Genomic DNA, 71,933 nt, shown 5'->3' with positions numbered 1-71,933 from the left:
GTGTTTTTGTGGTTTTAATGTCATATTTATAAGATTTCAATATTAACTTGAGAAACATTCCTTCAAGAGGCTCTACCTAAAGTTTTATTGGTTTATAAATGTGTTTTTGTGGTTTTAGTGCTGGGCTGGGTTAGTAAGATTTCCACATTACTAAAAGGAGAAAAGCAGAAGCTAGTTAATCATCTTTGTGGCCTTTGAAAATAATAATTGAGAGCAGAGCATTTCAAAGTATTGGTCACAGTCACACACTTGGTTATACTGTATCCTCAACACTGCATGCTGCCTCACCACTGCTCTTGGTGACAAAATGCTCTTACCATTCACCACTGTAGCACAAAAAAGTCATCAAAGGATCTTGTACGCTGAGTTTTATGATTAGACTGCTGGGATTTCTTCATAAGTCATTCCCACAATATTTAGTCTAGTTTGCTGATAGTTTTGCCTTTGTTGTCATTGTCATCAGTGTTTCTCTGAGGGCTGAGCACCACACCACTGCTGCAGCTGCCTACACATGCCCCATCAAGACACACCACAGTTTTATTTCATAGAAACAAGATTTTTTGCACAAATTTTCATGTTACGTTTTCTTTGTTCTGATTGTTGTCACTGTTTATTATGAACCACTAAATAGCTATAGCAGAGAGTTGGCCGACTGTTACTGTGGCGGCAAAGCATAAATGTTGCTAATTTGCATGTGCATGTCTCTCCATCCATGTGTTGGCGATGTTTGCCTGTCTGCACGCCCGTCACCACCATGCTGTGCTGTACGCTGCCGCATGGCGTGTCAAGACCTCCACTTCTTTGGCTCCTCCACCTTCTACAACATGCATGATGAGAGCAGGGTGGCCTACAGCCCCCTCACCCACAACGCCAACCTAGCCATGCACCCCGCAGGGTACCCTGGCACGGGGGTACTGGCCCCGCCCCCTCCCACCAGCCCCACCAGCAGCCCCACCCGGCCAGTGCAGGGGTCCCATTCAGCCCAGGCCTCTCCCACCAACACCCTGAAGGCGGTGCGGCCACGGGCACGCTCAGCTGATGAATCTGTCTCAGGCAAGAAGGTTAGTGCCTGTACATTGTGACTGTGTGTGTGTGTGTGTGTGTGTGTGGTTAGAGGCAGGTTTTGTTTGTGTTAGAGGTGTGTCTTGTAGTGAGAGTCTAGTGTTGGACATGGGTGTGTCTTTAGGAAGGTGTGACTCACTGAGGGTGGGTGTGGCTTGGAGCAGGCAGGCAGTCCACCAGCTTGTCAAAGACGAATGCAGCAACTATTCTAGCCTGGTTTGTGTTCAGTCAGTGAGTCAGGTAATCCATCTGCTGGCTGGTCCATCAGTCATGCAATAAGGGAACTTGTTCAGACTTGTTCAGTAAGTCAGTCAGGTGGTCTGTCAGTGATACAGACAAGTAATTAGTGAAGCTTTCAGTCTGTCAGCCAATCAGTCATGAAGCAAAGTAACTAGTTGCCTTATAAGATGGGAGTCAGGGAGTCAATCAGTCAATTAGTCAATCAGCCATAATTACTTAACTCTTATTGCTAAAGTCATCTTTTATGTACACATTGATGGCAGTTATAAGATAAGACAGAGAAGAAGCAAAAGAATTATTATTTTGTATCTGGTCTTTATTATAGAACAACTTAACATCGTAAAAAAAATATACACAACTTAAAAAGAAGCTATAAGAGACATGGTGAAAATATTATAGTCGTGAATGTGATAAAATGAATAAAAAAAAAGAACTTGCTAGACATTAAAAGAGTTTGCTAGACATACACTCAGTCGTTGAAGATAAAATGGAGAAAATATTGTAGTAGTGAATGTGAGAAATGAATGAATAAAAAAGAAAAATACTTGTTAGATATAAAAAGAGTTTGCTAGACATATATTCAGTCATTGAAGATAAGGCACACCCATCACCAAACACCCTCACCCATTCCTCCCTTCTCCAGGTGCGGCAGTCCTCCAAAGATACGGTGGAGGACTGGGAAATCCCCGTAGATGAAATCCTAATTGGTTCTCGCATTGGGTCAGGCTCCTTTGGGACGGTCTACCGGGGACACTGGCACGGTCCGGTGGCGGTCAAAACTCTCAACGTGCGGGACCCAACACCAGCGCAGTACTCAGCGTTCAAAAATGAAGTGTCAGTCCTTAAGAAAACAAGGTGAGGTGTTGTGGTGGTGGTGGTGATGGTGGTGATGGTTGGTTAGTTCGTTGGTTGGAGGTGGTGGTGGTGGTGATGGTGATGGTGGTTGGTTAGTTCGTTGGTTGGTGGTGGTGGTGGTGGTGGTGGTGGTGATGGTGATGGTGATGGTGGTGATGGTTGGTTAGTTCGTTGGTTGGTGGTGGTGGTGGTGGTGGTGGTGGTGGTGGTAGTTGGTTAGTTCATTGGTTGGTGGTGGTGGTGGTGGTGATAGTGTTGGTGGTTGGTTAATTTGTTGGTTGGTGGTGGTGGTGGTGGTGGTGATGGTGATGGTGGTTGGTGGTGGTGGTGGTGGTGATGGTGGTGATGGTTGGTTAGTTCGTTGGTTGTTGTTGTTGGTGATGGTGTTTTTTTTTTTTTTTTTTTTTTTTCCTTTCGGTAAGGCCTATAGTGCCTGCAGGCACACTTGAAGAGTGTATGGGAAGCGCTGTTCAGCTTCCGCCCATTAGTGGCGCAGGCAATTTTATTTATAGCGGTACCCATATTAGGGCCAATATCCCCACCCAAGCTCATCTTGAGTGTAACCACCTAGAACCTGGGTATCATGGTGACATGTAGGTAACTTTAAACCACTCAACAAATGGCAAAGTGTTTTAAGGTTGTACGTGGTTGGATTCAAACCTACGCGTGGACGTCTGCCCGATCCCACCACCACCACCTTATCCACCATGCCACCGCCTCCCTATATGGTGGTGGTTGGTTAGTTTGTTGCTTGGTGGTGGTGGTGATGGTTGGTTAGTTCGTTGGTTGGTGGTGATGGTGATGGTGGTGGTTGTTGGTTAGTTCGTTGGTTGGTGGTGGTGGTGGTGGTTGGTTAATTTGTTGGTTGGTGGTGGTGGTGGTGGTGGTGGTGGTGGTGGTGGTTGGTTAGTTCGTTGGTTGGTGGTGGTGGTGGCGGTGATGGTGATGGTGATGGTGGTGGTGGTGGTGGTGGTGGTGGTGGTGGTGGTGGTGGTGGTGGTGGTGGTTGTTGGTTAGTTTGTTGGTTGGTGGTGGTGGTTGGTTGGTTAGTTCGTTGGTTGGTGGTGGTGGTGGTTGGTTAGTTCGTTGGTTGGTGATGGTGGTGGTGGTGATGGTGGTTGGTGGTGGTGGTGATGGTTGGTTAGTTCATTGGTTAGTGGTGGTGGTGGTGGTGGTGATGGTTGGTTAGTTCGTTGGTGGTAGTGGTGGTGGTGATGGTTGGTTAGTTAGTTCGTTGGTTGGTGGTGGTGGTGCTGTTTTTTTTTTTTTTTTTTTTTAATTTATTTTTTAATTTATTTTTTTTACTTTTTAATTAATTAATTTATTTTGTTTATTTATTTATCTTTTTTCTGGAACAGGGGAAGCTGGCCAAGGGCAACAAAAAATTCAAGAAAAGGCCCACTTGATTGCCAGTTCCCTAAAAGATCAAGAAAGTAAAAAATCTGGGACAAATATCTTTTAACTTTTTATTTACTTACTTTTATTTACTTATTTATTTTACTTATTGATTTTTTTTTTTTTGCAGGGTTATGTTTTGTATTGTATTTTTCTATTTTTTATTATTTTTTTGTGAGTGACTGGTAAATATTTGTTTTTTTTTTTTTTTTTCATTATTTATTTATTCTCTTTTAATGCCGTCGTTTCTTGTTAACACTACCAAATGTGTGTGTGTGTGTGTGTGTGTGTGTGTGTGTGTGTGTGTGTGTGTGTGTGTGTGTGTGTGTTCAAGATTTAATTCCCATCTTTTCCTCTTTTAATTGGGTGACATGGTAAGTATTTGTGTGTGTGCTTGTGTGTATACTCCTACTTACTGAGCGTGTGCGTGTGTGTGAGAGTTGATGCGCATGAGTGTATATTAGGAAAACCACTGAAAAAACAGAAGAAACGGCACTTGGTTCTAATTCAGCGTTGGCATTGCAGGCATGTAAATATTCTGCTATTTATGGGGTGTGTGAAGACTCAGCAGCTGGCCATCGTGACCCAGTGGTGTGAGGGATCCAGCCTCTACAAACACCTCCACGTGCAGGAGACCAAATTTGAGCTTATGCGAATTACAGACATAGCGCGGCAAACCTCTCAAGGCATGGAGTAAGTATTGGGGTGCCCTTCTTCTTCTTCTTCTTCTTCTTCTTCTTCTTCTTCTTCTTCTTCTTCTTCTTCTTCTTCTTCTTCTTCTTCTTCTTCTTCTTCTTCTTCTTCTTCTTCTTCTTCTTCTTCTTCTTCTTCTTCTTCTTCTTCTTCTTCTTCTTCTTCTTCTTCTTCTTCTTCTTCTTCTTCTTCTTCTTCTTCTTCTTCTTCTTCTTCTTCTTCTTCTTCTTCTTCTTCTTCTTCTTCTTCTTCTTCTTCTTCTTCTTCTTCTTCTTCTTCTTCTTCTTCTTCTTCTTCTTCTTCTTCTTCTTCTTCTTCTTCTTCTTCTTCTTCTTCTTTTCTTCTTCTTCTTCTTCTTCTTCTTCTTCTTCTTCTTCTTCTTCTTCTACTTCTTCTTCTTCTTCTTCTTCTTCTTCTTCTTCTTCTTCTTCTTCTTCTTCTTCTTCTTCTTCTTCTTCTTCTTTTTTTTTTTTCCTACATGCAAGCCATCAATACTTCTCTCTGTCTCCCTCTCTCCTATAGTCTTTTTTTATTTCCCATTCTCTGCCCATCAGCAAAGTATTAATATTTCTGCCATTTCTCCTCTATAGGTTAAATTATTGATCATCCTCAACCCACCAGCAAAACCTCAATATTTCTCCTATATCTCCTGTATAGACTAATATATTCCCATTCTCCCGTTCCCTACTTATAAACAAAACATTGATATTTTTCCTATTTCTCCTGTATAGACTAATATATTTCCGTTTTCTACCTACCAGCGAAACATTGATATTTTCCCCCATATCTCCTCTATAGACTGATGTACTTTCTTCCTCTCTCTCTCTCTTCCCGTAACTTCAAAATTTCACCTTTATTTATTTATTTTTTTATTTATTTATTTTTTTTTTTTTTTCTATCCCACGAATTTTTTTATTTATTTATTTATTTATTTATTTGTTTTTTTTTTTTTTTTATTAGGAGAGAAAGCCAGCCAAGGGCAACACAATGTAAAAAAAAGGCCCACAATACCCATAACTGTGAAATTTCTCCCATTTTTTTCACCTTAGATTAAATTAAACTTGTCATTTCCTATCCACCAACCAAACAAATTTTTCTCCCTTTTTCTCCACCTAACCTAACCAAACCTATCCACCAACCAAACAAATATTCCTCCCTTTTTCTCCACCTAACCCAACCCAGCCTAACCTAACTTATTTTCTATTCTCCATCCAATAGCAAAGCATTAATAAATATTCCTCCCACATTTCCCCAGCATGGACTGATATACTCTCTCAGACCTGCTCGGGAACTGGCATTTAAGTGGGCCTTTTTGTTTATTTTTGTTGCTCTTGGCCAGATTTCCTCTCTTGCATTAAAAAAAAAAAATAATAATAACTTCCATTCCCTAGCATGGACTGATTTACTCTCTCAGACCTGCTTGGGGACTGACATCTAAATGGGCCTCTTTTTTTTTTTTTTTTTTTTTTTTTTTTTTTTTTTTTTTTTTCATGCCCTTGGCCAGATTTCCCCTGTAACAGAAATTAAAAACACCTTCCATTCCCCACCATAGATTAATTTCCATACCGTCCCTCTCTTTCAGTTATCTCCACGCCAAGAACATTATCCATCGAGACCTCAAGTCCAACAATATATTCCTTCACGACGACTACACTGTCAAGATTGGAGACTTTGGGCTGGCCACTGTCAAGGTAAGGTTCGGTGACGGTGTGTTTCTCGGTGTCTCCTTTCAACTGGTGGTCCTTATTTGTGACTTTCGTCTGTCTTAGCTGTCTTTATTTGTGTGAAGTTGTGACTCATGTTTGCAATAATCTATGAAGTCTGTTCTAGATGTGGCAGATTCCAGAATTCCCAGGAGTGCAGTGTTACCATTTCGACCACCAATTATCAGATTAAAATTGTCTCCCTACCTGCCTATCCACAAGCCCCTCTCTCTCTCTCTCTCTCTCTCTCTCTCTCTCTCTCTCTCTCTCTCTCTCTCTCTCTCTCTCTCTCTCTCTCTCTCTCTCTCTCTCTCTCTCTCTCTCTCTCTCTCTCTCTCTCTCTCTCTCTAAAAAAAAATTAAAAAGGTACCGAAGACAGGAGATGCAGATTTCACATTCACACTTATTCACACCACTCATGTTGTACCATCTATGTCTACTTGTATTATGTGATTATTGTACATTAAAAAGGCAATAAATTTACTTACTTATTTACTTACTTACCCATGCACTCAGCTATTGAAAGAGAAGAGAAGGTACTGACATCAATGTATATTCAGCCACACAGCTCGACTTCCCAGCCTTTCAAAACTAACCCACTGAGTTTTTCTTTTCTCTATAGTGGCAGGTGGATAGAGAACAGTCAGAGGGGAGGCACATCCAGAAGACTAAATATTTACTTTCATTCACCACTAACCTAACCTAACCTTACCTTACCAGTATGAATGATTTACTACTCTTCTCTTCAAGGTAGCAGGTGGATAGACAAGTAGATCCAAGACTTGATATTTAGGTACTTTCATTCCCCCATAACTTAACCTAACCAAACCTGACCTAACTAACCTACCAATCCTCTCTTCAGGGTGGCAGATGGATAGAGAAGAATCAAGAAGGCAAGCAGGCAGATCTAAAACACAATATTTACTCTCATTCACCCCAAAAACCCAACCCAACCCAACTTAACCTAACCTAATCTGACCTAACCTAACAAACTTACGAATTTACTTTTCCAGGGCGGCAGGTGGATACAGGAGAGTCAGGGGGGCCGACAAATCCAGCAGCCATCAGGATCAATACTCTGGATGGCCCCTGAGGTGATCCGCATGCAGGATGAGAACCCCTACACCTCCCAAAGTGATGTGTATGCGTTTGGTATTGTCCTGTATGAGCTGTTCTCCGGGTGTCTCCCTTACTCACACATCAACAACAAGGACCAGGTGAGGGGCTCTGGAACTCCCTATCAGGCCCAGACATTCACACACACACACACACACACACACTTTCTTCTATCTCTTATTGCTATTCTGTCCATCTCTCCAATGCAAAGAGTTAACCAGTACTCTCAATCATTCACCCCTTTCTCTGGCACACTCTCACACCTATAATGTATAAATCTAGTTATTTATTCTTAACTCATAGGGCATAAATTTCATTACTCATTCTTTATTGATAATGCATAAATCTCGTTACTCATTCTTCACTCATAGTACATAAATCTTGTTACTAATTCTTTCTTTCAATATATAAATCTTGCTACTTATCCCTCCCTCCGTCCCTCCCTACCTCCTCAGATCCTGTTTATGGTGGGGCGGGGTTACCTGCGGCCAGACACCACCCACCTTCGCTCCGACATGCCCAAGCCCATTCGTCGCCTTTATGAAGACTGCATCAAGTACAACAGAGATGATCGGCCTCTATTTCCTCAGGTCAGTGTCTGTCTGTCTGTCTGTCTGTGTGGTCAATGCCTCACATAAATTATTCTTTGTGTTTTTTCTTATTGTTCTTAATGTTTGTGTTTTTGTTCCATTTGTTCTTGTTTCAGTTTTTTTTTGTATTTTTCAACCCCTTTAGTACCATGGTGCATTTCCATATTCATTCTGTTTACCATTTGGTGATTTTATACAGCTTCAGAAACTTATGTGGGGGATTTAAGTAGCAAAGACTGTGGCCATTAATCTTTTGACCTTCATAGACTCTTCCTAATGTAAATAAAGTGTTTTAATGGTACACAAATCTCAAGGTAAAAATGTGCCCCAGTACTGAAGGGGTTAAAGAAGGTATATGCTGTATCACGAGCTGTCCTTTGTGTTCTCTTGTGTTGGTTTAGTGTTTTTGTTTTGTCGTCTGTCATATTTTTATTTGTTTTTGTTACTTATTTATTTTTTTTTAGGCATATTCTGTATTTTTTTTATTTGGCAGTCTTGAGTAAAAAAGAGCCAAGTACAATAGATGAACTGGTAAAATAAATAAGGTAAATCAGTGAAGGAATCAAAATAAGATAAATGTTTAAAAATTGGTAGGAAAAGAATGAAAGAAAGAGAAAAAAATACTAAAAATAAAACACACACACACACACACACACACACACACACACACACACACACACACACACACACACACACACACACACACACTAAAAAAAAAAAAAAAAAAAACACAGACAAACCCCTTTAAAAACAACAAAATGCCACAAACCCTTATGAAAAAAAAAAAAAAACACACACACACACACACACACCACACCACACCACAACACAACACAACACACCACACCACACCACACCACACCACACCACAAACATTCTAATCTGTCTGATCTCCCTGCAACAGATCCTGGCCAACATTGAGTCTTTGGTGCGTTCTCTACCCAAGATCCACCGTTCCGCCAGCGAGCCCACCCTCACCCGTACCCAACTCAACACAGATGATATGATGTACCTCTGTGCCTCACCCAAGACGCCCATCAACTCTGGGGCATTTCTCTTCTCCACTGCTGGCAATATTTAGGCAGGCAGGATCGGAGATAGAGAGAGTGAGAGAGTGAGAGTGAGTCAGGAATCTGTTTTAAGTCCTCTCTCCTTCCTTCCTTTCTTCCTTCTTTCCCCTGTTCCCTGTTTCTTCCTTCTTCTTCCGTCTTCTTCTTTTCCTCTGTCTCCTTTCTTGTCCGTCTCCTCCTCCTCCTCCTCCTCCTCCTCCTCCTCCTCCTCCTCCTCCTCCTCCTCCTCCTCCTCCTCCTCCTCCTCCTCTTCTCCATAAAAAAGTATTCCATTTAGAGCGACCTATTCATGATTTCCGACACCCATCCCATCCCATCCCATCCCATTTCCCATCCTTTCCCATCAATTGAACTGGAGCCAGAACCTTTTTTTCCATCCCCCATCTCCTTCCCTTTCTTTTTTTTCCGTCCCTTCGTTCTCCCGTTCTCTTTTCCTCGTTATCGATCTGTTTCTGTTGTTTTTTTTTTGTTTTTTTTTTTTGTTTTTTTTTTACCTGCCCCATCTCATCTGCTGGGGCTCCTGTTGTCGTCTTGATTGTAGCCACAAGATCCAGTCCACCTCGATTCTCGCCACCACAGGAACACTTGCATCACCAGGTCCTTGCTAAGCCACCTCCTCCCTCAGTTCAATCACCATCAGCGCTGTTTGTCGTCCACCCACAGCAGTGTAACTCAATCTGACACCTCTGCTTGGCTCACAGCGAATGGATGCGCTGTCTTGCCAAGTGAGTGAAAGGCTGGTGTATTACATCAGAAGTTAAGGAAGTTATTGGGCGTTCTTGCAGTCCTGGCAGTCAGTCTTACCCCGTCTTACCCCTCCCTGAGCTCTGTCCCTCCTTGTGTCAGTTGAGCCGACATGCTGCCTGGCCCCGGGCTGTGAGTGAAGTCTGCGTTTGTCATGTTTCATTTTTTTCGTTGCTCAAATCTTTGTAGTCGCATTGGACAAACATTGACGTGAGGTTCTGTTGCAGGTCTCGATGTGTTTTTTTTTTATTAATAATGATAATATTTTTGTTATTATTATTATTATTATTATTATTTAATTATGATTTAATTATTATTATTATTATTATTATATAATTATTATTATTATTTTTAACTTGCCTGGCTGCTGCTGCTGCTGCCATTGCTGGTGTGTGTGTGTGTGTGTGTGTGTGTGTGTGTGTGTGTGTGTGTGTGTGTGTGTGTGTGTGTGTGTGTGTGTGTGTGTGTGCTGATATGAGTGTGTGTGTGTGTATGTATGTGTGTGTTAAGACTGCAGCATCACGCCACCACCACATTCTGACATTGTCTCTGTACTTGTCATTTTATTGTAAATATGTTTTATATTTTTGTTAGTACATGTCCTGCTCCCCTGAGGGAGTGTTGTGCCACTCTCCCCAATTGTTTGCGTTGGTGTGAGGAGTGAGAGCCTTGAGCCTCAGCCTCGCCGGGCGGCGGGGCGGGGCGGGGCGGGCGCCTGGCGACCTTTGCCGTGTAAAGACGGTGACTTGTGGCGCGACAGTGAGTGTTCGGTTTGGCCCACGCAGCACAAATAGGTTGTAAGTTACACTAAGCATTTAGCAGCCCATCCCTCCTCTTACTGCAACATTCCATTTATTGATTTGACAGGTACTGTCACTGATCTCTTGTGCTGTTGTTATGGCTTCAAAATCTATTTTTATCTACTTTAATATTGACATTTTTTCAATGAAGACTGCAACAGAATTTTTCCTGGAGAGTGTGTCATGATTGGCTTGTTTACACCTGAAGGCAAGACTGTGTCAGTGAAGCTGTTGATGTAAACACCTCATGGCTTTAGTAGGCAAACATGCATTTGGTACTGAACTGACCTTCAAATTCTGTGGAAACACCACCAGCAAGCAGTGCGGCGGCGCGCTTGCCTGGCAGCAGCCCGGTGCTGGCCCAGTGCTGGTCCAGCGTCGGGCCGGGCAGTGCCAGGCCGCCGCCGCACACCCTCAGGACCTGAGGCGCCCACACAAGGCCGTGTGGTGGCGAGGCGGCTGGGAGGCAGCAGGGAGGCCACCAGGCCCTTCCCCCTCCCCCCTGCTCCGGACCCCTCAGTCCGTGTACAGACTTCACATTCAGTGATACTGTAGTGCAGTCATCCCATGTTCCATTACCACATTGTTTTATCATCATCAAAATGTTACTCTGTATCAGCTTTAATCATTTTAAAATAAAAGACGAGCTTCCTCGTACCTTCTCATTGTCCCGCCAGGTGTTGTGTTGTGTGGTGGTAGAGGGAGGCACCGTCCCACCTGCATTGTGAACCCCCACCCTAGGGCTGTGTGGTGTGGCCCCAGTGACTGGGCCAGCACTGCCAGGTAGACTGCTCACTGGCACAGGCTGGGCTGGCCAGCGGCTCTGCAGGAGGGTGAGGTGAGTGCTGTGGTGCCTACCGGGGTGTAGGCGGTAGTCTGGTTGCAGTTTTGTCACTGGAAACACTCTTACTCATCACAACACAACAAAGAAGGTCCACATCAGCATACAGTTTGGCAATGTGTAATCAACAACATTTATAATCTTTGAGGATAATAATTCAATTTTGTTTTATAGCAAATGGATATGTGTGGCACAAATATGTACAAAACTTATATAGTACATGACAGTGTTATATAGTGTGGCTTAGTTTTTGTGAGTGAGTGAGAGACAAAGTAAAGGGGTGAGGTGAGGGGAGGTGGGGATGTTTACAAAGACAGGTGGGAATGATCATAGAATTGAGCAATGAGCAATGCCTTCCATTATATAATATGATACAGTTTTTGAGTGAGTTAGAGAGGTAAAGGGCTGACGTGTGGCCAGGTGCGGTGGGGATGATCATGAAGACCTGCAGAAACCCTAAAAGCTTCACAAAGTCAAGACCACCAATTCTGCTATAAGGCTTCACTATTTATATCACTGCCTGTAACTGTCACGTAGTACTCAGCCCTCTCAAGCCCCCTCCTTGCCTGTAGAGAAGCACCACTGGGACCTGTTGCGTAAAAGTAAGGTGCATTTTAAAACCCGCCTGAAGTTGCATCGTCAAGCATTTGTATGATGACGGTTGACTGTGTTTTCATTGTCATCCGGCTCATGCTTAGCTTAGTACAGATTTCAAGAGGATTTTAAAGAACAAGAGTATTGAATTTCATCACTCAACACTCGTATTGTTTTTACCATCAATTGGCTTATTTACAAGAGTTTTCAATCAGTTTTAAGTAGCAAAACTATGAAGTCATGTTGCATTTCACTGCACAACACTATGGTAATGTTTTTATGAGAGTTTGTTAGGATTTTCAGTCAATTTTAAACAAGACCATTAGATCACTGTTATTTGAATTTCTTTGCACAACTTACTATACTATTATATTTACTTTCAACTGACTTATTCAGGGAAGTGTACAAGAGTTTTAATCAGTTTTAAACAACAGATTATTTAGTTAGTTAGTTATTTAGTTAGAAGTAATGCATGAAATATTTATAAGCATGTGCTACGGTACGGAGAAATACTAGAGTGGGTGTAGAATGAGTAAAGATGTCTTGGAGTGGCTTGAAATATTTAAAAAAAAAAGATGTAATAAATAGCTGTGAAAGGGCTTGACATCATAACTCAGCCAAGACACATCATCATAACTTCCTTTTTTCATGTAGTAAGGCCACCAAAAACAACAAACAACAAAAAACCATTGAAAGAAAAGAAAAAGGTCCCACTGAGTTGAAAACTTTAGTCAATACTTAAGAGTGTCTTGAAACTAGACTTCCTGAATACCACATCCTAGAAATCAAATGCTTGACTGGGTAAAGACAAAGTTGATCCTTTTTCAAACTGAGGGCTTCATTCACCCAGAAAATAACCAGGGAACACAAGTGACCTTGCAAGCCAGGAGATCCCACTAAGATGCAGAGAGCCAGCCAACCAGCCAGGCCAGCTATTGCCTTAATCCCACTCAGTCCTTGGGTTAGGTTGTGTAGAGTGGCTCCGGTAGGTTCAGGAATGCTGATACTATACATTCCCTGGTGCACAGGTAGGCAGTACAGCCTTGGTACTCTGACCTTGGTGCTCTGACCTTATGGCTTCACAGTACTCCAGCTACTGTGTGACTGTAGTGCTGACTTGTGACCTGTGCTGGGGTTTGCTGCCTACTTCAGTGTATTAGTAGGAAGATTTCTTGGTGATTCATCTGGGATTGATATCCACACTTAAAGTTAACTTAATCTAACCCAAATTATTATAAGAAAAATTCATTTTACTTTTTTTTTATTCATTTTATTTATTTATTTATTATTTTTTTTTCATTTATTTATTATTTTTTTTGAGGAAGTAATCTAATTAGATGGAATGCTTAGCCTGGAGAAATGCTGGTACTATTTATATGTGGGATAGAATCTCTAGAACAGTAAATCACTTTTGTTGCTTCCTGTTCACACATCATGACTGACTGACTGACTGATTAATTTAAAAACTGCTGATCTTCTTCAAAGACTTCATCATTTCATCATGAGAGAGAGAGAGAGAGAGAGGTAGAGGTAGAGGTAGTGGTAGTTAGCTACACCTAAGGAATGATATATTTGCTAACTAGATTAAACAGTAAATTTTTTTTATAGTGAGTGGTACAAATACTGTGTGTGTGTGTGTGTGTGTGTGTGTGTGTGTGTGTGTGTGTCGTATCAGCAACTTAAATGGTCATCAGCTTCGCCTATAAATGGATATAGCTTGTATTCTATATATGGATTCCTTTTATAGATTTTGTAGCTCCAGTCAGTCTCCTTCCCACACTACCAGTACGTCCCTTGGTATTGCAGCAGCTTCCGTATAGGTGAGGGGGGAGTAAAAAACAAGATGAAAGATTATGACAGTGAAGAATGATAAAATACCAGAACTTGTGAACTGAAATGAAGTAATGTGTGTATGATTAATAGAAAAAATGTACAACTGATAAGGCTTGCGGAGTTAGTAATGTATTTGTTTATCTATTTATTTTTAATGTTGTTTATTTTCATCTTTTTCTATTTACTTTTTTTTCTTTTTCATGGAATAAACACTGTGACCTCGTGTGTGTGTGTGTGTGTGTGTGTGTGTGTCGTCTTTTCTCAGTTCAAGGCAGTGATTAGCTGAGTCAGGGCAGTGAGTGTGGGTGTGAAGAGTGACTGAAGACTGACACATGAGGTGCTATATGTAGTTCGCTGACGTGCGTGACTTGATCTTCTCAGCTGTTTTTAGATGGCTGGAGTGAACTTGCTTTGTGTCCGATTAAGGAAAACAAGAAAAGGTGAGAAAGAAAGAAGATAACAGGCTAGCTTCTCCTTAAACAAAGACAGGGTAGGTATATCCATCAACTAGAATATGACGTGTTTCTGCTAATGCTTGTTTCTAGATTGCTGAAATGAGAGAGAGAGAGAGAGAGAGAGAGAGAGAGAGAGAGAGAGACGAATAGGTAAATAAAAACAAATTAAATAGATAATGCAAAAAGGTAATACACAAGTAAGGTTGACTTGTGATATTCTCGTGTGTAGCCTTGCCAAAACTGTCAAAACTTCGCCACTGATTCACCTTGTCTTCATTAATCGGCCAAATAATTACCACCAATGGATCGCCAAGTTTGAAGCACGTAATGGAGCTGTGTTGTGCTTCATCCGCGGTCATGTGTGTGATGCTTGCAGGGTACACTTACTCAGGAAAGGCTGTTAAGGTGTGGGTATACAGTAAGACCTTTCTCTTATTATTAATCCCTTCAGTATTGGGACACAATTTTATGTACGATTAGACCATTTTATTGACATTAGGAAGGGTCTATGGTGGTCAGAAGATTAATGGCCATAGTCTTCACTGTTTTAATCCCCATTAGTTTCTGGAGCTGTATAAAATTACCAAATAGTAACCAGAATGAATGTGGAAATACGTCAAGGTACTCAAGCGGTGAAGTTACATCGCTCGCAACAGAAGGTCTCAAGATGATGTTAATGGCAGGACACAGTGTGAACGAGGATGGCGTGTGTGTGTGTGTGTGTGTGAGGAACCTGTTAGAGTGACTGAAAGACAGGTTGGGTGGAGTGGTGGAGGCATGTGTCGAGTGCAGGAGTGGAGTGTAGAGTATGTGGACAGGGAGGCTCGAATGTCTTGGTCAGCCTTGAGGTGTTGCAGAGAGTGGGCGGCTGCACAGATTACGCGGGATTAATTAGTAGGCAGTCATTGGTGTACCAAGTGACAAATAGATTGAGGTGCTGAAGATTCAACACCACCACCACCAGCACCTTCAGGAACACACAACCACAATACCACAAACTTAAACTTCTCCCCTCCCCCCATCCGCTACGTTCAGCAGCCTGCCGAGTCACCTGTCAATAGATGATTCGTGGAATTTGCCTCATAAAGCAATGGTGCATTGATCCCCGCACCAAGCAGCAGTGAGGCGTGTTCACAGTCAGGAGACAAATCTCGAGAGACGATTTCACGTATTGCAGTGAATACTTCACCAGTAGCGTTGCCTGCGTGGTCCCGGTGTGTTGTTCTGTCAGGCTATGGTAGGGAGGGCATGAAAAGTAGGTGGACAAAGTTATATCTTTATTACGCAGTAGCATAATGTTGTATACGTAATATCAGATGCATGGTTATAATGTATAGTGCGTATACGAGCGTGACAGTGACGGCAGCAGCAGCCAACGTCTGTGCAGTGCGTCCTCAGGCCTTCAGGATGATGGGTGAGCGGCGCGGCAGGAAGCCTGTGGAGCCGTCAGGACCGCGCGGCAGGCGTAAGACGTTTTCGGGCAGAATCATGGAGGCCTCGTGGCGGCGGCGCAGGTTAGGCGACGCCAGAGGGGAGGAGAGGGGTGTGGAGGAGCCAGACAGAACCCGCCGCCTGAGCCAGGGGCTGAGGGGCGGCACTGGGGCGTCACTATCCTGGGAGGAGCAGGAAGGCATGGTAGTGATGTGGCGACGACCCTGGAAGGGAGAGTCAGAGGGAGGGGAGCAGGGGATGGCGCGGCGGCGGGGCAGCGGGGAGGTGCAGGGCGAGGTGTAGCGCGGGTACAGGTCCTGGGGGCGCTCCTGCTCGGGGGAGGAGCTGGGGGTGGGAGCCCCGCGGCGGGGCGAGTAGGGCGAGGGCGGTGAGGACTCGGGCGAGGACTGCTGCTGGTGGCCTCTGATTCGCCTGCCTGACTTGGGCGAGGGTGACGGGACGAATGGAGACCTGAGGCGTGGGAAGGGCCGCACGCGGCTCACGGGGGATGGCGGCTCAGAGTAGTCAGAGTTGCTGTAGTAGGCGCTCTCGCCCTCTGCCTGGCTCTTGATGTGCAGGAAGGAGCTGCCGTAGCCGCCGTCCCCGGGGTCACGCTTCTTGCGGGCCACCTCCAACACCTTGAGGCCACACTCAGGGGTGTTCAGCATGGCGCGGAAGGCCTGGCGGGCGTGGTGCACCTTCTCAAACTCCACGAGGGCGCAGACAGTGGCGCTGATGCCCGGGTGGTCTCGCTCCACCTGGCGCACTTCTGCCAGGTGGCGACCACCGGGTTTGTGCATCTGCAGGGACACCATCTCGCCGAACTTGCCAAAGAACTCGGCCAGCGCGTTCACATTGGCCAGCTCGCGAGAGACGTCCGCGGCCAGCAGGGTGCGGAAGGGCCGGGTGTCCTCGTCCAGTTCAGGGGGCAGCGCGTGGCGCCGCCGCACCTTGGTGGCCTCAGGGTTCAGCTCCAAGACCTGTGAGTCCTTGAGTGCGTACGCCACGACGCGCCAGTCCTTGGTGAGGTGCTTCACCTTCTTGTATGTGGCGAGCAGCTTGAGGGAGACGTAGCCCTCGCGGTGCTTGGTGACGTGCTTCAGCATGAACATGTCCTTCACCAGGTTATGCTCGCTCAGGTAGTACTCCACCAGCTCCTGCACGCGCCGGCACACCTCAGGCTCCGGTAGCTCCAGCGGCGGCGCCTCCTTCTCAGTGGGCTCTTCCGAGGAGTCAGACACGGGGGTGAAGCAGGTGGGCGAGGGTGGCTGCTCCGCCACGAGGGCGTCCTGCCCCAGCTCTGTGGGGTCGATGTTGATGACCGGCATAGCGGGCGCCAGCACCTCCTCGTCAGTGTCTGTGTACTGGGAGCTCCCCACGTCACTCTCGTAGGGACCCTCGCCCACTACGTACTTGGAGAGGAGGCTGAGCATTACCTGAGGCGGCGGCGCGGCGGACACCTTCACACAAGCCCTGCTTTATGGCACTGGCACCCTCTGAGGCCCCGCGCTGCTCTTATACCTCGCTACACACTCACTTGAGGGGCGTCGCTCACCTCCACGGTCTCCTCCTTAGTTCCTGTGTGTGTGTGTGTGTGTGTGTGTGTTATGTTATGGCCTATAGCGCCTGTAGGCACACTTGAAGAGAATGTGGGAAGCGCTGTTCAGCTTCCGCCCATTAATGGCGCTGGCAATTTTATTTATAGTGGTATTCATATTAGGCCCATATCACCACCCACCTGGGTATCATGGTGACATGTAGGTAACTTTAAACCACTCGACAAATGGCAGTGTCTAAGGCTGTACGTGGTGGGATTCGAACCTACGCGTGTACGTCTGCCCGATCCCACACTCACCACCTTATCCACCAACACCTCCCATGATGTGTGTGTGTGTGTGTGTGTGTGTGTGTGTGTGTGTGTATTTACCTAGTTGTATTTACCTCGTTGTATTGTACAGGGTTCGAGCGGGGCTCATAGTGTCCTGTCTCCATATCTCCATTTATGTCATTTTTCCTTTTTTTTTTTTTTTATTTATCTTTTTTTCATATATAAGGGGGATGCGCGAACGCAATCCCCCCTAACAAAAAATTCGCACTCGAGTTAACCACATTTGTGTGTGTGTGTGTGTGTGTGTGTGTGTGTGTGTGTGTGTGTGTGTGTGTGTGTGTGTGTGTACTCACACGTGTAAAGCTTTGTATTCAGGTGCAGGGCGTTAAAAGGAATAAACGGAAGCAACTCACAGAAACCAATCTCTCTCTCTCTCTCTCTCTCTCTCTCTCTCTCTCTCTCTCTTTCTTTTGTGTCTATCATCAGTTATCACGCTACCAAAAGAGTCGACTCGGTAACACTTTTTCTTTACAATTCTCATATCCAGCTCTCTTTTCTACCCACAGCAGTTTTCAAAGATCGGTATCAAAGGCATTTCTGCTGTTGATTACGTAAACCCACGATACACTAGAACCATAAGAAGAGAAAAATACCCTTAAAACCCACGTAAATTTAATCTATAGATTTTTTTTTTTTTTTTTTTTTTTTTTTAATAGTAGAGGTGCGGGGCAGGGGTACACTTCAGAATATAGACATAAAAAAGCTAATGTTAACTTATGTGTTGTCCGTAACGTGTTTGTAGGTCATAGATTAACTTATAGTAAACACATTCAGGTTATCTAGAAATCTGCCACGAAGAAGCAAGGGGTTGAACGCACGGGCTAGGCTTCGCTAACTCCCTTCCGGAAATATACAGGAAGCCCTACGTAAAGAAGGCGGTGGTGTGGGAGGGCCTGGGAGGGACTAGGATTGTCTGAGTCTTGGCAGTGACCCCGAGAGTGACAGTGGCAGATGCGCAAGTCCTGAGCTTTGTAACTTTGGAGCTGTTTATAAACACGAGTACGCGTAAAGACGAATGGAAAGGAGGTAATATCACGTGTGGTTATTCCAGGAGTGCATGGGCGAACTTTTCAATGCATGGACCATATTAAAAGTTCGAGATTTTAATTGGGTAGCATATATTAACCCCAAATATTTGACATTTAAAACACAAAATAAAGGCTGGTAAAGAAAATCAGCTCTCACGCATAACGGGAAGAAAAATTCTAATTATTATTCGGCGTTGCTTGTTGATTTTCTCTTTACCTCGGAGGGCGGCGGATTTTAAAGAATTAAATAATCCTCAAATTAAGTCATCACAAGGGAGCGCCCCTCCAATGAAGTCATTTATCCTGCTGCTAGGCAACAAAGGCCATATAGCTGCTAGATGTCATTAGTGGGGTTCGAATCGATGCCCCGCAATCTACCACCATCGTGGCAGAATGCGGCGCCTTAATCCGCGTGACCACTAAAGACACATCGGAGGGCGGCGGGCAGCATGTGGCCAGCGCGCCCTAGTTTGCCTACACCTGAGGGTTATTCTTTAATTCTTTTGTTTATATGTGTTTTTTGTTGTTGTTTTGTATTATGTTTGTTTATGTAGTTAGTTATATATGGTTCGTGTGTTTCTTGTTGTGTTTCGTTGACTAGTTTTTTTTCTTCTTTTTCTTTATCTTCATCTTCATCTTCATAATTTTCTTCTTCCTTTTTCTCCTTCTTTTTCCCTTTATTATTATTATCAGAAAATGGAGAGAATTAATTCCCATTCTTTTCTTTACTCGTTTTCTTTCTTTCTTTTATTATTTTCATACGGCTACCTACTATGTAATCTAACTTTTTTCACTTTTTTTCCCGTCCCTTAATTCTTACCTTATTTATTTTCAATTTAATGCCTAATTGATTTACTGCTTTTAGTTGAGCTCATTAGTTTACACTTTTTTTTTTTTTGTGCAAGAGAGAGAACGCTGCCAAGGGCAACAAAATGTTAAAAAAAAAAAAAAGGCCCACTGGAGCTGCAGGTTCCCTAAAAGGTCCAAAGAGTCGTCCAAAAGCAAGGGACAAATGTCTCGACACCTCTCTTAAAAGAAATTAAGTCGTAAGAAGATGGAAATACAGAGCCAGGGAGTTCCAGAGTTTACCAGTGAAAGGTATGAATGATTGATAGTACTGGTTAACTCTTGTATTAGGGAGTTGGACAGAATAGGGATAAGAGGAAGAAGAAAGCCTTGTGCAGCGAGGCCGCAGGAGGAGGGGAGGCATGCAGTTAGCAAGATCAGTAGAACAGTTAGCATGAAAATAGCGATAAAAGATAGAAAGAGATGCAACATTTCGGCGGTGAGAAAAAGGCTGAAGACAGTCAGTCAGAGGAAGGGAGTTCATGATGTTTCTTTCCCGTACACTTTCGAGTAAGCGGAAGTAATTTTTTTTTTCTTCCTGTTTTTTCTTCATTATTTAAGCAGCCATTCTTCCAACTAAACACGTGTTTGGGCGACATACAGCCTAACCCAACACACACACACACACACACACACACACACATACACACACTAAGACTTCCGCTACACAATCTCGTGAAAAAGAAGCCAACGTTAAGACATTCTCACCTCCCATTATGGCGTCGAGAGACGCAGTATAAGGCGAGACTGGCTGGGGGAGGGGGAAGGTGGGACGGGGAGGATGGTGGTTCTTGGTCGGGGTCAGCTAGGCTGCGGGGAGGTGGGATGGGAAGGCTGTGAGAGGTCATTCTAGGTCCCTCACGTGCAAGGCGCCTCACGAGTCACCGAGCATTACATGACATACTTTCTGCAGCAACACACACACACACACACACACACACACACACACACACTTCTTGGGGTTGGCAGAGGGTAAAATAATGAGGCTAAGTAGTCGTAGTAGTAGTAGTAGTAGGTGTTGTTGTTGTAGCAGCAGGAGGAGGAGAAGGAAGGGGAGGAGGAGGAGAGATGATGATGAGGTTAATAATAACAATAATAATGATAACTAATAATAATATCAATATCAAGAATAAGAATAATAAGAACAAGAGATTAGCAAACAAGGTTTACACGTTAATAACTGAAGGAACACTCTTGAGGTGATGGGAACAATAATCATATTTGTTTACCAACTACTTAATTCTTTATTCATTGATCTAATGGATAGACAGATAAATAGACAAACAGACAGACTAACAGAAAGGTAGACAGACAAATAGGCAGAAAGACAGACAGACGTTCCGAAGTGATGCCCTATCAATACTTTTTTATTTATTTATTTATTTATTTTTTTTTTTTTCCGTTTCTACCTAGGTATCCAGTGAGCAAACGTGCCGCGGCCCGTCACGACTCACGAGACTGGTGACACACAAGAAGCATCAATAGACCATACTGTTAAGGTTGTCTCTCTCGTTCAATTAATTCAACCTTATAGTATATTTCTTCTATGCTTTCTTCTGTTTAGTTTAGATCCCTTCTCGCTGCTTTTAATTAGTCTTTTCCTTGAGTTTCTGTGACTTACCATTCTTTCGCTCTTTTTGAATTTGTTCTCGTCTTTCGATGTCATCTTCACTGAGGTATATTTTGAAACAGTTCCCAGCGCTCCTCCACTGCATTCAAAAGCCTGTAGTTCAAGTCACGCGTGTTTTTGTTTTTCTTTATGATTTTAATGTGAGAAATTAGCAAGATTTTGACATTATGAACAGGGAAAACACCCGTGTGAACACAACTAACCAGTCATCTCTATAGCCTCTGAAATTAGTCGTGATGGGAAAGTGTTTCAGAATACGGACAATAAATTTGAACCTGTTCATCCTAAAGTCTTCCTCTTCACAATGATATCGCCGCCACGTGTATATGACAACTATTAAGCAGAAAGACTTTCCTTTTATAAACGTAGCGACGAGATATGATCGCAATTGTCTCGCTTATAAAGCCTCGGGGCGAGACAAGAGGACACTCCCTCATGACAAATAATGGTGGGAGGCACCAGTAGTTTAGAATAGCTTTCCTTTGAATATCGTTCTCCATGTTGTGTTTTAACTCACAATTACTCAGTTACTCACAGTCACAGTTGACCTGGAGGATCATTAATTAACTTGACTGGCTGCGTAATTACATATTCTATCCTGGCCTTTCCATAATTTATCTCGGTAGACGAGCTTTAAATTGTCCCGCGGTATCAATATTTAATCACCCACTCTGGATGATCGTTCCATGCATCGAGATTAAAATATTTTTATGATTAGACAGTTTTGCGTCCTTTGTTAGTATTTGAAATATGCAAATGTTTTGTTTATTTTTCTATGTCCATTTCTAGTGACTATAGGGGCCATATAAAACATGAAAGATAGAGGCTATACATTCAGACGAGTTGTTCATATGCGTATTAATTTTCTATAACAAAGAAATGTTAAGACTATTCTAGAAAATCTAGCTACAATAAGAAAATTAAGAAACCTAATGAAAGATAACCAATAATAATTTATCACACACAAAAAAAACTATAATCTCTAAATTTGTCCTTGTATGACTCGTGTTACTAAACAATCCATCTGTGAAAAAAAAACCCATTGCATAAATGACAAAAAAAAAAAAAAAACAACTGTGTTTTCTATTTAGTTGTATATCATCTTTACAGAGTCACGAGAAAGAAAGAAAGGGAAAAACACTAGACTACTGAAGCCAAATCCACGTGAAGGCATCGGGACAAGTAGAGTTTCCCGCGCTTTTCTCGTCAACACCAAAACTTCTGGCGGGACGTGGTAGCAGCCGGCGTCCCTCTGTGTTTCCTGGCTATTGCGTCCTTTCTGGTGAGTGTACGTTGTCTTTACTGCTGCTGAAGTGTTGATGGAGCACTAGAGACAAGGTTGAAGTAATCAGTGCGTGGGATGTGTGGAGTTTTGTGAGTTTAAAAGACATGAAATGTGGAGGGTCTGTCTGTGGGGGAGTGACGTGCCTCAGGGTTGGTGTCTTAGTTTCCTTGGCCTTTTAATTGTTTGACAGTGTTTTTAGGGTTATTTACATTACTGTGGTTGAATTAAGGTGACTGATTGGTAGGCTGATGTAAGGGAGGTCATGAGATGTGGAGTTGTGTGTTAATTATAATTAGGCAGTGGTTTAACAAGTGGTTGGCTCGTGTTTCTTTCTTCTCCCTGTACCGTGCCTGGCCTCTGTAGCCTTGGGCGTTTAATATTGCGCTAGATTAGAATAAAAGGCACTGAAATATAAGGTGGTATGGTAATAGTTATGATAATGCAGCGAATTATAGTTTTAAGTAGCTGGAAAACAAGTAGTTTGGTAGTTTTGTAAGTTGGAGGTTAACAACTAGTTTGGTCGTACTTTTTTTTTTTCTTTCCTCCTACTATTAATTTGACAATTTCAGATTTCAATACTCAATTCAGATTTTTTTCAATATGATTTATTTATTTTTTTTTTTTTTTACATTATTACAGATAACATTAGATTTTTTCTTTTACATGAACATCTGTATATATATTTTTCCCATCATCATTCCATTCATTTATTTTACATGAGAAACTGAATATAGGAAGTCTCTTGTGTAACATTTCTACCATAGATCAATCAATTTGAAACTTCCTCTTCCCTTTTTCCATATGTATTTAGTGACATTTCCACTGCATACTCTTCTGTCCATCTCTCCAATGCAAGAGTTAACCAGTAGCTACTCTCAATCACTCATACCTTTCTATGATACACTCTGGAACTCCTTGTCTATCTATCTATCAGGCCCAGACATTCACACAGACACTTTCTTCCTTTTTTCACCCTTATTCTGTCCATCTCTCCAATGCAAGAGTTAACCAGTACTCTCAATCATTCATCCCTTTCTCTGGCATACTCTGGAACTCCCTGTCTGCTTCTGTGGTTTCATCTTCCTATGACCTGAATTCATTGAAGAGGGAGGTGTCAAGACATTTATCCCATTCTTTTAGCTGACTGTCATACCTACTTGGGGACTGGCATCTCAGTGGGCCTTTTTGTATAACCATTTTGTTGCTGTTGGCCAGATTTCCCTTCTTACATGAAAATAAAGAAAGGCTAGCCACGTCTCGTCCTTCCCCAGGTGAGAGAATCCCTGCTGTTTGAGGATGTCTTCCCCCGGCCGCCGCAGCACCCGCTCCACCCCAAGCAAGAGGAGCGACACCAGTGAACTGCTTCCCCTCCCCTCGTCCTCCCCCGGTCCAGAGCTCCTCCCTGCCACCTCCCCTGCACCTGCCGCTACCCCTGCTCGCCTCCAATCTGGTCTGTCCTATTGAGTTTTGCTGTCTGACACTGAAAATTTTATGTTCTAGTAATTTTAAGCATTTTGTGGCTGTGGTAGAATTTGTAGCTTTCTTGGGCTTTTAACCTCTTTAGTGTAATGATGCATTTTTATCTTCATTCTGCTTCTTATTTAGTGATTTTATACAGCTTCAGAAACTTATGTAGAGATTAAAATGTGAAGACTAGCCGTTAATCTTCTGACCTCCATAGACCCTTCCTAATGTAAATAAAGCTATCTAATCACACCCAAACTCGTGGTAAAAATACATCCCAGTACTGAAGGACTTAATGCTTCAGTTTCTTTGGCATTTTACATTAAACATTTGCTAGTTGAGGTTGTATTGATGTCAGCAAGAATGGCAGTTCATATGCTTCATTCTTCTTATTCCCCTCCCAGCACTTAAAAATTGTATCTATCTGGATTGTCATAAATCGAGATGATGATCAGAAGTTTACTGTATATATATATATATATATATATATATATATATATATATATATATATATATATATATATATATATAAAACATGCATGTATGGCAGTCTTATATGTACACTTTCTAGACCCCCTGTGTTTTATGTAGTGTGGTTGTGTTTTAACTTTTATGCATGTATGACATATATATTGTACTGTTTTTATGTCCTAAATGTCACTTTCTCAGTATCCAATGTTTTATGTATGCATGTGTATATGGCAGTCTTGTGTACACCTGAATAACACTTTCTAGATCCCCTTTCTATACCTGTCAAATGCTAATAATCCTACATATCACTTTTCCTGACTATATGATGTGTATATATTGCAGTGTTTAATATATACATAAATAACACATTGTAATTCCTCCTATGCATATCAAGTGCTAATAATTAACCTTGCACTTTCCTGACAGTTCTGAATGATGTGGTGGACCAGAGCTCTCCCCTCAACTATGGCACCCCAAGCAGTGTGGGCTCCTCGCTGCGCACGCCTCGCTCAGGAGTCCGTGGCACACCCATCAGGCACCGCTCTGACATTCGCTCAGACCGCCGCATGAGACAGGTCTGAGTCTGCCTCTTGTTTGTTGGAATGCACAAAATGTGACAGTAAACCCTTCAGAAAAGTCAAAATAGGTGTCAGTCGTATTTCTCTTATCTGTAAAACTTCCCCTTCAGGTCTCAGTCTTTAAATTTTTCTTCATTCTATCTGTCTTTAAATTCTTCTTCATTCTATCTCAGTGTTATTTCTCTATTTCTATCTTTAAATTCTTCTTCATTTTATCTTAGTTTTATCTTAGTTTATTCTATCAGTTCTTCATTTCATCTCTGTTATTTCTCTGTTTCTATCTTAAAATTCTTCATTCTATCTCATTCTCATTTCTATATCTACAAAACTTCCCTTCATGTCTTTAGATTCTTCTTTGTTCTATCCCGCAGTGGTGTTCCTCTGATTCTCTACAAAATTTTCCGCAGCAGTTCTCAAAATTTTCTCCCTTAACCCTTTACAAAATTCCCAACAGTTTTCAAAGTATCATTCCTCTAACGTTCCACAAATCTCCCCAACAGTTCTGCTTCAGTCTCCTTCATTCAATCTACAAAACCTACAACACTTCTCAAAAATATTCCTTTAACCCGCTATAAAATCCCACCAACAGTTATTAAAATCTTGCCTTCCTTCGACCTACAATACCTTCAGTTCTCAAAATATTTCTCTGACACTATAAAATTTCTCCAACAGTTATTAATATCTTCATTCAACCCACAAAACTCCAAACAGTTGTCAGATTTAATCTACAAAACCTTTAACAGTTCTCAAAAATTTCATTCTTCTAACTTTACTAAATCTGACCAACAATTCTGTCTCCTTCATTCAACACAAAACCTCCAACAGTTCTCAAAATATTCGTATGACACTACAAAATTCCCCCAACAGTTCTCAAAATCTTCCTTCATTCAACCTACAAAACCTCTAACATTCTAACATTCCACAAAATTTACCCCACAATTCTTAAAATCTCCTTCCTTTGACTGTTCTCAAAATATTCCTGACACAAGAAAATTCCCCCAACACTTCTCAAAATTCCCTTCCTTTGACCCTTCACAAAACTATTAATTCTCAAAATGTTCCTTAATCCTTCACAAAACTCCCAACGTTTCATAAAATCCTACTGATTTATCTACAGGTGAATCTCTCCACTGATCCCCTGAGTGAGGCCAACGCTGAGGGTGCTGCGCCTGGTACAGCTCCCCCCGGCGGGTCGGCGCAGACGGATGGGCCTCAGGGTGGGCAGTTGGTGATCTGGGGCACTGATGTGGTGGTGTCAGAGTGCAAGGATCGTTTCAAGGCCTTCGTGCAGACCTTCGTTGATCCTGATGCTGCCGATGATGAGCGCTGTGAGGGCATGAACACAGATGAGCCCTTGTACCTTCAGAAATTGGAGGAGGTGCGTGTATTTACCTGGTTGTGTTTACCTAGTTGTATTTGCCTTGTGTTTATTTAGTTGTGGTTTACAGGAGGGAATAATCTTGTATCCTGTCTCTATATCCATTATCCAGTTTCTTGAAAGCACTGACAGTTTTGGCATTCACAGTTTCCTCACTATTTGCTCACAATTGTATAAGGAAAACTATACTTCTTAACGTCGTGTGTGTGTGTGTGTGTGTGTGTGTGTGTGTCCAGTCCAGTTCTTTTATCTATTACTGTATTAGCTTTTTATTCTCATTATCCTTCTGCAACTTTTTGTATTCTTCTTGTATTCTGTGTTCCATTTAAGATGTAATAGTTAGCTTTACATAAAGTTCTCTGATATTTTAACACTTTTCATTACTTACCACACAGCATTTCCAGCAGCACCATATGACAACTGTTACACTGCCTTTCAATCAACAAACTGGCGATGCACTGACGGCAATTAACTCTTTTTGTGTGTCTTCAGATCCACACCCTGGAGGAACCCTTCATGAACGTTAACTGTGGACACCTGCACCAGTTTGACACAGACCTCTACAGGCAGCTGGTGTGCTACCCACAGGAGGTGAGTGGTACTTCTAGGCTCTTTGTGTTACCTGGGTTTAATTAGTCACTGCCATTCTGATGTTTATTTTGCCTCAGTTTTGTTTTAATGCATTTTGTTTGTTATTTGTTGAGTGTCTGCCATTCTGATGTTTATTTTGTCTCATTTTTGTTTTAATTTGTTATTTGTTTAGTTGCTGCCATTCTGATGCTAATATTGCCAGTTTTGTCTTGTATTAATTTTTGTTTATTGTTTGTGGAGTTGCTACTGTTCTGATGCTTATATTATCACAGTTTTGCTTTCTATTCATTTGTTTCATTGTTTATTTGTTTTGTCGTTGCTGTTTAGATGCTTATATTATCTTGGTTTTGTCTTGTATTAATTTTTGTTTATTGTTTGTGGAGTTACTGCTGTTGTAAGGCTTATATTAACACAGTTTTTCCCTTCTTTTTATTTGTTTCATTGTGTATTTGTTTAATTGCTGCTGTTCTGGTGCTTATATTACCTCAGTTTTGGCTTCTGTTCATTTGCTTTTATTGTTTATTTTATTCTATCTCAGTGAGTTCTAGTGCTGGCTTGTTCCATCTCTTCTCTTAGTCAGCTTGTTAGATTAGTGAGTCCTAATGCTGGCTTGTTCCACCTCTTCTCTTAGTCAGTTGGTTAGATTAACACTCCTTTACCTACTAGCATGTTCTTTTACTAATTATCTACTGGTCTTTGTTAGTGAGTCAGTTTGTTAACCCCTTCAGTATTATGACACATTTCCATTTTCATTCTGCTTACAATTTGATTTTGTACAGCTCATGTGGGGGATGAAAATAGTGAACACTGTGGCCATTAATCTTCCTACCTCCATAGATCCTTCTTAATGTAACAGAATGGTCTTATACACAAATCTCATGATAAAAATGTGTCCTAGTATTGAAGGGTTAATGTTAGTTTGCTTATTCCACCTCCTCTCTTTGTCACCAGGTTAGATCAAATGCATTCCTGTGACTACCAGCATGATTATTACTCATCTTTGTTTGTGAGTCAATGTGTTGATCCTTATGTGTCCTCCCTGCTGCCCTGCACAGGTGATCCCCAGCCTGGACATGGCCATTAATGAGATGTTCTTTGAGCGCTACCCAGACACCATCCTGGAGCACCAGATCCAAGTGCGCCCCTTCAATGCTGATAAGACCAAGAACATGCGCTCCCTCAATCCAGAAGGTAAGAGTTTGTGTGTGTGCGTGCTTGTAGGAAGTATTCATACCTTAAAAATTACACATAACAAACTCAATCCTACAAAAGCTAGCTAACAAATCAATAAATCATAAAAAAATAGATAAAAATCTAAAATGTAAATAAAAAAAAAAATCCCCTCAAGGAACCACACTCACTAACCTTTATCCACCAGAGATCGACCAGCTCATCACAATATCCGGCATGGTGATCCGCACATCCAACCTGATCCCGGAGATGCAGGAGGCTTTCTTTAAGTGTCACGTCTGCGCCTTCACCACCACCGTAGAGATAGACCGCGGCCGCATCGCTGAGCCCACCGTCTGTTCCTTCTGCAACACCTCGCACTCCTTCACACTCATTCATAACAGGTCCAGGTTCTCAGACAAGCAGATGGTCAAGTTGCAAGAGAGTCCAGGTAGGTTGTTGTGTGTGGGTGTGTTCTGGTGTGTTTTGATTGTAGTTGTGTGGTTTTGTGTTGAGTACAGGTGTTTTTTGAGTGCTTGTCTGTTTTTGTCTTGAATTTTGGTTTGTGTAATTCACCACGGTCGCCTGCTGATCACCCAGCCAGTCTTCCCCATTATGGAGTGAGCTCAGAGCTCATAGACTGATCTTTGGGTTGGACTGAGACCACAAGACGTCACTCCACACACCAGGAAAGCGAGACCACAACCCCTCGAGTTATATCCTGTATCTATTTACTGCTAGGTGAACAGGGGCTACGCTTCCCGGGACTCAAACGCAGACCCTCTGATTGTGAGTTGAGCGTGCTAACTACTACACTACGCAGTGTGTGTGTTTCACTGTTTGATCTGCTGCGGTCTCTGACGAGACAGGCAGACGTTAGCCTACGGAATGAGCTCAGAGCTCCTTATTTCTGATCTTCGGATAGGCGTGAGACCAGGCACACACCACACACCAGGACAACAAGGTCACAACTCCTCGATTTACATCCCGTACCTACTCAATCCTAGGTGAACAGGGGCTACACGTGAATGGAGACACCCAAATATCTCCACCCGGCCGGGGAATCGAACCCCGGTCCTCTGGCTTGTGAAGCCAGCGCTCTAACCACCGAGCTACCGGGTGTGTGTGTTTGTTTGTTTGTTTGTTTCTTTCTTTCTTTCTTTCTTTCTTTCCAGGTATATTACTTTACTATGTATGGTTCTGGAAGAGAGAGATAGAGATAGAGAACTTAAGTACACCTCTGTTTTATATTACTGATGTACTGAACCACACACCACTTTCTCCCTGCCCCAGAGGACATGCCGGCAGGCCAGACCCCTCACACGGTGCTGCTGTACGCTCACAATGACTTGGTAGACAAGGTGCAGCCTGGGGACCGAGTGACTGTCACTGGAATATACCGTGCCGTGCCACTCCGTCTCAACCCCAGAGTGCGCAATCTAAAGAGCGTGTACAAGACTCACATCGACGTGGTGCACTTCCGCAAGGTGGACACCAAACGTCTGCATGGCCAGGAGGAAGGGTGAGGCAGAGAGGGGTGTGGCAGGGAGTTTTGAAAGGGAAGAGTCTGACAAGGAAGGGTGTGGTAGGACAAGAGTGAAAGGGAAAGGTGTGGTATTGAAGGATTTGGTAAGGAAGGGTGTGGAAAGGAAGGATGTGATAGGGAGAGATGTGGCAGGGAAGGGTGTGGGTTGTATGTTGATTGGTTTGTCATTTCCTTTTGTTTCTTGAGTTGATGTTTATATATGGTGATTAATTATCTTTTGAGTTGTTTGATGTTTATTTGTTGATTATCTTTTTTTTTTTTTCCCTAGTCATGATTTCCTACATCTACCTCATCACACGGAAAGCACTCCTCTTGCTTCTTTCTTACTTACCCACTCACCCTCACTTCCTTTTTACCTTGCTTTACACAGCATCTTACCTCCTGTCACCTCAACTCAACTCTTCAGCCTCATCACACTGAAAACACTTAAACTTCTTTGTCTTTTGTACACTAATCTAAACTTGCCTCATTTCCTTGTATCTTACCTAACTTATAAATATACCATCTTATCTTTTGCCATTGCATCTTCTCACCATATCCTCTGCCTAATCACACTAAATACAAAAACACTGATCTCGCTTGTCTTTCCTAAATAAACTAACCTTATCCTACTTATTCAAACACTCACCCTCACTTACTCTTATCTTACCTAATTTACAGACACACCATCTTCCTCTCACCTCACCTCATATCATCACACTGAAAACACTTACCTTTTTTGCTTGCTTGCTTGTCTGTCCTAAACTAACCTAATATGACTTACCTAAACTCACACACTCACTTGCTCTTCACCATATCCTCTGCCTCAAACCACACACATTCTCGCCACACTCTTACTTAAAAATTGATAGATAACTACCTCACCTCTCCTCTTCACCATATACTCTACCTCAAACATCACACATTCTCACCACTCTTAGAATTGATAGAGACATATCTCACCTCAATTCTTCACCATATACTCTGCCTCAAACATCCCACACGTTCTCACCATACTCTTAAAATTGACAGAGAGACACCTCGTTTCACCCCGGAGCGTGTTGAAGTGCTGCAGGAACTCTCCAAGAAGCCTGATGTGTATGAGCGCCTTGCCCGGTCCATCGCTCCCTCCATCTATGAGAACGAGGACATCAAGAAGGGCATCCTCCTACAGCTCTTTGGTGGTACAAGGAAGAACTTCAGCCACACAGGACGAGGGAACTTCAGGTATGTGTTGATTAAGTGAAGTTTTTGTGTTGGTTTGAATGGTTTCTTGGAATTTAGGTAGGTTGTTGATTGATAGGTTGAGTGAAGTTTTTAAGTAATGGTTTGATTGGCTAGTTGAAAAATTTTGGTAGTTTGGTTGTTTTGGTGATTTTAAGTTTGTATTGCTGTTAGATTGAAGTTTGTAAGTGTTGGTTTGGTTGATTAGTTGAGGTTTGGGTGGTTTGAGGTTTGTTTGCATTGCTAGTTGAAATTTAGGTGTTATGATTGAAAGATGTAAAAAAGTTAAGCTAAGCAAGAAATCAATTTGAAGAGTGACCAAGACCATGAAATTTAGACATTATTTGTGATAGAGGAGGAGTAAAACGTTTAAGACAAATTTTGGTGTTATTAATTTGAAGAATAAAGAAGACCACGAAATTTGGGTGTTACTATTTATGCAGTAGCAAATTAAATCAGAAACCAGTTTGAAAGAATAACCAAGAATATGACTCATTTTCACCACAGATCTGAGGTGAACATTCTTCTGTGTGGTGACCCTGGTACCTCCAAGTCGCAGCTGCTGCAGTATGTGTATAACCTGCTGCCACGCTCACAGTACACCAGCGGCAAGGGATCCTCTGCTGTCGGCCTCACTGCATATGTGACTCGTGATCCAGAGACCCGCCAGATGGTGCTGCAGACCGGCGCGCTGGTGCTGGCAGACAACGGCATCTGCTGCATTGACGAGTTTGACAAGATGAATGACTCGACCAGGTGTGTGCTTGTGTTTAGATGAGTGAGTGTGTGGATGTTTGACTTTTATTTAATAGATATTTGTTTTTTTTCTTAGGTGAGATGAGGATGTGAATATTCACGTCTCTCCTTAACTTTTTTTTCGTGTGTGTGTGAGGATGTGAATATTCACGTCTCTCCTTAACTTTTTTTTTTTCATGTGTGTGTGTGTTTGATATTTTGCTTTTTTCATTGTGTGTTAGGTGAGAGGAGGATGTGAACGTCTCCTTATCCTCATCTCACCTAACTTATAAAATGAAATATTTTTGAAATATTTTTGATTTTTTTTCTTGCCTTTTTCAAGTCAAATATGCCAAAAATATGCCAAGAGTTCCTTTGTTGCATGTGAACTGTTATGTTTTTGTTTTGTTGAGATGAGAGTGTGCCAAAAATATGCCAAGAGTTCCTTTGTTGCATGTGAACTGTTATGTTTTGTTTTGTTGAGATGAGAGTGTGGATGTTTAAAAACTATTTATTAGATATTTGCTTTTATCATTGTGTAGTAGGGTGGTAACTTGCAGTCAAACATGACATGAGTCCCTTCCTTGCATATGAACTTGTTAGGATGGTTTGTGTGTAGTGCAAGGTGTGAACAAGAGTGGTGAGTGTGTCCTCTTTCACCCACAGGTCAGTGTTGCACGAGGTGATGGAGCAGCAGACCCTCAGCATTGCCAAGGCTGGCATCATCTGTCAGCTCAATGCCCGCACCTCCGTCCTTGCTGCCGCCAACCCCCTTGAGTCACAGTGGAACAAGAACAAGACCATCATTGAGAACATCCAGCTGCCGCACACGCTCATGTCTCGCTTCGACCTCATCTTCCTCATCCTGGACCCGCAGGATGAGGTGTACGACCGCCGCCTGGCCCGCCACCTGGTGTCCCTCTACCACAAGGACGACGGCATCAATGAGGAGGAGCAGCTGCACATGAGCATCCTGAGGGACTACCTTGCCTACGCCCGGGAGTACATCCATCCAAGGCTGAGTGAGAACGCCTCACAGCGCCTCATCATGGCCTATGTGGACATGCGCAAGGTGGGCAGCGGACGGGGCCAGGTCACCGCCTACCCTCGCCAGTTGGAGTCACTGATCCGCCTGGCTGAAGCCCATGCCAAGGTGCGGCTGTCTAACAAGGTGGAGGTGGTGGATGTGGAGGAGGCGTGGAGGTGAGTGTGTTTGGTTGTACTGAATGGAGATGATTGGTTCTGAATAAATTCTTGTTTTCCAAATGTTAAGGACGTCCTTAAAATATTCTGAATATTTTTTTTTATTTGCTTTTTTAAAAACATTCAAAGAATGGATTTTGTAGTGCTGGAGATTGCTGCCTTGACTAATTTATGAATTTGTGTATATTTGCAGTACATGAGCATTCATTATTTATTATTGGGTAACAGTAAGTAGTTAGTACACTAACCTAACCATTAAAAGACTACCTCCTCCACCCCAGACTCCACCGTGAGGCTCTCAAACAGTCGGCCACTGATCCGCTGTCCGGCAAGATTGACGTCAGCATCCTCATCACTGGCCTGAGCTCAGTGGCGCGCAAGAAGAGGACGGAGATGGCACAGCTGCTACGCAAGGTGATCCAGTCCAAGGGCAAGGTGCTCACCCTCAATGGCCAGAAGCTGTTCCAGGACATGAAGGAGGCATCAGAAATGGTGAGTTCAGTGTTGGCTTACTTCTTCCTTCATTCCTTCACCATGTCTCCCACCATGGATCTTCCATTGAAGCAGACAGGAATAAGGATTTAAAGTACTTTAGGAATTAGAGTTGTGTATTTAACTGATGGTATAAGTTACAAAAGATAGCAACATCCTTATCTTATTTTCAATTGAAGTGTAAGGGAAATTGCATTGAGAAGCCTTTGCTTGCAGGTTTAGTTAGTCTCTGCTCCTTTTCTCTTGACTATTATTAGTTGTTGACTAGTGGATGCATATTTAAAGTAGTGTACCAAATTTACAGGATTAACATTGTTTACTTACGGCAACTTGTTCTCTTGTTCGTGACTGATAGAAGTTGTTAATATGTCAGTCCCGTAAATTTGGTACACTTGAAATATGTAAGCACTTGTCAACAACTAGCAGTCAAGAGAAAAGGAGCAGACTAACCAAACCTGCAAGGAAAGGTTTCTCAATGCAGATTTCCCTTACATTATTGAAAATAAGATATGGACATTGCTATCTTTTGTAACTTGAAACAACTTCAGCTTAATACACAACTCTAATTCCTAACTTTACATTCACCCTTATGCCTATCTGCTTCAATGGAAGAAGGATTCATCATGGTGGGTGGTGGGAGATACAAGTGATTTTATTTAGTCATGGAACTCAAAATCTTCATATATTCTGGTACAACTTGGTATATTTCCTGGTTTTATAAGCATCAGATGAAAGAGGTAGAAAAAGATGTGATGACCTTTTACAGCAAACTGACCTGACTGTGTTATATATAGACTTTGCTTAACAATACAGTTTAGTAAACAATGTAATCATACGCGTTTCTCTCCACAGATGATCACAAGAGAGATGTACGAGGATGCGTTGAGGGACCTTCAAGATGACGAGTTCCTACAAGTGACAGGGAAGTCCATTCGCATCCTGCATTAAATCACCGCCACTCCTTCCTGTGGAGATGAGGAATGCTAACACTCCAGCATGTTCATACACTGTTCTAAAGTTATGGTGTGCCTCAAAATATTGACTCAATGTACATTCTGCTAGGAAGGAAAACAGCTTCCACTCTATTCTGCTGTGTACTGGAGAGTAAGTGAAAGATGCATTTATTTGTATACTCTGTGCTGAGTTGAGTTTGTGTTGTTGCTGATATCAATGACACAATGTATCTTGCTGGAAAAGTAGGATGGTTTTAGAGGAGAGACTTGGTGAAAATGCACAATCACACACTCTCACTCTTAATCTTTCTCTCTTACAAACACTCCCATAGAATATTTTTGAATATTTTTATGTATGTTATTAATAAATTTATAGCAAACTTGTGTGGTGTCATAAAAACCTTGCTTAAAACCCTTTCAGTACTGGGATGCACATTTAATGAGTATTGGCTAAGGTCTAAGGTGATCAGAAAATTATTGGTCAGTCTTCACTATTTTAAACTCCACATAAATTTCTGAAACTGCATAAAATCACCAAATAGTAAGCATAATAAATATGAAAATGCATCATGGTACTGAAGGGGCTAATAATAATACATGGTGATATAAGAAGACTACATACAATGAAGGGAAAATAAAATAGTTAAATGAAAATGCAGGTTTGGCAGGTCTTGAAATTAGAAGACAAAATAAAGATAGAAGGTAAAAAAAAATAAAGATACAAGAGAATAGAAAGAATTTTTTTAGGTAAAAAAAATAAAGATACAAGAGAATAGAAAGATTTAAAAAAATTAAGATAAGAAAAAAAAAATGAAGATAAGAAAATAAGAAAATTATGTAGTGTTACTAGAGATAAGGAAAAGAATGAGATGGGAAAATGAATGATATAGAAAAGGGAGATAAAAATAATAAATGAAGATGAAAAAAATTAAGGTGTTACTAGAGATAAGGAAAAATAATGAAATAGAAAGGGAGATGGAAAAAGAATGAGAGAAAAGGGAGATAAAAAATAAGACAAATGAAAGACTGAAGGAACTTAAAACTATTTTGACTATATTTAAAAGTGAAGAAAAAAGGGATATAGACTGAGGAACAATTAACTACTACTACAACTATGTTCATACCTTTCACTCACACTTTTACTGAGAAATATCACTGGGTACTGAGTGAAGAATGATGGAGTAAAAATGCAGCTTGGTTTTGATTTAGTGGCAGAAGCTGTGGTGGCGTTGTCTTGCATGCAGGGGAGTGGCGACACGACATGCATCTGTAAAGGAGAGGACATCAGAGCACTGGTAGAAAAACAAATAGATAAATAAATTACTTTGTTATTGTAATGCTGTGTTCTGCTAGGCAGGCTGTGTAGGACCAATGAAGGGATTGGCACTTCAATACCTTCAACACTTGCTATTACAATGATTAATTTCTTATAGTCATTGAATCTGTCTATCAGTACTTCATCAACTACAGTGTTATTGATTGATGCCTTCCCTGAGCAAGCCATGTCAGGGACTTCCACATTACACACCCTTTCGATCGGCCAATTCTCAAATGGACATCAAAAAAAATCTGGACTGTTTTTCCAGTTTGTGTACAGCATACTGTAGTTGCATATCCTAGTTGTATTATATGCAACATTTACTTCTGATGGAATCCAGAACCATTCATCAGAGCTTGTCATTGTCTGAATTTCAGTTATGTGTTGAATCTAAAGTGGTCCTTTTGAATCAGAGCCTTGACAATTTCAGAATCTGCAAGTTGAATTACATTCTCGATCTTCCAATCTAATTCCTGCCCTTAAAAAAAAGGTGGCGTCACACTAGCACTTTTCCGTCTGCACCCTATGACAGCTCTTGCACAAAACACACACCCTGCACACCACATCCTTGACATGTGACCAGTATTTCCTTGGAACCCTTCATCACGATACTCACTGTGCCACATCATGGCCTGGATTACAGCCGCCTACGGAAGCAGTGTACCAGGCAATCTCCACACCAACGGTCACCACTTTGGCTGTGACCACTCCAAACACCACTAATTGACTTCACTATTTCAAATAACACGTGCTATCTCTATCTTGATCAGTAAAGGCATCACAACAGGGATGCAATTAGGATTGCCACCACCACCACCTAAAAATACGGAACGCATTAGCTGAGGTTGGAACAATGATGGTGGGTAGAAAGTCAATCATATTGACAAGGCTTGAAGATAAGCACTTCCATAAGTACCCCGTATTAGGAGGAATTCAAGGATATCTTAACTAAATATGAGGATATATTGCAAAATACGTTCATCAGTCAAGTTATCAGTAATATATTTTTGAAACTACACGTGTCTGTATAAATTCTAAAGAATGAGACACTGAAAAATATATTTCCCTTCATTAAAGAAAAAAAAGAAAACATTTGGAGAAAACAGTAGCTACCTGGAATATGAATGGATAATAAATATAGCCATTACTTATACATTTTCCAAGTGTACAGATCCTGCAGACGTAGCCATGTTCAGTACCAGGTACCTAACAGGGATGAGACATAGGCATGGCATGGCACAGCACAGCTGCAGTTTTCTCCACCCCTCTCATTTCTAGACTGACGGCGTCAGCCGTTGGTGATGGACCGTGGCGTGGAGGCGGAGCGAGATATTACGTGTACTGTTCACATAACGCACGGGCGGCACGACAAACCCCTAACAAACTCATATTTTTGTGAACTGGTTATGTATTTGTTTCAATATTTAGTCACGATGACTTATCAATTTATTTCATTTGCTTGACTCTTCATACAGGCAAATACGGAACAAATGGCGTTCCATATTGGTTCAATACGGAACGCAACATTTCACGCTTCAATACGGAACGGTTCCGTATTTTAAGGGACAGGTGGCAACCCTAGATCATGCAATACGACCGTAGATAATACAACTCCGCCAATTTATATGACGAGGTAGGACACCCAACATATGGTGGCGTGGCATCCCAGGACGCTGACCAGCACTGACCTTTCACCAACACCAATCTCGCCAGTGGAGCCGCTGGCCAAGTACAAGAGTGTACCGACCGTAACGTGGCCACTGACACACTGCAAAGAAGCTGAGGCGCTGGCCACGCTGAATTCAAGCTCGCCTCGAATCTGACGAGACGCCCTTCAGGTAAAGATAAATCGATCTTTTCTCCAAGATCACTAAAAACGAAATAAAACAAAAAGAACTTATGTCACTGCGAAATCAGTGATAAGAGAAAGCGTGTAAGGTGTGTGACTGGAACTGGTGGGTGTCACGGCGCGCCCCTCTCTCCTCCCAAGTGCTCTTCTCTCCCTCCTTCCTTCCTTCCTTCCTGCAGACACACGTTGCCACACACCACAGAAAACCGCCGAGACTGAACATTTCACACTTAAGGGCTATGAACACTTGCAAAATATTACCTTTACCACCACTACCATAGACTACTACTACTACTACAAGCTTGGCAATAGAGGAAATATAGTTAAGTAATGCGAAGAAAAGGAATAACTTAAAAAAAAAAAATTACGGACAGGCAATGTAACTTCTTCACCATCACCATCACCGTGGTACCACCACCACCATCACCACCACTACCACCACCACCAACACCACCACCGTAACCAGCGGGAAAAGCGTCAACACCAAGGATATAATGTAAAAAATAAATAAAATAAATAGATAAATAAATAAAAATAATAATAACAACAACAATAACAATAATAATAATAATAATAATAATAATAATAATAATAATAATGCGGTGCCTCTCCTTCCACGAAATTGCAGTGAGCCATCTATAACGTAAAACTCCCGAGGAAAGAAAGTTCGTTAATGATTCGACACGCCAGAAAAAAGTTACTCAATTGATGACTTTCTGTTTTCTTTTCCGTGAAGTAATGTCATTGTTTCAGAGAGAGAGAGAGAGAGAGAGAGAGAGAGAGAGAGAGAGAGAGAGAGAGAGAGAGAGAGAGAGAGAGAGAGATAATAAAGTAAACACTATTTAATAAGGAAAAGCCAATCCAAAACTAGATTTCAAAAGTCATAACAATCGAAAATGCATCACCAAAAATAATAACAAATAAATAAACAAATAAAACAAATAAATAATATAAAAATAAAAATCATGAGGTAGATACAAATTTACGAGAGAGAGAGAGAGAGAGAGAGAGAGAGAGAGAGAGAGAGAGTCGATTTCTTGAACGCTTTAATGAAGTTTCTCGGTCACAAAGTTAGGGAGGCGAGAAAGGGAGGGAGAGAGATAGAACACCAGGCTAGCGTTAAGAGCACTGTGTCAGACGTGAACCAGCGGCTGTGAGGGACGGTCAGGGAGCAGAGGGAGCTGAACCTTGCATTAACTCTTCCCTACTGACTTCTAAATATACAAGTGAGACTTTACAAAACGTGTAGCTGTGAAATAACCGATAATCTGATTCCATAGTGTCAAGAATACGTAATCCAAGACTTCTCAGCATGTGTGTATCCAAATATTAAGTTCTAAGTGAATGATCCGCATTCACAAACGCTTTGCTCTCTCACCACGACTATTTTTCAAGGCCATAGAGGTGATTAGAGCGTTTCTTCAAATGTGATTCTCCTGTTAATAATGTAAAAATTTTGTCACTCTGCCTCTAGAACCGTAAAAACACCTTAAAAAATGCTTTGCTCTGTCACCATGACTATTTTTCAAGGCCACAGAGAAGATTAGAAGGTTTTTTCAAGTGTGTTTCTCCAGTTAATAATGTAAAAATCTTGTCACTACCTCTAGAACTCTGAAAACAGCTTGAAAAACTCTGTAAAATTTAAATAAAGCCTATTGAAATAGTGAAGCACAGAAGTGTTTGATAATACGAGTCTATGATGTGATTTATTCCTACAGTTCACGTGGAAGGGAAAAAGAAAAAAATTGAAAATATAATACCACAAAATCAACATGGCCAGTGATTCAACGAATCTGGTGATCTGCGTGGCTCTATCCTGCTTTGTGGCCGCCGCCGGAACCTCAAAACCTTACTCCTCCTCCTCCGTGGTGCGCTACTCCAGCAACTTCCCCGGAGGCCCAAAACCTTACTCCTACGTGGTACAATACTCCAGAAACTTCAAAGACAGTAGGGGTGAAAGAACCCAGCCAGGCCCAGCATCACGCCACGCCCCAATCACTGCGCGCACACATGAACACCGCCCTCGCTCTGCCCCGCGCCGCGCCCCATGGTTAATAGTGGAGGAAGTGCGGAAAATAGTGGAGATAAGCATTCAGGAAGGGTACGAGAGGGGAGGCTACGACCACCGCCACTACCAGACACATAACACCACCTGGAGCGAGTACGAGAACGAGGAAGAATACAGTGAGGGAAAACAGGAAGGTAGCAAGATTGGTTCAGGTGATTACAGCAGCAAAGTAGGGCTGGGCAGGATTCTATAAAACGGGTAATCGCCGGGGTGGGGTGCGCCCCCCCGGGACCCGCTCCCTACAACACTAACCTAACCCTAATATAAACCTAACCTAACCTACCCGGGGGGGGCTGCGCTCCCCCGGACACCCCCTCCAACACTAACCTAACCATAACATAAACCTAACCTAGCCGCCGGACCAATCCCCCCCAACACTAACCTAACCCTAACATAAACCTAACCTACCGTATCCTTGCTTTGGGGCAGTTTCCTTCCCCCCCACACCGGTTCTCTTATAGCTTCACACAATATGCCTTACCTCTACCAATACCCCTCCTCACAATACCTTAACGAAAGGATGAAGGTCCTGGCTGGTCCTCTTCTCGATTGTTCACTGACTTGCATCGCAGGAGCGATGATTTCCCAATAATCAAATTCGCAAGCTTTACAACTAACGTCACTGATGGCCATGGCTCAATTGCGCACACAGATCTCCGTGCACCTGTCTGCCCAGCTGTGCCCCGCCTACGAATACATATAGCAAATTCCCATTGGTGGAGCTTGTGGTGTTAAGAGGTGGTGGCACGTCATTGGACAAAAGAACTATAGACACAATAAGAATCCTATTCAGCAGTTACCCACAAACCCAGGATGTGAACAACAGAACAGACAGTCACTTCCTGTTATCCACAAACCCCAGATATATACAATAGACAATAGCAATGTTTACTATTTGGACTTAGACTCCGAGTGTAAATAAAAACCTCAACTTACCAAATCCAACGCGAGGAAGACGCATTCAATAGGATAAACTAACGCACACCATCACAGTATCACTACACTAACCGCGACGCCATGCACGCACACACAAGGAACCTCACTCGCCCGCCGCCACAAGACAAAAGGCCGAGGATTTGTTCAGCTGGTGTGGGATCACCTCGGCTGTCTTCGAATGTGCTGCCCTTCCTTTGGCTGACACACGCCCACCTCACGCCCTCATATCCACACGGCACTATAACATCACACTAAATTTGTGCTCACTGAGACACATTTCAGCGCTAACAAAAAGATGAGATTGGTGGGAGATTAATTATATACCGCACTCGATTTGTTTTCTTGCCATACTTTCGCACAGGGACATGGAACAAGAGGCTGCTAACTGCTTGTTATCCTCACGCCACACACTCCTGCCCTTAGCCATGTTCTAATCTTCCTTTATCGTATATCTAGTGGCCATGGTGTTGATACTAGCCTTTGTGATACAGAGCCTAATGTTACAAAATACAGCTGGTCTTGATAGCCTCACTACAGAATATCATACTCTGCCAGTGGAGTCGCCTGGCCTGGGCATCCGGATGTGTTTTCTTTACCCCGGATAATTCCACTTCACAACAAATATTAAACAACTGTTGTACATTAACGAGCCACTAAAGAGTAGACAAGTTGTAGTTTCCCATTTTCAGTGAATGCAAACTAAAAATCGAAAATCATGTAACCTCTCACAGGTTTTAAAAATTGCACAGGGGGAATATGACTTCGCTTCACTCAAAATATTGATTGATTTATTGATTTGCTTTCATCCCAGTGTTATCTGTACATGAATCATCTGGTTTCTATCAATATAATAGAATATAATTTTGACACATTTTGAAGTCACCACAAGGCTAAAGAACACACTTTTTTTTTTTTTTTTCTTCCTGGGAAGGATCCCCTAGACTTCCCTATAAGGGTGTGGGCTCAGCCCCAAAAACGGCCCTGTAATAACTCTGGCAAGCGCCCATAGCCACATGTTGTATGCGCTATACGTATGCTATATAGGTAGATCTTGTTTGATTGTAGGCGCTCTGGCAGGATCTCTAGTGACTCACGACTGACGTGTTTTTACTGATCCAAGCCATCGTTGTAGGGTCGAGGGAAAGCAGTATTTCCTCGGACAATTGATTTCAGTAGGCTTCACCGTAACAACTGTTTGGACAAACTTTCTCCATGTTAGTTCTTATAAGTAACATTATTCACTTGTACAAACACTTTCAGTACATTATACTAGTTATAAACTACACATACAATCAATTTGGCACTATGACGTTAGGTTAATACTACAAATACAATGTTTACCTTATCGTCTCCCTGCGCACGTCTCAATCTCGCGCCCTCTCTCTCGTGAGTGAAGACTCGTGATGCCCTGAGGCTAACCCTGAGGCTATAGGCTAGGCAAACACCAAAATAAAATAGCATCCAGGCGAACCTTTATGTGGCATTAAATACTGATACTTAAGGACGCTACATGTGTTTTCATGCACATAGGAAAATATTAAACACTTCTTATCATGACAGAGGACTAGCTATACTAGAACAAATGTAAACTCTTACGTACAGTAACACATACAAGCAAAAAGGCAAAGGATAAAGCGTGGAACAAACTCTTCATTGATTGATTGATACATTTATTGTTGAATTAATAAATAAATACAACAAAGGAGGAGGATGGGCCTGGCCACCCCCACCCACCCCCTGGGCAAAGACTTAAGGTTAAACTATCAAAAATCTAACACTAGACAGTATACATAACAAGAATACAAGTATTTCAATCAATAAATACACATATTGCACACCTTATTGCATGAACATCCTACAGTGTTGGAGCAAAATGAGGATATTCCCTGAGTATATCCCAGAGAGTGGCGAGTCTAGGAAATGGTCAATGAGGCTATACAAGTCATGTTGACCTTGTGGCCTAAATTTAGCAATGAGAGGACATTCCATGATATAGTGAGGAAGTGTGTGTCCCCTTGGTGCAGCACACAGCACACACCAGGAGAAGCACTGATTTCCCAAAAGTATTTGTAGCCTAATCTGAGCCTCATTAAAACTGCACCAAAACACTTGTAATATCCAAAAACACATTAGAATGCATCAAAAACACAGGAAACGCACTCAAACACACCTCAATACACCCAAACATACCAAAACACATCTAAACACACACAAAACACACCCAAACACACTCAAAACACATTCAAAACACCTCAAAACACACCCCAAATGCTCCCAATGAATCCCAAAACACACCAAACACAATCAAAACACCTCAAAACACACCCAAACAGACCCAAAACACACCCAAACGCATCCAAACACACTCACTCGCACCTCTTCCTTATGTGTGAGTCTGTAATACACTTTGTCCTTGATCTGGCAGAAGGTGGTGATGGCGGTGGCCAAAACGGGTGTGGTGTTTTTCAAGGCCGTTTTAATCTCCATCCTTGACTTCAAATAAATTGGCGTGTCGTTTTCTGCGGACCTGCAAATGTTTGGTTAGGTTAGATTAGGTTAGGGAAAAATAAACAAAATTACAAGGTTAGGTTAGACTGAGAGAAGAATATGACATTCAAACAACAAGATCGCATAGTAAAAAGCTGAGGAAGGGAAGATGTCTGAGAGATGTTAAAAAATACAGTTTCCCGCAAAGATGTGTTGAGACGTGGAACAGTTTGGGCGAAGAAGTGGTGTCACCAACGAGTGTGCAGAGTTTCAAAAAAAAATTGGATAAGTGTAAACCTTTAACTTTCAAATTAAAAAACCAGAACTTCAAATTAAAAAAGTTGACTTTCAAATAAAAAAAAAATAATAATTTTGTCTATTTCCACCATCACTGATTTCCAACACCACCCATTTCCACTGATCCATTTCCACTACCACCACCCATTCCATTACCACTACTCTTTTCCATTCACCCATTTTCACTGATCCAAATCCACCATCAACTATTTCCACCATCACCCATTTCCTCCACTACCCATTTTCACCATCACCCATTTCCTCCACTATCCATTTCCACCATCACCCATTTCTACTCAACCATTACCACAACCACCACCACTATCACCACTACCATCACCACCACCACTAACACCACCACCACCACCACCACCACCACCACCACCACCACCACTACCATCACCACCATCACTACCACCACAACCACAACCATCACCACCACCACAACCATTGTTGAAAAGTAAGAAAAAAAAAAAAAAAAAAAAAAAAAAAAATGAAGTCACACCACCTGCTAGTGTTTGAACATGCAGATGAGACACACATTCAAACATCACCCAAACACATCCAAACACATCCTAAACACACCCAAAGCACACTCAAAACACCCCAAAAAACATCCCTAAACACACACCCAAATATCCCCAAATCCCCAAAACACTCAAACACCCCAAAAACACACCCAAACCCCACAAAAATACACTCTTTCACCCCAAACATCCCAAAAAAACCCAAATCACACCCAAACCTGTCCAGTTTTGAAGTGATGTTTGATGATCTATTGACAGATTAACATGATATCTATCAAATCAAAAGCAGAAACACTCTTAAGAACAAACTTCCTCATAACTGTGGACTTTGAAAAATAGTGGCATCTAAGTTGTATTTCTAAAAGACTCCTGTTTCAGTAACACGGTTAATGAAAGACAACACTAATATTTCAATCACCCCAAAAACATGCCTGCCCTGCACTTTACAAATCAGAATTAAAATGTACACCGATAACACCCCCACACCACAAAATGCACCCAAACCATTTTAAAATGCTCGAAATCCCAAGATCCTGGAGGGCCTTGTACCAAATGTGGGCATACAACTTAACCACATCCAAGAAGGCGGTTGTGTTATGTGAAGAGAAAAGCAGCAACAGCTCATAAAATAAAGACTTGCATGCACAACTCCTTCTCACACAATGGTGCTCACCTCTTCAACGCTGTGCCGGACACCATCAGGAACTTGACGGGTCACACCGGACCTCTTCACGAAAAGGTTACACAGATGGTTGTCTACAATACCAGACGAGCCCCCAATACCAGGACACTCCAGCTCAACCGGCAACTCACTCATCACATGGAGGGTTGACGGCAAGGCTGAACTGCCTGGCCACAGCGGAGGCCCACCTCAGCTGCGTCCATCATACCATGAAATTATACAACACTAACAAAAGTAAGTGAGTACATTAACCCAAAACACACTCAAAACACTACGCAACACTTCAAAATATTAACAAATAAACCCATAACTCAACTAGAAACACCTAACATAAACCAAAATCATCCCCACACACTACCAAGACACTCCACACACATGCACAGACCACTTAAAACACCCAGCACACACCAAAATCATCCCCACACACTCCCAAGACACTCCACACACACACACAGACCACTTCAAACACCCAAATCATCCCCACACACTACCAAGACACTCCACACATACGCACAGGCCACTTAAAACACACACCACACACCAAAATCATCCCCACACACTCCCAAGACACTCCACACACACGCACATACCACTTAAAACCCTTAAATCTAATCTAAAACACCATACAACACCTCAAAATTCCCCTAACCGCACTCAGAACACACCCATACATTCAAATAACCCTCTACACCACACTCAAGATATATAAAATATACCTAAACACATCCAACACACACTGAAAACACCATGCAACACTACCAAACATACTCAAAATACTTCAGGTATAATCCAAAAACACAAAAATGCGTTATAAAGAACGGTAACATCAAAAAGGGGACTTATCTAAATATTGTGGCTTGGCTCCTCCTTCTTCCAATTCCATTTTTCTTTTCTTCTTCGATCTCCTCCTTTTTTCTTTCTTCTACTGCTCCCATCTACACGCCTGAGCCTAGAAACACATCAAAACACTTAGAAAACACGAGATATTAGGCAAAATATTGAGGAAGTGGAGGGAGAGTACCTCTTGTGGCTTGCCTGCTCCTCCACTTATTCCTCCCTTTCTCCTTCCTTCCTCCTCACCCTCCTTTATTTATCCTTGCTTCTTCCTTCTGCTACTAATATCTACACACCTGAGCCAAGAAACACAGGAAAACACGTAGAAATCACTAGATATTAGGCAAAATATCGACGAACTGGGCGGTAGGGAGGGAGGGACCCGGGCCAGGGCCTGGGCTGTGACGTCATCAAGAGCGCAGGAACAGTGGTGACTCGTCTGAATTACGTAAATAATTTTAAAAATGACTTCAAGAAAAAACGAAGCCAAGGCCGAATGCTTACTTTTTTATGACTTGATAGATACTTTAATTAATATTCAAAACATCAAAACATCTCCTGCTTAACTAGTTTTAAAAAACTGTCTAGATTAGGTATATAAAATGTATATAAACATTTCCACTTATAACGCTGCCAAAACGTCCAGCCATTTCGACTTTATATTTCTTTCGAAAAATATTAGACAATATAAACTCTCTTCTCAGGCATCCAACACTGACCTAGAACCAGAAGTGAACGAGTGAAAGAGCATATATGTAAAACAAAACCATTAAACTCTAAACTCATTAAAAACTCTTGTAAAGTCCACCTATTTTCACTTGGCGAGTATTCTAACACATTCTACAGAGTCTGAGCTTTCTTTTAAGGCATTCTACAACGAGTTTGACCGTCAAACAGAAACGTAAACAAATAAAATCGAAAAAAATAAAACATACTTTAAACGGGACAAAACACCACTTCAAAGTCCACATATTTCACTCAATGGATTCATTTCAAGCTTAAGAAAGTACAGACGATTCTTTGATCAAATAAAGGCCCAGTACACCTCAAAATAAAAAATTGAAATCGGGAGTTGGAAAATTTGGACGGTTTTGGCAGCTCATATTTAAGCTATAAAACACCACTAAACGCCACATATTTACCGAACACAGGCGCGGAACACACTTCAAACACAACGAAATATTTAGAGAAACCATAAAAACACATCATGGAAGCGTAATATTATTTTTAGAGAATATATAAAAAAGTATTAGAACCCGCAGGTTGCCACGGGGGGGACAGGGGTGGTGGTCGGGGGCGGGGGGGGGCCGGGCGGGAGGTAACATCCGGGAACACTGCAGCGCTGGCTCCATAATCCTTATGTTGCATTTATTATCTCACCACAACCAAATTAAGCCTTATCGGGCAAACTTGGCCAGGAAACATGCAATGGTAGCGTAGTGGTTCCATTCTGACACATGTTTGGCTTACGGTGAGTCAAAGAAGCAAATAATAGCTGGTAATACTGACAACTGCTCCTTATATACCCATCACCTTTTCAACATTTGGGCACTGTTTTCACTCTCAGATGCAAAGAAAACCTACAAATAAGAGAGTGGCCTTAGAAATACCTGAAATAAATGATGGTGAGGCGTTGTGGAGAGTCGTGGTGAAGAGTTATTGCTCTCTTGTCTCGCCGCTGGTGCTGTCGGGAATGTCATCACTTCACTTTGTGTGTGTAGGTGTATATGGGCATGTTGTGGATGTGTTGCGGGTGTTTATGGGGTGTATAAGCAACACCACACGGCCATCACCACTATTTGTTGACATGAGCAGACGTGCACTCGGCCCACCACACTTCTTTCCCTCCTTACACACTAATCCCTTATCAACACCACTGCCACACCTTACACACCTGTTCCTTGGTGCATTAATAACCTCCACCACCTCTGTCACGGCACTGTCACCTCTATACAGGCTGGAAATATAACGGCACTCCAGTGAGCTCACCCCTGTGTCTTGGCGGGAGGTACCGACGCCATCAGCTGTGGCTCTAAAGGAATTCACTCTCTTCTCCTTGCCCGCTAGCCAATACTATGTCCTTGTATGTGTTAAATTCTCAAAAATTATCACGGAATTATGTCCTATTCAATGTTTTAGTTTATTTAAGTGTTAAATTCTTCAGTATTTGAATATTATGTATCAGTATTTGGAATTATGTGTGGAATATTCAATGTTTTATGGTTTTAATTTATTTGAAGATACAAGTAGCCGTGGGGAGGAGCTTCAAAATGTCGACATTACCAAACTCAACATTAACAACACACAATATATAAACCTAATAAAAAAACACAAATAAATACAAAAAACGAATACGAAACAACAAAAATAACACATAATCATAAAAAAAAAAACATGATAAACAGTGGGAGATGAGTGACAAAATATCGACATTACAAATCACGACATTTCTTCTTCCTCAGCTTATATCCCATCTTCATATGGGGTCGCTGTTCCTCGCTAGTCTCTTCCAGATATTCTTTTCAGCCACCTGATTTTGTAGCAGTCCTTTTTCACTCATATCTTCTCTCAGCTTGTCCTTCCATCTCAACTTCGGTGTACCTCTTCTTCCCTCCACCTCCATAGTCATTCCTCTTCTTCCTACATAGTTTTCATCTGTTCTCATTACATACCCATACCAATTTAACCTTCTTTCTTGCATCTTTGAACTTATCTCTGCAACTTTCACTGTGCCTCTTATCAACTCGTTCTGGATCTTATCTTTTCTTGTTACACCGCACATCCATCTTAACATTCTCATTTCTGCTACATCAACCTTCTTTTCATGTACCTTCTTCATAGCCCAAGTTTCACTTCCATACATCATTGCAGGCCTTACTGCTGCTTTGTAAACTTTACCTTTCAGTCTTGCACTTAATTTTCTGTCACATAGACATTTTTCGCCAGGAATTCCATCCACACTGAATCCGATGGTTTATTTCTACATCTAGTTCACCGTCCATAGTTACATGCGATCGAAGATATCGGAAGGCAGTAACTCTCTTAATGGCTTCCCCATCTATACTCATATCATCTCCACCATCTACCGCATTAAAGGGTAGGTACTCGGTCTTGCTTCTACTAATCTTCAAACCTCTATACTCTAGTGCACCATCTCGAAAGTTCCCCCCGCAGATCACCTTTTGTCTCACTCACCAGGGCTCCTCACCGAAGCGAGTATTATCCCCTTGAGTGGGGGACGAGGTGTAACAGTGGCGAGCTGCTCATTGTTGTCTGGTAACGCCATAAGTAATAAATAGGATCAGAGGCGAGGGATGACAATGGAATAAGAGTAGTGGTAAAAATACGATTTGTTTGACCTAGCTTGTAGTCGCCAGTCGTGCTGCCTCACACTGTGATGTGAGGCTGCTGGCGATAGAGGATGCTAAGTAATAAGAGAATAGTTAATTATCATAACTTGTAGTATTAAGGACATATAACAGTAAGTAACAGTAGTGAAGATGTACGGAGGTTAACTTAGATGCAGAGAGGTAGTGAGAGGGTTGTTTATGTGCGAAGACTGATGACGCTGTGCGTAGGATAACATAACATAACATAAATAATAGGATAACAAAGGGCCACCAGGGCCCATCTAGGTTATCCTGTATCAGTCGCACAGCGACCTCGTCATCAGTACTTAAAAATACACTTACAAGTACACAATACATTATATACTAATTCTAAATATTTGGCCCATTAACAGGGCTAAGTCCTGCAGCGAATTCCTCTACAATCTGTGATCCCCATACATGGGGATCATGTCTTGTTTAACTATAGTAAATTTCTTATAAAAACTATCATGCAGTGCTATACATAATTATAAATCTAATAAATTTAAGTGCTTATCTAATCTGGATTTAAACATTGTCAAACTAGTGCTATTTACAACCGTCTCTGGCAATGCATAGATAAGGACACAGAGGATCGCTGCTGATTCTGCAGGGGATGAAGAAATAGGTCGCATGTGGTGTGCCCCAGCTGCCTCTGAAGGAGGCAGATTCTGTCTGGTCGTCAGTGAGAGAGGAGTTGCACTCCGCCCTCTGATTCTCCATACATCTTATTCTGTCCAACGCCGACCCTCATTGTCGTGTTATGTTGTAGTTCATTTGCTATTTGCTACTCAGCTGAGAATTATTGTTAAGTTCATTGCTATTACACTGTGAGTTACAATACACGTATTATTGCCTTCGTGTCATTGTTCATGATTCATGTTACTTATCACTGTGTCAGTGATTATGTATAAGTAGGGCATTAAGAATTATCTGGTACATTATGTTTATATCGGTTATCCTTACGTTGCCTGTATGTTGTATTAAATAATCAATTATTATTATAATCGCTACATGTCTTATTTTGCTGCATGTTTTTGTTTACATTTCAATATTCCTCATACTGGTGTCAATTTGATTGTCATGCAGGTTAACCGCATTAAAGCGACTAAACGACTGGGTTGTTTTGTCATCCTGAACACTACATGCGCCCAGCGGCGATTACATAGCTGCATGAATAGAGAGAGAGAGAGAGAGAGAAAGTATCACAAACATAACTCTGGAGAGAATACAAGAGAGAGAGAGAGAGAGAGTATTTCCTTGAGAGAGAGAGATGGTCAATGAGGCTGTACAGATGCTGAGAGAGAGAGAGAGAGAGAGAGAGAGAGAGAGAGAGAGAGAGAGAGAGAGAAATATCAATAAAATAATAACAATAACAATAATATCCACACAGTTGTCTAAAGAATATATATTAAAGTCTCCTTTCCACACACACACACACACACACACAATGAATTAATATCCACACATTATATCCACATCAATGATAAATCCACAAATATCCACACACACAATACTATTTAAAAATGACTAAATATGAATATCCACATTATATCCACACCAATGATAAATCCACAAATATCCACACACATAAAACTTTAAAATTCTATTTATGTTCCAGATTTATGTAAACGACATTCACAATGGGGTAAACAGTTATATTAATCTATTTGCTGATGATGCAAAGCTGCTAAGAGTTATCAAAACCAGGGAGGACGTTTTGCTGTTACAGGAAGATATAAACAAGATCTATAAATGGAGCAACAAGTGGAAATTGGAGTTTAATGCCAAGAAATGTCACATAATGGAACTAAGAAAGAGTAAGAGAAGACCGGTATGGAACTACCTCATGGATAAGGAACAAATAATGAAGACTAAAGAGGAAAAAGATCTGGGAGTGATTATACAGGAAAATCTGAACCCAAAAAACACATAGGCAAGATATTTGGATTATCATGTAAAATGTTGACAAATATAAAAATGACATTTCAATTCATGGACAAAGATATGATGAAAAAAATCATCACAAGCATGATACGCCCAAGGCTGGAATATGCAGCTGTGGTGTGGTCTCCACGAGTTCTGAAAAGGATATAAGAAGATTAGAACAGATACAGAAGATTGCTGAAAAAGATGGTGCCAGAACTAAAGGACCTAATATACAAAGAATGGCTGAAGGAAATGTGACTGCCAACCTTACAAGATAGAAGAGCATGAGGGGACCTAATAACAATGTACAAGATAGTCAATGGCATTGAACAAAATAGACAAGGAAGACCTGGTGCTGGTGACTGACAGAAGATGGAAGGACAAGAGGACATGTAAACAAGATCAGGATGAGGCAGTGTGTCAAGGATATTGGAAAATATTTTTCCTCATAGAACGGTGGAAAAGTGGAATGCATTGAGCGGTGAAGTTGTTACATCACATAATGTGCATAACGTGAAGGAAAAAAGTGGAGACATGGAGACAGGACGCTACGAGGCCTGCTCGAACCCTGTACAATACTACTACGTAAATACAACTAGGTAAACACACATATGCACACATACACACACCTTCTTAGGATGTGCAATAATAGTAACATGGCAACAGGACTGAGTGGGAAAATTGCCACAGCCTTGTCTTGCTCCCACCAACGGTTCGAGGCTGTCCCAGTGTGTCCCATCCCAAGCATGAACTGCAGGTTGTCTGTGATGGCGTGCTGGGCCCCCCACACCTCCACCGCCTCCCTCATGGCCTGCAGGAGAGAGAGAGAGGGCTTTGCTCAGCTTGGAAAGGAGGCTTAAACTGTCAAAAAAATTTGAAAAACATAACGAAATGTAAGAAAAACAAAGGGAAAAATTAAAAAAAACACCAAAACACAGGAACAATGAATGAAAAACATACGGAAACATTAAAAAAAACATTAAAACACCAATAATGTAAAAAAACAGAAAAACATTCAAAACTTCAAAACACAAGGTTAAAATCTGTGGGAGAGAGAGGAGTGGTTATGTTGTGTTCAGTGTGTGCTTTGGTGTGTTTTGGGATGTTTTGGTGTGTTTTGGTGTGTTTTGGGGATTTTTGGTGTTTTGAGGTCTTCTGGGGTGTTTTTGGTGTGCTTAGAGTGTGCTTTGGTATGTTTCAACACGCAGATGAGAGACATCAAAATATCACCCAAACAGATTCAAACACCACCAAACACACCCTAAACACACCCAAAGCACACTCAAAACACTCCTAAACACCCAAAACACACATCCAAATATCCCCAAACCACTCAAAACACTCCAACACCACAAAAACACACCCAAATCCACAAAAACACACTCTTTCACCCCAAACACCCCAGAAATGCTCCCAAAACACACCCAAACCCCTCCAATTTTTAAGAGATGTTTAATGATCTATTGACAGAGTAACATATTTAACAAATCAAAAGCAGAAACACTCTTAAGAACAAACTTCCTCCTAACTGTGGACTTTGAAAACCAGTGGTCGCCTAAGTTGTATTTCTAAAAGATACTTCTTTCACACACACACACACACACACACACCAATTTTGGAAATAATTACAAGTTCACTATATGAAGGGAAAGTTCCACTAGAATGGAAGAGAGCTAATGTAATACTGATATTTAAAAGAGTAAAGGCAACTGAACCACTAACCTACAGACCAGTGTCACTTAGAAGTGTTTTGGGGAAGTTGTGTGAAATCATTATCAAAGAAAAATGGATTAAACATCTGGAAGAAGAACAAGTCATATTGAAAAGACAATTTGGGTTCAGGACACGGAAGTCATGTGTATCAAACTTATTAAGCTTCTACTCGAGAGTTACAGAAGGACTGGAAAGCAGAGACATATGATGGACACAGTATACCTGGACATAAATAAGCCTTTTGATAAAGTCCCGCATGGAAGACTACTTTGGAAACTAGAGAACATAGGACTGTGAGGAACCTTGCTCCAATGGACAAGAGATTATTTGAAGGATAAGGAAATGAGAACTGTGATCAGAGATACATACTCATCTTGGGGTTAAGTAACCAGCAGAGTGCCACAAGGGTCAGTGTTAGCCCCCATTATGTTTCAGATTTATGTAAACAACATTCACATTAGGGTAATCAGTTATATTAATATGTTTGGTGATGATGCAAAGCTGCTAAGAGTTATCAAAACCAGGGAGGACTGTTTGCTGTTACAGAAAGATATAAACAAGATCTATGAGTGGAGCAACAAGTGGAAATTGGAGTTTAGTGTCAACAAATGTCATGTAATTGAACTAGGAAAGAGTAAGAGAAGACCGGTATGGAACTATTTGATGGGAGAGGAAAAAATAATGAAGACTAAAGATTATACAGGAAAATCTGAACCCTAAAACACATAAGTAAGATATTTGGATTATCATATCAATACAACAAGGTAAATACTTCAAAGACAACCAATAGCTTACAATATCCTAAATATTTCAGGTCATAAATTCTATAACTTCTTTTAAAATAAATTTTCAAATCTGGATCACAGCATGCCCTTAAATTCCTGAAATAGTAAGAAAACAAGAAAAATATTAAAAATCATTAAAAACATGACTGGAACTGAAAGAAAGGAGGTAATAGTACTGGGGTTGTTGCACTAGGTTAGGCTATTAAAACACACGAATAATGGAAAAAAAAAAAAAAAATTCAAAACTAAAAACAAAGGTTCAAATCTGTGGGAGAGAGATGATGTCAGTTTGGGCTGTTAGATTAGGTTAGACCTGAAAACGAGAGAGGGAGTGGTTATGGGACATGTTTAGGTTGTTAAAAGGCTGAGATTTTTCAAAAGTAAGAAAAAAAAATAAATAAAGTCACACCACCTGGTAATGTTTGGAGAGTTTTGAGAGAGAGAGAGAGAGAGAGAGAGGTGTGTTTCAACAGAGCAGATGAGAGACACATCTAAATATCACCCAAACACATTCAAACACCACCAAACACACCCTAAACACACCCAAAGCACACTCAAAACACTCCTAAACACCCAAAACACACATCCAAATATCCCAAACCACCCAAAACACTCAAGCACACAAAACACACCCAAACCCCACAAAACACACTCTTTCACCCCAAACATCAGAAACACAGCCAAACCCCTCCAGTTTTTAATGATCTATTGACAGAGTAACATGATATTTATCAAATCAAAAGCAGAAACACTCTTAAGAACAAACTTCCTCCTAACTGTGGACTTTGAAAACCAGTGGTCGCCTAAGTTGTATTTCTAAAAGACACTTGTTTCAACACTACTATTTCAATCACCAGCAAAACCAACCCCAAAAACCCTGCAAAATCAGAATCACACAAAGGTTTGATGGCTGTATTGACAGATTACATTGATATCACCTTATCAAAAGCACATGTGGGCGTTGAAAATTGTGGCAACAACCTATATTTTAAAAAGACTCTAATTTCAGTCACACCACACCTCAAAACACACCCAAACAGACCCAAACACACCCAAACAAATCCAAACACCCAAACACACTCACATGCACCTCTTCCTTATGTGTGAGTCTGTAATACACTTTGTCCTTGATCTGGGAGAAGGTGGTGATGGCGGTGGACAAAACAGGTATGGTGTTTTTCAAGGCCGGTTTAATCTCCGTCCTTGACTTCAAATAAATCGGCGTGTGGTTTTCTGCGGACCTGCAAATGTGTGGTTAGGTTAGGTTAGGTAAAAATAAATAAATAAATAAATAAAATGACAGGTTAGGTTAGACTGAGAGAAGAATATGACATTCAAACAACAAGATCGCATAGTAAAAAGCTGAGGAAGGGAAGATGCCTGAGAGATGTTAAAAAATAGAGTTTCCCGCAAAGATGTGTTGAGACGTGGAACAGTTTGGGTGAAGAAGTGGTGTCACCAATGAGTGTGCAGAGTTTGAAAGAAAAATTGGATAAGTGTAGATATGGAGACGGGGCCACACCAGCGTAAAGCCCAGGCACTGGAAAACTACAACTAGGTAAATACACAAACACATAAACACACACACACACACACACACACACAATTTGGGAAATAATTACAAGTTCACTAAATGAAGGGAAGTTCCACTAGAATGGAAGAGAGCTAATGTAATACTGATATTTAAAAGAGGAAAGGCAACTGAACCACTAACCTACAGACCAGCGTCTCTTAGAAGTGTTTTGGGGAAGTTGTGTGAAATGATTATCAAAGAAAAATGGGTTAAACATCTGGAAGAAGAACAAGTCATATTGAAAAGACAATTTGGGTTCAGGACACGGAAGTCATGTGTATCAAACTTATTAAGCTTCTACTCCAGAGTTACAGAAGGACTGGAAAGCAGAGACGGATGGTGGACACAGTATACCTGGACATGAAAAAGCCTTTTGATAAAGTCCCGCATGGAAGACTACTTTGGAAACTAGAGAACATAGGAGGACTGTGAGGAACCTTGCTCCAATGGACAAGAGATTATTTGAAGGATAGGGAAATGAGAACTGTGATCAGAGATACATACTCATCTTGGGGTTAAGTAACCAGCAGAGTGCCACAAGGGTCAGTGTTAGCCCCCATTATGTTTCAGATTTATGTAAACAACATTCACATTATGATAATCAATTATATTAATATGTTTGGTGATGATGCAAAGCTGCTAAGAGTTATCAAAACCAGGGAGGACTGTTTGCTGTTACAGAAAGATATAAACAAGATCTATGAGTGGAGCAACAAGTGGAAATTGGAGTTTAATGTCAACAAATGTCATGTAATGGAACTAGGAAAGAGTAAGAGAAGACCGGTATGGAACTATTTGATGGGAGAGGAAAAAATAATGAAGACTAAAGAGGAAAAAGATCTGGATGATTATACAGGAAAATCTGAACCCTTAAAACACATAAGTAAGATATTTGGATTATCATATCAATACAACAAGGTAAATACTTCAAAGACAACCAATAGCTTACAATATCCTCAAAATTTCAAGTCATAAATTCTATAACTTTGTTTTGAAATCAGTTTTTCAGATCTGGATCACAGCATGCCCTTAAATTGTTGAAAAAGTAAGAGAAAACAAGAAAAATATTAGAAACACATTGAAAAACATGAATGGAACTGCAGAAGAGAGGGAGGGAATAGTACTGGGGTTGTTGCACTAGGTTAGGCTGGGATGGGTGGGGAATTATTGAAAAAGAGGAAAAAATAAATATACATAAATAAACAGAAAAGAAAGAAAAATATGATGTCATAGTTTGTACAGAGTGTTTGGAGCCTGCCAAGGAGACAGAGGGAGTGGTTATGGTGTGCTACATTAGGTTAGGTTGGTAAAAGGCTGAGATTGTTAAAAGTAAAAAAAAAAAAAAAAATAAAGTCACACCACCTGCTACCTGAGAGAGAGAGAGAGAGAGAGAGAGAGAGAGAGAGAGAGAGAGAGAGAGAGAGAGAGAGAGAGAGAGAGAGAGAGAGAGAGAGAGAGAGATTAGTTTGAGCTGCAAAAAAAAAAAAATTAGTTTGACCTGAAAAGAGACATTACAACCTAACCTATTATTCATTTCTGATAGGCCTATATCTAACCTAACCTATTTTTAATTTCCAATAGGCCTACACCTAACCTAACCTAACAAGAGAGACATTAATTTCCAAACATTTCAAGATCATGCCTTTGGTGTTACTGCAGTATGAACCAACACACCACACACCACTACACATACCACACGCCACTACACACACCACACCACACACCATACACCACTACACACCATACACCACTACACACCACACACCAATACACACATCACACACCATACACCACTACACACACCAATACACACACCATACACCACACGTGACTACACACCACACCACACACCACTCTACACACTCTCACGGTCCACATCACACATGAAAAATTAATAATAACCTTAAGACAGAATGTAGGTAGGCCTATGAGGTTATATTTGAGGCCCCGCGTGCTATAGTATACCCAAGCGCCATCCTGCTCAAATTTGAGATAATGCTATCACACGGTCAATCAGACCATATACTTTCATGTGGACGAGGTGGATGTGAAGAAATACAAGATAATATACGCGAAAAACCCAATAGAAATTTCTTGGGTTTACGTCTTTAGCACTCGGCACACGTATTTTTATGCAGTGCGGAAGGTAAAGTATACACAAGCGCCATTCCCGTGACAATAGACAAAGCAGCCTGGCTTTTCGCGCATGCTAAAGTATACCCATGCGACATAAGCAGCGTGAATAGTCTCGTCCCCAGCCTCTAGTGCAAGCTATAGTATTACTCCCGCTCTCGTCCCGAGCTTGAGTTTTTGCTTACAAGCTTGCCATGCAGCACTTGTTGTTCTTAACATATTTATAACATTCAGAAAATAAATTATAAAAAAATATTTTATGGCAATAGCTTAACAAAATCATTATCAAACACTCTATTGACACTCACCATCATTGTACAACATAAAAGAACACGCTAACCTCTGCCAGGTGTAATGGTTCTTGCATAAAATAAAAACTTTTTTGCCAATTCCTCGTCTTTTTTGGTTAATGATGGGGGGAGGGGGAGTGCATCTTAACAAAAAGTTGATGGAGCAAAGTAGAGATGATAGGCTTTAGGATGATGCAAACCCCATTGCCCTAGGTGTAATACTCTTCATGATATCGATCTTTAAAGAAAAAAAACTTTGAAACTCGATTTCTGAGACTTTAAAAATGGTGGATGGGTATACTACAGTACGCGCGGCCTCATTTATACTCATAGGCCTAACAGTGGATAGATTAGGTCACAGTAGGGTCAGGTAAGGTCACAATAGGCAACAATTAAACATAACAAAAAAACACCAAGAATAAGATAAAAATAAATAATAATAATAATAAAAACCAGACGTCCATCAGACCAGCCCTTGACACGACACACTGCTAGTACACCTGTTTGACACGATACACCCTCACCACCACCCTGCCACGCCCTCACGCTTCCCTACCCCTGCAGTAGTAATAGTAACAGTAATAGTAAGAAAAGTGAGTGAATACTGATACGCACCTTTCACTCTGGCTCTCCACAACACGTGCTGACCTCTTGGCCCGTCTTGCTCTGGGGAGGTTATCGTTATTTTTATTATTTTTTGTAATTTTAAGTAAAGTAGTGTAATAAAATATGTAGATAATTAATGTGAGTTATTTTTCTTTTACTTTTGTTAATATCGGTTCTGTGATTTTTTATTTTATTTATTTGATAGTGCTGATTTCTTGTTCTGTCTTGCTCCGGGGAGGTCATTGTTATTTATTTATATTTTTCAATCTTAAAAGCTTTGTAGTGTAATAAAATACCTAGATAATTAATAATTGTTATTTTTATATCACTTTTATTAATATTTATTTGGTATTTTTATTTTTTATATATTTTCCCAATGGCAAGATTAATTTTAGCTTTCCACTGAAGATGATCTAATAAAAATGGCTGTTCTAAATTAATGGCGGTGTTCTTTGTAGTATTAGTGATTCAATTTCAAGAAGTATTTAGGTTACATATATCTAGATTTAATTGTAGACTTGGAATGAAACTCTGCGCGGGACTTATGGATGGATCAAAAGCGGCGCTCTCACTAACATCGCTAATAAACACCCAAAAAGGCCCAAAAACACACAAAACTAACTAAAAACACCCAAAATCATCCCCAACACACCCCAAACCACTTAAAACACCCAAAACACACTCAAAACACCATGCAACACCTCAAAATGCTCCCAAACACTCAAAACTCACTAAACACAATCAATATACTCCAAAATCGTCCCCAACACACACCCAAACAACTTACAACACCCAAAACACCATGCAACACCTCAAAACACACCCAAAATTCACTAGAAATACCCAGTACACACACCCAACACACACCAAACCACTTACAACATCACAAACACACCCAAAACATCTTGCAATACCTCATAATGCACCCAAACACTCCTAAACTTACTAGAAACACCAAATATACACCAAATCACCCTCACACACACCCAAAACACCCCTAACAAACACCCACACACCTTAAAACACTCAGAACTACCCCAAAATACACTCAAAACACCTTGCAACACATCAAAATGCCGAAAAATACACTGAAAATGCACTATATACACCCAGTACACACCGAAATCACTTAAAACACTCAAAACTGCCACAAAACACACTCAAAACACCATGCAACACCTCAAATTGCCCCCAAAACCCACTCAAAACATGCCAGTACTCAAATACACCTCCACACCACACTCAAGGCACGTCAAATACACACGATATATACCCAAAACACCCTTATAATACACCCAAACACCCTGCAACACACTTAAAACGTCCCAAATGTGTCCCAAATCCAACACTATGCATTATAAAGAACGTTAGGATTAAAAGGGACACTCACCTAAATATTACACCTTGGCTCCTTCTCCTATTCCACCTCTATTTCTCGTTTCTTCTTCGTCCTCCTTCTTTGTTTCTCCTTCTTCTTCCTTCTGTTGCTTCCGTCTTGACGTCTGAGCCTAGAAACACATCAAAACACAAGATATTAGACAAAATATTGAGGATAAGGTGGGTGACTTAAGTATTGTGACTTGGCTTCTCCTCCTCTTCCTTCTCTCTTTCTCCTTCCTTCCTTCTTATCCTCCTTTATTTCTCCTTTCTACTTCCTTCTGCTACTACTATCTACACACCTGAACCTAGAAACACACGAAAACACGCAGGAATCACCAGATATTAGGCAAAATATTGACGAACTGCGGGTTTGAAAAGAGGCGGCAGCCTGGGGCTATGTTCAGTCACCACCTGGGCTGTGGTCATCACAGAGAACGAGAGAGCGGGGGTGGCTCGGCTAAATTACGTAAATCATTTCATTTTAAAAATGACTTTTCGAAAAAACGGAGCCACGGCCGAATGCTTGTTATTTTATGCCGTGATAAATAGTAAAACTAAGTTTAAAAATATCAAAACAACTCCAGCTTAACTAGTTTTCAAAAAATGTCTAAATTAAGTATGCTAAATATAAAATAACATTCAAACTCATAAATCTGCTAAAACGCCCTGCAAAGTCAAGCCATTTTCACTTGGCGAGTGTTTTACCACATTTGAGGGAGTGTGAGGTATCTTTCAAGGCATTCCACAGCGAGTTACACCGAGAACCACAAACGTCACCAAATAAAATAAAGAAAAATAAGACGTTTTTTCAACACCACCAAACACCATTTCAAAGTCCATATATTTCACTCAATAGATTGATTTCACGCTTAAAACAGGACAGCCGATCCTTTGATACCACAAAGGCCCACTTATACCTTCAAATAAGAAACCTCAAAATTCCAGAGGGAAAATTTTGACCGTTGAAAAGCCTTTAACACACGCCATAAAACACCACTAAACGCCACATATTTACCCAACACAGGCGCGCAACACACTTCAAACACAACGAAACATTTATACAAACCATAAAAACACACCATGGAAGCGTAATATTACTCTCACGAAATATTAGAAAAAAGTATTGGACCGAGCAGGCTGCCAAGGGGGGAGTATGGCGGGGGACCGGAGGGGTAGGTAACATCCGGGGACCTGGAGGCTGGAACAGCGACGGCGCGGGGTCCATATGTTGCCTTTAAAATCTCACCACAACAAAATGAAGCTATGTCGGGAAGAAATGACCATGGGAGATGAAATAGTAGACTGGTGGGTGCACTCTGGCACATGTATGGCTCACTGTATGTGAGTGAAGGACGCAAATAACAACGGCGAATATACACAACTTGCCTCTATGACCGCTTGTTTACCTAATCACCTTTACAAATCTGGGTACAGTTCGAGGTATTTTCACTCCGTAGGTAAATGGAGGCCCAAGATAAGCGAATGACCTTAAACACACCTTGAGTAAGTGAAGGAGGGTGTGGTGAAGGCTGCAGGTCAGGGTGGCTTGCCTTGCACTGCTGGTTCAATCTTGTCTTGCCGCTTGTGCTGCTAAAAACTGCCTGGGAATATGGTAACACTTCACTTCATTGTGTGTGTGTGTGTATTTAGCTTGGTTCTGTGTGTGTTTTGAGTGTGTTTAGTATCTATGGCTGTGCGTGAATGCGTCTGGGTGTGTAGATATACTGAGCAGTAAACACCAAGACACCACCACCACCACCACTGTATGTGCGTGAAGGTTGTGCTGTCTGTACGGCACACAACTGTCAATGACAACTCCCCATTACTACAACTATTATTAATGGGACATAATGGTTATTCTCGCTTCAGGTATCGTGGCCTTTTAAGCTGAAAGGTGCCATTTTGTACATGACACAGGGCAGCTCCACCACCACCAGGACATCCACCAGCTTGGGACACCGGTACATCCTGCGTGGACCAAGAATAAGAGATATTAGGGAAAATGTGGGAGGTTTGGCCGGGTTGTGGTGGTGGTGTCCGCGTGCCACTACAGGCTACCCAACGCCAGCTCCTTTAGCCATGTTCTAATCATCTTTTATCGTATACCTAGTGGCCATAGCGTTAATACTAGCCGCAGAGCTTTCGTTGATCTCAAGGGTGCCTTCGACAGGGCCAACAAAGATGTTATTATGGAGGAACTCATTCTCAAAGGTGTAAAAGGTAGATTATTAGGATGGATCAGGGACTATTTGTACAATAGAACAGCACAGGTTTGGTTTCAAGGTGCAGTCTCCTCTGAGGAAGTCTTTAAGCTTGGAAAACCACAGAGTGGAGTCCTTAGTCCAATATACACATGCCCAAAGGTACATACACAGTATGTGTGTATGTACCTTCTTGTAGTGTGTTGAGTCAACACATATAATAAAGGTAGCAAAAAAAAATGGTTTATTTGTGTTTTTATTTCAGGTTTAGTATCTAAATATGATATTTAAACAATAATGAATACTTCAATGTATTAATCATGCTGTGTCTCATTTGAGTAATTATCAGGATAATGGGTAGGAATAACGTGTAGGATGGGCTTAGTTTCACAGAACAGAAAATACTTGAGTCACTAATGATTATAATGGAACACAGCATGTTGAGTGAATTTCAGTTTTTTGAAGCATACACAATAAATGTAACAAGAAAAAGAAGTAAGGTATATATAGAGAAAAGTAAATTGGTGTACATGCAGACAAAAGCTACATAGTTGATCACATCAACTATGCAAGATGCCACAACAGAGCATACACCATTACCACAGACCTCAGACATTATTAGCATTATATATCAGCGTTGAAACTAACACAATAAGCATATCACCATTCAAAGTTACTAAATAAAAGATGCATGTTTAAGCACCTAGAAGCAGGTGGGGGTGGTTTTGTGGGAATACCCACGTGTTTGTAAGCCCTAGCTACAGCCAAAATATCACTAAAGAGTATGGAAAGCAGAGACGTCACACAAGCAAGTCAAATATACATTAAGCATTTTAACACATAGCTAGGTATCCTACATCAATGCAAACAAACATGTTTCAATTCAGAAAAAAAAATCATACCATTGTCTTTCCATTCATGAAAACCAGTTAGACTGGCAATAAAGTATATTTGGTCAAGGATATGAATATAATCAGTGAGGCAAAGCAAAAACAATGTAAAGCAAAGCAATACAAACTACACACAAGTGTAATAGGAAAACCTAAAGGTAATAACATTCACTTCTCATGCACAAAACTGTACAACACAATAAGCACACTTTAGTATTGGTTCAACCTAAATCAAGCAAACACCACCATGGATACAACATACGACTAATTGTTAGCTTGAAAAAAAGTATTCGTGCACGACACACTAACAAACGAGGACTTAACAATAAACATGCTATACAGAAAATAGATTACATACCTTTTCCTTCACAGGCCATATTGAAGCTCAAATCAATACAATATCATAACAATATACAGTAAGTCCTCGTTATACGGTACATATGCGTTCCTGAAAACCTCACCGTAAGTCAAAATTACCGTATACCGAACCCATTACAACATGTAATAGTAAGGAATGCGTTCCAGCACGTCAAAAGTCACCCATACACAAATTAAAGGTACACGAGTTTCTTTGCAGACGACACAAAACTTTTGAAGAAAATTGGCTCGCACGATGATGGTGGAACTCTACAGCAGGACTTAGATAGACTATGGGAATGGAGGAAAAGATGGGAGATGGAATTCAACATTAACAAATGTAGCATAATGGAATTTGGGAAGAGCAAAAATGGGATAACAAGACAATACAAACTTGGAGAAGAGAAGATTAAGAAGGTGGAAAGTGAAAAGGACCTGGGAGTTCTCATAACAAAGGAAATGTCCCCCAATAAACATATCAATCAAATTGTTGGTGAGACCTACAACTTACTGAGAAATATTACCATTGCATTCACATATATTGATGAAGATATGGTGGAAAAGTTATTGGCATCCTTGATCAGACCACGACTGGAGTATGCAGCAGTACTGTGGTCACCTCACACCAGGAAGAATATCACCAAAATTGAAAGGCTACAAACAGCGGCCACCAAACTGGCCCCAACCTTGTCGGCTCTTACGTATGAAAAGAGACTGGACTGACCAACACTGGAGCAGAGAAGAGAAAGAGGCCACCTGTTGACCATCTACAGAATAATGAATAATATGGACCTTCCTGATAGGATGGACCTGCTGAAGAGGGACACAAGGGACACAAGAGGACATGGACTAAAACTCACAAAAGACAACTACAGAAGAGACTTCAAGAAAAACAGCTTCCCCCATAGAGTAATAGATATATGGAACGGACTGGACAGAGAGGTGGTGTGCGCAAAGTCCACCACCACCACTTCAACACAAAATGAGACACTGTGAGATACACAGACGGGACAACACCACCATAGGCTCCCCTCCCGTAAAATACAACTAGGTAAACACACACACACACCAATTTGGGAAATAATTACAAGTTCACTAAATGAAGTGAAAGTTCCACTAGAATGGAAGACAGCCAAGGTAATACCGATATTTAAAGGAAGAAAGGCAACTGAACCACTAAACTACAGACCAGCGTCACTTACAAGCATTTTGGGGAAGTTGTGTCAAATAATTATCAAAGAAAAATGGGTTAAACATCTGGAAGAAGAAAAAGTCATATAGAACAGACAATTTGGGTTCAGGACAGGACGGTCATGTGTATCAAACTTATTAAGCTTCTACTCCAGAGTTACAGAAGGACTGGAAAGCAGAGACGGATGGTGGACACAGTATACCTGGAAATGAAAAAGCCTTTTGATAAAGTCCCTCATGAAAGATTACTTTAGAAACTAGAGAACATAGGAGGATTGCAAGGAACCTTATCAGAATGGATAAGGGATTATTTGAAGGACAGGGAAATGAGAACTGTGATCAGAGATACATACTCAACTTGGGGTAAAGTAACTAGCGGAGTGCCACAAGGGTCAGTGTTAGCCCATATTATGTTCCAGATTTATGTAAACGACATTCACAATGGGGTAAACAGTTATATTAATCTATTTGCTGATGATGCAAAGCTGCTAAGAGTTATCAAAACCAGGGAGGACGTTTTGCTGTTACAGGAAGATATAAACAAGATCTATGAATGGAGCAGGAAGTGGATATTGGAGTTTAATGCCAAGAAATGTCACATAATGGAACTAAGAAAGAGTAAGAGAAGGCCGGTATGGAACTATCTGATGGATAAGGAACAAATAATGAAGACTAAAGAGGAAAAAGATCTGGGAGTGATTATACAGGAAAATCTGAACCCAAAAAACACACAGGCAAGATATTTGGATTATCATGTAAAATGTTGACAAATATAAGAATGACATTTCAATTCATGGACAAAGATATGATGAAAAGAAATCATCACAAGCATGATACGCCCAAGGCTGGAATATGCAGCTGTGGTGTGGTCTCCACGAGTTCTGAAAAGGATATAAGAAGATCAGAACAGATACAGAAGATTGCTAAAAAGATGGTGCCAGAACTAAAGGACCTAATATACAAAGAATGTCCGAGGCTGTCCCAGTGTGTCCCATCCCAAGCATGAACTACAGGTTGTCTGTGATGGTGTGCTGGACCCCCCACACCTCCACCGCCTCCCTCATGGCCTGCAGGAGAGAGAGAGAGAGAGAGAGAGAGAGAGAGAGAGAGAGAGAGAGAGAGAGAGAGAGAGAGAGAGAGAATGGTTTGGGGATGTCTGGTTAGGCTAGCTTTGCTGAGCTTGGAAAGGAGGCTTAAATTGTCAAAAAAATTAGAAAAACCTAACGAAATGTAAGAAAAACGAAGGGAAACATTAAAAAAACACCAAAACACAGGAAGAATGAATGAAAAACATATGAAAACATAAAAAATAACATTAAAACACACGAATAATGGAAAAAAACGGAAAAACATTCAAAACTTCAAAACAGAAGGTTTAAATCTGTGGGAAAGAGAGAAGGAGTGGTTATGGGTTGTTAGATTAGGTTAGCTTGAAAACGAGCGTATTTTGGGAATGTTTTGGTGTGTTTTGGGGTGTTCTGAGTGTTCTGTGGCATTTATGTTGTGTTCAGTGTGTGCTTTGGTGTGTTTTGAGGTCTTCTGAGGTGTTTTTGGTGTGCTTAGAGTGTGCTTTGGTGTGTTTCAACATGCAGATGAGAGACACATCTAAATATCACCCAAACACATTCAAACACCACCAAACACACCCTAAACACACCCAAAGCACACTCAAAACACTCCTAAACACCCAAAACACACATCCAAATATCCCCAAACCACCCAAAACACTCAAGCACCACAAAACACACCCAAACCCCACAAAAACACACTCTTTCACCCCAAACGCATCAGAAACACAGCCAAACCCCTCCAGTTTTTAATGATCTATTGACAGAGTAACATGATATTTATCAAATCAAAAGCAGAAACACTCTTAAGAACAAACTTCCTCCTAACTGTGGACTTTGAAAACCAGTGGTCGCCTAAGTTGCATTTCTGAAAGACACTTGTTTCAACACTACTATTTCAATCACCAGCAAAAACCAACCCCCAAAAATGTGTGTGCCCTGCGCTTTACAAATCAGAATCACACGGGTTTTGAAGGGAGGTTTGATGGCTGTATTGACAGATTACATTGATATCTACCTTATCAAAAGCCACATGTGGGCGTTGAAAATTGTGGCAACATAACCTATATTTTAAAAAGACTCTAATTTCAGTCACACGGGTTTTTAACACACCTCAAAACACACCCAAACAGACCCAAAACACACCCAAACACACTCACAAGCACCTCTTCCTTATGTGTGAGTCTGTAATACACTTTGTCCTTGATCTGGGAGAAGGTGGTGATGGCGGTGGACAAAACGGGTATGGTGTTTTTCAAGGCCGGTTTAATCTCCGTCCTTGACTTCAAATAAATCGGCGTGTCGTTTTCTGCGGACCTGCAAATGTTTGGTTAGGTTAGATTAGGTTTGTTAAAAATAAATCAATAAATAAATAAAATGACAGGTTAGGTTAGACTGAGAGAAGAATATGACATTCAAACAACAAGATCGCATAGTAAAAAGCTGAGGAAGGGAAGATGCCTGAGAGATGTTAAAAAATTGAGTTTCCCGCAAAGATGTGTTGAGACGTGGAACAGTTTGGGTGAAGAAGTGGTGTCACCAACGAGTGTGCAGAGTTTGAAAGAAAAATTGGATAAGTGTAGATATGGAGAAGGGGCCACACCAGCGTAAAGCCCAGGCCCCGGAAAACTACAACTAGCTAAATACACAAACACATAAACACACACACACACACACCAATTTGGGAAATAATTACAAGTTCACTAAATGAAGGGAAAGTTCCACTAGAATGGAAGAGAGCTAATGTAATACTGATATTTAAAAGAGGAAAGGCAACTGAACCACTAACCTACAGACCAGCGTCACTTAGAAGTGTTTTGGGGAAGTTGTGAGAAATGATTATCAAAGAAAAATGGGTTAAACATCTGGAAGAAGAACAAGTCATATTGAAAAGACAATTTGGGTTCAGGACACGGAAGTCATGTGTATCAAACTTATCAAGCTTCTACTCCAGAGTTACAGAAGGAGTGGAAAGCAGAGACGGATGGTGGACACAGTATACCCGGACATGAAAAAGCCTTTTGATAAAGTCCCGCATGGAAGACTACTTTGGAAACTAGAGAACATAGGAAGACTGTGAGGAACCTTGCTCCAATGGACAAGAGATTATTTGAAGGATAGGGAAATGAGAACTGTGATCAGAGATACATACTCATCTTGGGGTTAAGTAACCAGCAGAGTGCCACAAGGGTCAGTGTTAGCCCCCATTATGTTTCAGATTTATGTAAACAACATTCACATTATGATAATCAATTATATTAATATGTTTGGTGATGATGCAAAGCTGCTAAGAGTTATCAAAACCAGGGAGGACTGTTTGCTGTTACAGAAAGATATCAACAAGATCTAGGAGTGGAGCAACAAGTGGAAATTGGAGTTTAATGTCAACAAATGTCATGTAATGGAACTAGGAAAGAGTAAGAGAAGACCGGTATGGAACTATTTGATGGGAGAGAAAAAATAATGAAAACTAAAGAGGAAAAAGATCTGGAAGTGATTATACAGGAAAATCTGAACCCCTTAAAACACATAATTAAGATATTTGGATTATCATATCAATACAACAAGGTAAATACTTCAAAGACAACCAATAGCTTACAATATCCTCAAAATTTCAAGTCATAAATTCTATAACTTTGTTTTGAAATCAGTTTTTCAGATCTGGATCACAGCATGCCCTTAAATTGTTGAAAAAGTAAGAGAAAACAAGAAAAATATTAGAAACACATTGAAAAACATGAATGGAACTGCAGAAGAGAGGGAGGGAATAGTACTGGGGTTGTTGCACTAGGTTAGGCTGGGATGGGCGGGGAATTATTGAAAAAAAGAGGAAAAAAATAAATAGACAGAAAAGAAAGAAAAAATATGATGTCATAGTTTGCCGCAGTGTGTTTGGAGCTGCCAAGGAGAGAGAGTGGTTATGGTGTATGGTTAGGTTAGGTTGGGACAAAGGCTGAGATTGTTGGAAAAAGGCTGAGATTGTCACAAATAGAGAGAGAGAGAGAGAGAGAGAGAGAGAGAGAGAGAGAGAGAGAGAGAGAGAGAGAGAGAGAGAGAGAGAGAGAGAGAGAGAGAGAGAGATTAGTTTGAGCTGCAAAAGAAAAAAAAATTAGTTTGACCTGAAAAAGAGACATTAGTTTGTCCTGCATAAAAAAAAAAAAAATAATAATAATAGTTTGCCTGCAAGAGAACGATATAAATGGTTAGTTTGACCTGCATGAGAAAAAGAAAGATTAGTTTGTCCTGCCAGAGAAAAGGAGAGATATTAGTTTGACCTGTAAGAAATAAGTTTTAATTAGACCTGTAAAAAAAGATAATAATAATCTTACACACACACACACACACACACACACAGACGCTTATTTTAGCCAAAAGTCAAGATAGAACCATTTCCTCACCTTTTCCATCTTCATTGCGAGGTTTGCATACTTCCATCCAGCTTGTACAGTACACTGCCTCTGTGCGGGTCTAGTCATCAGCAGCCAGCGTGTCTGCGGTCATCTCTTCAGAACACGCACCAACACAGCCCAGACCAGTGAACGCACCTACCACGCAACCCTGGAACAACAAAAAAATGCCATATCAAACCACACCCAAAAAATAAATCAAACTAAAAAAGTGATAAGAAACTGTACATCATTTCACTAACCGTACTAAACCCAACCATTCACGTACCATATGATAGCACGTGCACGCCCGCCACAGCCAGCCAGCCAGCCACGCCACTACCACCGCCACGAGGCTCCTGGATCGCCGCCACGGTGCGCTAACCAGGGCATTACTGGGGAAGACTAGATAATTAACATGTACCTGGAAGAGAAGGTTAGTTTGTACCTGGAAGAGAATGGTTAGCCGCGCCGCCTATCGCCCTATGCCTAACACCTAACGCCTAGCAAACCGTAATTTGTACTTGACTTTATTCCGAAGGGTTGCTCCAGCGGTGTCAGTCCCACGGTGTGACCTGTGATACGGGTACTCACCTGTAAAGAGGAGAAGGAGGGAGTTAGTGTGGTGTGCTTATCAAAGCTAGTATTTCATTACTAACGGAGATCAGTATAGGAGTCACGTGGTTCAGGTTAATGCTTAGTAGCGACTTAGTACTTTATTGCAGTGATAATGAGGCTTAAATAACAACCTCAACTTACCAAATCCAACGCGAGGAAGACGCATTCAATAGGATCAACACACTATCACTACACTAACCAAGACGCCACGCACGCACGCACACACAAGGAACCACACTCGCCCGCCGCCATAAAGACAAAAGGCCGAGGATTTGTTCAGCTGGTGTGGGATCACCTCGGCTGTCTTCGAATGTGCTGCCCTTCCTTTGGCTGACACACGCCCACCTCACGCCCTCACATCCACACCGCACTATAACATCACACTAACTTTGTGCTCACTGAGACACATTTCAGCGCTAACAAAAACAGGAGATTGGTGGGAGATTAATTATATACCGCACTCGATTTGTTTTCTTGCCATACTTTCGCACAGGGACATGGAACAAGAGGCTGCTAACTGCTTGTTATCCTCACGCCACACACCCAAATTAATGGCGATGTTTTTTGTGGTATTAGTGACTCAATTTTAAGGAGTATTTAGGTTATATATATATACAGATTTAATTGTAGGCTTAGATTGTAACTCTACGCGGGCTATTTGAATGGGTTCAATGCAGCGCTCTGACTAATATCACTGATAAACACCTAAAAAAGCCAAAACACACACTAAACTCACTAAAAACACCCCAAATCAACCCCAACACACCCCAAACCACTTAAAACACACCCAAAACACCATGCAACACCTCAAAATACCACAAAACACACAAAATTCTCTAAACACAACAAATATACTCCAAAATCGTCCCCAACACACACCCAAACCACTTACAACACCTAAACACCATGCAACACCTCAAAATGCCGCAAAACACATCCAAAACTCACTAGAAACACCCAGTACACACAAACAACTCCTACACACACCCAACACACCCCAAACCACTTACAACACACAAAACACACTCAAAACATCCTGCAACACCTCAAAATGCCCCCAAACACACCCAAAACTTATTAAAAACACCCAACATACACAAAATCACCTTCACACACCCAAAAGACCCGTAACACGCACCCACACATCTTAAAACACTCAAAACTAACCTCAAAACACCATGCAACACCTCAAACCATGCAACGGAAAATGCCGGAAAATACACCCAGCACTACACACCCAGTACACACAAAATAACTTAAAACACTCAAAACTGCCCCAAAACACTCTCAAAACACCATGCAACACCTCAAAATGCCCCCAAAACACTCAAAAAGTGCCAGTACTCAAATACACCTCCACACCACACTCAAGGCACGTCAAATACACCTAAGAGGCTTAAAACACACGAAATACACCCATAACACACTTATAATATCCCAAAACACACTGCAACACACTCAAAACACCCCAAATGTGTCCCAAATCTAACACAATGCATTATAAAGAACGTTACGATTAAAAGGGACACTTACCTAAATATTACACATTGGCTCCTTCTCCTATTCCGCCTCTATTTCTCGTTTCTTCTTCGTCCTCCTCCTTTGTTTCTCCTTCTTCTTCCTTCTGTTGCTTCCGTCTTGACGTCTGAGCCTAGAAACACATCAAAACACAAGATATTAGACAAAATATTGAGGAGAAGGAGGGTGACTTAAGTATTGTGACTTGGCTTCTCCTCCTCTTCCTTCTCTCTTTCTCCTTCCTTCCTTCTTATCCTCCTTTATTTCTCCTTTCTACTTCCTTCTGCTACTACTATCTACACACCTGAACCTAGAAACACACGAAAACACGCAGGAATCACCAGATATTAGGCAAAATATTGACGAACTGCGGGTTTTGAAAAGAGGCGGCAGCCCGGGGCTATGTTCAGTCACCACCTGGGCTGTGGTCATCACAGAGAACGAGAGAGCGGGGGTGACTCGGCTAAATTACGTAAATCATTTCATTTTAAAAATGACTTTTCGAAAAAACGGAGCCACGGCCGAATGCTTGTTATTTTATGCCGTGATAAATAGTAAAACTAAGTTTAAAAATATCAAAACAACTCCAGCTTAACTAGTTTTCAAAAAATGTCTAAATTAAGTATGCTAAATATAAAATAACATTCAAACTCATAAATCTGCTAAAACGCCCTGCAAAGTCAAGCCATTTTCACTTGGCGAGTGTTTTACCACATTTGAGGGAGTGTGAGGTATCTTTCAAGGCATTCCACAGCGAGTTACACCGAGAACCACAAACGTCACCAAATAAAATAAAGAAAAATAAGACGTTTTTTCAACACCACCAAACACCATTTCAAAGTCCATATATTTCACTCAATAGATTGATTTCACGCTTAAAACAGGACAGCCGATCCTTTGATACCACAAAGGCCCACTTATACCTTCAAATAAGAAACCTCAAAATTCCAGAGGAAAATTTTGACCGTTGAAAAGCCTTTAACACACGCCATAAAACACCACTAAACGCCACATATTTACCCAACACAGGCGCGCAACACACTTCAAACACAACGAAACATTTATACAAACCATAAAAACACACCATGGAAGCGTAATATTACTCTCACGAAATATTAGAAAAAAGTATTGGACCGAGCAGGCTGCCAAGGGGGGAGTATGGCGGGGGACCGGAGGGGTAGGTAACATCCGGGGACCTGGAGGCTGGAACAGCGACGGCGCGGGGTCCATATGTTGCCTTTAAAATCTCACCACAACAAAATGAAGCTATGTCGGGAAGAAATGACCATGGGAGATGAAATAGTAGACTGGTGGGTGCACTCTGGCACATGTATGGCTCACTGTATGTGAGTGAAGGACGCAAATAACAACGGCGAATATACACAACTTGCCTCTATGACCGCTTGTTTACCTAATCACCTTTACAAATCTGGGTACAGTTCGAGGTATTTTCACTCCCGTAGGTAAATGGAGGCCCAAGATAAGCGAATGACCTTAAACACACCTTGAGTAAGTGAAGGAGGGGTGTGGTGAAGGCTGCAGGTCAGGGTGGCTTGCCTTGCACTGCTGGTTCACTCTTGTCTTGCCGCTTGTGCTGCTAAAAACTGCCTGGGAATATGGTAACACTTCACTTCATTGTTTGTGTGTGTGTGTGTGTGTATTTAGCTTGGTTCTGTGTGTTTTGAGTATCTATGGCTGTGCGTGAATGCGTCTGGGTGTGTAGATATACTGAGCAGTAAACACCAAGACACCACCACCACCACCACTGTATGTGCGTGAAGGTTGTGCTGTCTGTACGGCACACAACTGTCAATGACAACTCCCCATTACTACAACTATTATTAATGGGACATAATGGTTATTCTCGCTTCAGGTATCGTGGCCTTTTAAGCTGAAAGGTGCCATTTTGTACATGACACAGGGCAGCTCCACCACCACCAGGACATCCACCAGCTTGGGACACCGGTACATCCTGCGTGGACCAAGAATAAGAGATATTAGGGAAAATGTGGTGGTGGTGTCCGCGTGCCACTACAGGCTACCCAAC

The 71,933-nt window shown here is 41.4% G+C and overlaps 4 protein-coding genes and 3 long non-coding RNA genes across 16 annotated transcripts in view; 3 read left to right on the top strand and 4 right to left on the bottom strand.

The window, feature by feature from the left end:
• Positions 1-10,919, top strand: part of LOC123502019 (raf homolog serine/threonine-protein kinase Raf-like) — a 24,479-nt gene extending 13,560 nt beyond the window's left edge. For 3 of the 5 annotated variants that reach the window (XM_045251166.1, XM_045251170.1, XM_045251165.1), the window contains exons 8-14: positions 790-1,061; positions 1,946-2,157; positions 4,078-4,245; positions 5,828-5,936; positions 6,962-7,165; positions 7,520-7,654; positions 8,559-10,919. In XM_045251166.1, the coding sequence (XP_045107101.1) occupies positions 790-1,061; positions 1,946-2,157; positions 4,078-4,245; positions 5,828-5,936; positions 6,962-7,165; positions 7,520-7,654; positions 8,559-8,735 (1,277 nt within the window). In that variant the 3' untranslated portion in view covers positions 8,736-10,919. The remainder of the gene's footprint in view (positions 1-789; positions 1,062-1,945; positions 2,158-4,077; positions 4,246-5,827; positions 5,937-6,961; positions 7,166-7,519; positions 7,655-8,558) is intronic. The other 2 variants (XM_045251169.1, XM_045251167.1) reach the window with 1 other exon arrangement.
• A 4,336-nt stretch (positions 10,920-15,255) lies between these two features.
• On the bottom strand, positions 15,256-16,935 carry LOC123502020 (la-related protein 6-like). Its single transcript, XM_045251171.1, has one exon. It carries the CDS (start codon positions 16,853-16,855, stop codon positions 15,386-15,388), a length of 1,470 nt encoding a protein of 489 aa, XP_045107106.1. The 5' UTR covers positions 16,856-16,935; the 3' UTR covers positions 15,256-15,385.
• A 5,007-nt stretch (positions 16,936-21,942) lies between these two features.
• On the top strand, positions 21,943-34,264 carry LOC123502018 (DNA replication licensing factor MCM4-like). Its single transcript, XM_045251164.1, has 13 exons — positions 21,943-22,096; positions 23,371-23,549; positions 24,461-24,609; positions 25,730-25,990; positions 26,483-26,581; positions 27,637-27,772; positions 27,960-28,202; positions 29,045-29,273; positions 30,309-30,503; positions 31,008-31,256; positions 31,902-32,438; positions 32,720-32,930; positions 33,783-34,264. Exons 2-13 carry the CDS (start codon positions 23,396-23,398, stop codon positions 33,876-33,878), a joined length of 2,559 nt encoding a protein of 852 aa, XP_045107099.1. The 5' UTR covers positions 21,943-22,096; positions 23,371-23,395; the 3' UTR covers positions 33,879-34,264.
• On the bottom strand, positions 32,326-41,634 carry LOC123502022. 4 transcript variants are annotated; one of them, XR_006673774.1, is made up of 5 exons: positions 40,055-40,277; positions 35,008-35,150; positions 33,767-33,895; positions 32,687-32,897; positions 32,326-32,457 (listed from the first exon to the last, which is right to left on the bottom strand). It is a non-coding gene; the product is annotated as an uncharacterized LOC123502022 (long non-coding RNA). The 4 variants fall into 4 exon arrangements; XR_006673775.1 differs by lacking the exons at positions 32,326-32,457; positions 40,055-40,277 and adding an exon at positions 41,396-41,634 and having other exon boundaries at positions 32,522-32,897; XR_006673772.1 differs by lacking the exon at positions 32,326-32,457 and having other exon boundaries at positions 32,522-32,897; positions 35,019-35,150; positions 40,055-40,456.
• Positions 38,081-39,552, top strand: LOC123502021. The gene is made up of 2 exons (XM_045251172.1): positions 38,081-38,276; positions 38,769-39,552. The coding sequence occupies exon 2, from the start codon at positions 38,823-38,825 to the stop codon at positions 39,309-39,311; it is 489 nt and encodes a 162-aa protein (XP_045107107.1). The 5' UTR covers positions 38,081-38,276; positions 38,769-38,822; the 3' UTR covers positions 39,312-39,552.
• An 893-nt stretch (positions 41,635-42,527) lies between the features above and the next one.
• On the bottom strand, positions 42,528-44,511 carry LOC123502016. Its single transcript, XR_006673771.1, has 2 exons — positions 44,039-44,511; positions 42,528-42,581 (listed from the first exon to the last, which is right to left on the bottom strand). It is a non-coding gene; the product is annotated as an uncharacterized LOC123502016 (long non-coding RNA).
• A 19,629-nt stretch (positions 44,512-64,140) lies between these two features.
• Positions 64,141-71,527, bottom strand: LOC123502015. 3 transcript variants are annotated; one of them, XR_006673768.1, is made up of 6 exons: positions 71,391-71,527; positions 69,902-70,019; positions 68,040-68,344; positions 67,763-67,922; positions 65,525-65,681; positions 64,141-64,364 (listed from the first exon to the last, which is right to left on the bottom strand). It is a non-coding gene; the product is annotated as an uncharacterized LOC123502015 (long non-coding RNA). The 3 variants fall into 3 exon arrangements; XR_006673770.1 differs by having other exon boundaries at positions 65,531-65,681; XR_006673769.1 differs by lacking the exons at positions 69,902-70,019; positions 71,391-71,527 and adding an exon at positions 68,510-68,902.
• Between the last annotated feature and the right edge of the window lie 406 nt (positions 71,528-71,933).

Source organism: Portunus trituberculatus, chromosome 10 (assembly GCF_017591435.1).
Source record: "Portunus trituberculatus isolate SZX2019 chromosome 10, ASM1759143v1, whole genome shotgun sequence".
Taxonomy (NCBI): domain Eukaryota; kingdom Metazoa; phylum Arthropoda; class Malacostraca; order Decapoda; family Portunidae; genus Portunus; species Portunus trituberculatus.
The sequence above is the reverse complement of the archived record's forward strand: the minus strand, read 5'-3'. Positions and strand labels throughout refer to the sequence as shown.

Coding starts and splice junctions, on each gene's coding strand:
- LOC123502020 (XM_045251171.1), bottom strand. CDS start 16,855: ATGCTCAGCCTCCTCTCCAAGTACGTAGTGGGCGAGGGTCCCTACGAG.
- LOC123502018 (XM_045251164.1), top strand. CDS start 23,396: ATGTCTTCCCCCGGCCGCCGCAGCACCCGCTCCACCCCAAGCAAGAGG. Junction 27,773..27,959: donor GCGCTCCCTCAATCCAGAAG/GTAAGAGTTTGT, acceptor TTTATCCACCAG/AGATCGACCAGCTCATCACA. Junction 32,931..33,782: donor TGAAGGAGGCATCAGAAATG/GTGAGTTCAGTG, acceptor TTCTCTCCACAG/ATGATCACAAGAGAGATGTA.
- LOC123502021 (XM_045251172.1), top strand. CDS start 38,823: ATGGCCAGTGATTCAACGAATCTGGTGATCTGCGTGGCTCTATCCTGC.